This window comes from Salmo salar, unplaced genomic scaffold (genome assembly GCF_965601325.2).
Source record: "Salmo salar unplaced genomic scaffold, fSalSal1 ptg000468l, whole genome shotgun sequence".
Lineage (NCBI taxonomy): Eukaryota > Metazoa > Chordata > Actinopteri > Salmoniformes > Salmonidae > Salmo > Salmo salar.
This window is the reverse complement of record NW_027675396.1, coordinates 1,090,230-1,162,318: the sequence shown is the minus strand read 5'-3', so window position 1 is coordinate 1,162,318 and position 72,089 is coordinate 1,090,230. Positions and strand designations below refer to the sequence as shown.

General features: G+C 42.9%; 2 protein-coding genes and 1 long non-coding RNA gene across 3 annotated transcripts; 2 read left to right on the top strand and 1 right to left on the bottom strand.

The window, feature by feature from the left end:
* Positions 1–22,610: 22,610 nt before the first annotated feature.
* LOC145876181 (uncharacterized) lies at positions 22,611–24,538 on the top strand. The gene is made up of 2 exons (XR_014391451.1): positions 22,611–22,787; positions 23,184–24,538. It is a non-coding gene; the product is annotated as an uncharacterized LOC145876181 (long non-coding RNA).
* Positions 24,539–31,934: 7,396 nt separating this feature from the next.
* On the top strand, positions 31,935–33,527 carry LOC145876172 (uncharacterized). Its single transcript, XM_082971956.1, has one exon. The coding sequence runs from the start codon at positions 31,935–31,937 to the stop codon at positions 33,474–33,476; it is 1,542 nt and encodes a 513-aa protein (XP_082828082.1). The 3' UTR covers positions 33,477–33,527.
* A 12,225-nt stretch (positions 33,528–45,752) lies between these two features.
* Positions 45,753–64,545, bottom strand: LOC145876171 (uncharacterized). The gene is made up of 4 exons (XM_082971955.1): positions 64,221–64,545; positions 49,266–49,569; positions 48,720–48,932; positions 45,753–48,299 (listed from the first exon to the last, which is right to left on the bottom strand). Exons 1-4 carry the CDS (start codon positions 64,543–64,545, stop codon positions 47,657–47,659), a joined length of 1,485 nt encoding a protein of 494 aa, XP_082828081.1. The 3' UTR covers positions 45,753–47,656.
* Between the last annotated feature and the right edge of the window lie 7,544 nt (positions 64,546–72,089).

Genomic DNA, 72,089 nt, shown 5'->3' with positions numbered 1-72,089 from the left:
TCACTATAACCTGACTAGAGGGAGGGAGCCAGTCATCACTATAACCTGACTAGAGGGAGGGAGCCAGTCATCACTATAACCTGACTAGAGGGAGGGAGCCAGTCATCACTATAACCTGACTAGAGGGAGGGAGCCAGTCATCACTATAACCTGACTAGAGGGAGGGAGCCAGTCATCACTATAACCTGACTAGAGGGAGGGAGCCAGTCATCACTATAACCTGACTAGAGGGAGCCAGTCATCACTATAACCTGACTAGAGGGAGGGAGCCAGTCATCACTATAACCTGACTAGAGGGAGCCAGTCATCACTATAACCTGACTAGAGGGAGCCAGTCATCACTATAACCTGACTAGAGGGAGGGAGGAGGTCGTCACTATAACCTGACTAGAGGGAGGGAGCCAGTCATCACTATAACCTGACTAGAGGGAGCCAGTCATCACTATAACCTGACTAGAGGGAGCCAGTCATCACTATAACCTGACTAGAGGGAGGGAGCCAGTCATCACTATAACCTGACTAGAGGGAGGGAGCCAGTCATCACTATAACCTGACTAGAGGGAGGGAGCCAGTCATCACTATAACCTGACTAGAGGGAGGGAGCCAGTCATCACTATAACCTGACTAGAGGGAGCCAGTCATCACTATAACCTGACTAGAGGGAGCCAGTCATCACTATAACCTGACTAGAGGGAGGGAGCCAGTCATCACTATAACCTGACTAGAGGGAGCCAGTCATCACTATAACCTGACTAGAGGGAGGGAGCCAGTCATCACTATAACCTGACTAGAGGGAGGGAGCCAGTCATCACTATAACCTGACTAGAGGGAGCCAGTCATTACTATAACCTGACTAGAGGGAGCCAGTCATCACTATAACCTGACCAGAGGGAGGGAGCCAGTCATCACTATAACCTGACTAGAGGGAGGGAGCCAGTCATCACTACAACCTGACTAGAGGGACGGAGCCAGTCATCACTATAACCTGACTAGAGGGAGGGAGCCAGTCATCACTATAACCTGACTAGAGGGAGGGAGCCAGTCATCACTATAACCTGACTAGAGGGAGGGAGCCAGTCATCACTATAACCTGACTAGAGGGAGGGAGCCAGTCATCACTATAACCTGACTAGAGGGAGCCAGTCATCACTATAACCTGACTAGAGGGAGCCAGTCATCACTATAACCTGACTAGAGGGAGGGAGCCAGTCATCACTATAACCTGACTAGAGGGAGGGAGCCAGCCATCACTATAACCTGACTAGAGGGAGGGAGCCAGTCATCACTATAACCTGACTAGAGGGAGCCAGTCATCACTATAACCTGACTAGAGGGAGCCAGTCATCAATATAACCTGACTAGAGGGAGGGAGCCAGTCACCACTATAACCTGACTAGAGGGAGCCAGTCATCAATATAACCTGACTAGAGGGAGGGAGCCAGTCATCACTATAACCTGACTAGAGGGAACCAGTCATCAATATAACCTGACTAGAGGGAGGGAGCCAGTCATCACTATAATCTGACTAGAGGGAGGGAGCCAGTCATCACTATAACCTGACTAGAGGGAGGGAGCCAGTCATCACTATAACCTGACTAGAGGGAGGGAGCCAGTCATCAATATAACCTGACTAGAGGGAGCCAGTCATCACTATAACCTGACTAGAGGGAGCCAGTCATCACTATAACCTGACTAGAGGGAGCCAGTCATCACTATAACCTGACTAGAGGGAGGGAGCCAGTCATCACTATAACCTGACTAGAGGGAGGGAGCCAGTCATCACTATAACCTGACTAGAGGGAGGGAGCCAGTCATCACTATAACCTGACTGGAGGGAGCCAGTCATCACTATAACCTGACTAGAGGGAGCCAGTCATCAATATAACCTGACTAGAGGGAGCCAGTCATCAATATAACCTGACTAGAGGGAGCCAGTCATCACTATAACCTGACTAGAGGGACCCAGTCATCAATATAACCTGACTAGAGGGAGCCAGTCATCACTATAACCTGACTAGAGGGAGCCAGTCATCACTATAACCTGACTAGAGGGAGGCAGTCATCACTATAACCTGACTAGAGGGAGGGAGCCAGTCATCACTATAACCTGACTAGAGGGAGGGAGCCAGTCATCACTATAACCTGACTAGAGGGAGCCAGTCATCACTATAACCTGACTAGAGGGAGGGAGCCAGTCATCACTATAACCTGACTAGAGGGAGGGAGCCAGTCATCACTATAACCTGACTAGAGGGAGGGAGCCAGTCATCACTATAACCTGACTAGAGGGAGGGAGCCAGTCATCACTATAACCTGACTGGAGAGAGGGAGCCAGTCATCAGTATAACCTGACTAGAGGGAGGGAGCCAGTCATCACTATAACCTGACTAGAGGGAGGGAGCCAGTCATCACTATAACCTGACTGGAGGGAGCCAGTCATCACTATAACCTGACTAGAGGGAGGGAGCCAGTCATCACTATAACCTGACTAGAGGGAGGGAGCCAGTCATCACTATAACCTGACTAGAGGGAGGGAGCCAGTCATCACTATAACCTGACTAGAGGGAGGGAGCCAGTCATCACTATAACCTGACTAGAGGGAGGGAGCCAGTCATCACTATAACCTGACTAGAGGGAGGGAGCCAGTCATCACTATAACCTGACTAGAGGGAGCCAGTCATCACTATAACCTGTCTAGAGGGAGGGAGCCAGTCATCACTATAACCTGACTAGAGGGAGCCAGTCATCACTATAACCTGACTAGAGGGAGCCAGTCATCACTATAACCTGACTAGAGGGAGGGAGCCAGTCATCACTATAACCTGACTAGAGGGAGGGAGCCAGTCATCACTATAACCTGACTAGAGGGAGGGAGCCAGTCATCACTATAACCTGACTAGAGGGAGCCAGTCATCACTATAACCTGACTAGAGGGAGGGAGCCAGTCATCACTATAACCTGACTAGAGGGAGGGAGCCAGTCATCACTATAACCTGACTAGAGGGAGGGAGCCAGTCATCACTATAACCTGACTGGAGGGAGCCAGTCATCAATATAACCTGACTAGAGGGAGGGAGCCAGTCATCACTATAACCTGACTAGAGGGAGCCAGTCATCACTATAACCTGACTAGAGGGAGCCAGTCATCACTATAACCTGACTAGAGGGAGCCAGTCATCACTATAACCTGACTAGAGGGAGCCAGTCGTCACTATAACCTGACTGGAGGGAGCCAGTCATCACTATAACCTGACTAGAGGGAGCCAGTCATCACTATAACCTGACTAGAGGGAGCCAGTCATCACTATAACCTGACTAGAGGGAGGGAGCCAGTCATCACTATAACCTGACTAGAGGGAGGGAGCCAGTCATCACTATAACCTGACTAGAGGGAGGGAGCCAGTCATCACTATAACCTGACTAGAGGGAGGGAGCCAGTCATCACTATAACCTGACTAGAGGGAGGGAGCCAGTCATCACTATAACCTGACTAGAGGGAGGGAGCCAGTCATCACTATAACCTGACTAGAGGGAGGGAGCCAGTCATCACTATAACCTGACTAGAGGGAGGGAGCCAGTCATCACTATAACCTGACTAGAGGGAGGGAGCCAGTCATCACTATAACCTGACTAGAGGGAGGGAGCCAGTCATCACTATAACCTGACTAGAGGGAGGGAGCCAGTCATCAATATAACCTGACTAGAGGGAGCCAGTCATCACTATAACCTGACTGGAGGGAGCCAGTCATCACTATAACCTGACTAGAGGGAGCCAGTCATCACTATAACCTGACTAGAGGGAGCCAGTCATCACTATAACCTGACTAGAGGGAGGGAGCCAGTCATCACTATAACCTGACTAGAGGGAGGGAGCCAGTCATCACTATAACCTGACTAGAGGGAGGGAGCCAGTCATCACTATAACCTGACTAGAGGGAGGGAGCCAGTCATCACTATAACCTGACTAGAGGGAGGGAGCCAGTCATCACTATAACCTGACTAGAGGGAGGGAGCCAGTCATCACTATAACCTGACTAGAGGGAGCCAGTCATCACTATAACCTGACTAGAGGGAGGGAGCCAGTCATCACTATAACCTGACTAGAGGGAGGGAGCCAGTCATCACTATAACCTGACTAGAGGGAGGGAGCCAGTCATCACTATAACCTGACTAGAGGGAGCCAGTCATCACTATAACCTGACTAGAGGGAGCCAGTCATCACTATAACCTGACTAGAGGGAGCCAGTCATCACTATAACCTGACTAGAGGGAGGGAGCCAGTCATCACTATAACCTGACTAGAGGGAGCCAGTCATCACTATAACCTGACTAGAGGGAGGGAGCCAGTCATCACTATAACCTGACTAGAGGGAGGGAGCCAGTCATCACTATAACCTGACTAGAGGGAGGGAGCCAGTCATCACTATAACCTGACTAGAGGGAGCCAGTCATCAATATAACCTGACTGGAGGGAGGGAGCCAGTCATCACTATAACCTGACTAGAGGGAGGGAGCCAGTCATCACTATAACCTGACTAGAGGGAGCCAGTCATCACTATAACCTGACTAGAGGGAGCCAGTCATCACTATAACCTGACTAGAGGGAGGGAGCCAGTCATCACTATAACCTGACTAGAGGGAGCCAGTCATCACTATAACCTGACTAGAGGGAGCCAGTCATCACTATAACCTGACTAGAGGGAGGGAGCCAGTCATCACTATAACCTGACTAGAGGGAGCCAGTCATCACTATAACCTGACTAGAGGGAGCCAGTCATCACTATAACCTGACTAGAGGGAGCCAGTCATCACTATAACCTGACTAGAGGGAGCCAGTCATCACTATAACCTGACTAGAGGGAGGGAGCCAGTCATCACTATAACCTGACTAGATGGAGGGAGCCAGTCATCACTATAACCTGACTAGAGGGAGCCAGTCATCACTATAACCTGACTAGAGGGAGGGAGCCAGTCATCACTATAACCTGACTAGAGGGAGGGAGCCAGTCATCACTATAACCTGACTAGAGGGAGGGAGCCAGTCATCACTATAACCTGACTAGAGGGAGCCAGTCATCACTATAACCTGACTAGAGGGAGGGAGCCAGTCATCACTATAACCTGACTAGAGGGAGGGAGCCAGTCATCACTATAACCTGACTAGAGGGAGGGAGCCAGTCATCACTATAACCTGACTGGAGGGAGCCAGTCATCAATATAACCTGACTAGAGGGAGGGAGCCAGTCATCACTATAACCTGACTAGAGGGAGCCAGTCATCACTATAACCTGACTAGAGGGAGCCAGTCATCACTATAACCTGACTAGAGGGAGCCAGTCATCACTATAACCTGACTAGAGGGAGCCAGTCGTCACTATAACCTGACTGGAGGGAGCCAGTCATCACTATAACCTGACTAGAGGGAGCCAGTCATCACTATAACCTGACTAGAGGGAGCCAGTCATCACTATAACCTGACTAGAGGGAGGGAGCCAGTCATCACTATAACCTGACTAGAGGGAGGGAGCCAGTCATCACTATAACCTGACTAGAGGGAGGGAGCCAGTCATCACTATAACCTGACTAGAGGGAGGGAGCCAGTCATCACTATAACCTGACTAGAGGGAGGGAGCCAGTCATCACTATAACCTGACTAGAGGGAGGGAGCCAGTCATCACTATAACCTGACTAGAGGGAGGGAGCCAGTCATCACTATAACCTGACTAGAGGGAGGGAGCCAGTCATCACTATAACCTGACTAGAGGGAGGGAGCCAGTCATCACTATAACCTGACTAGAGGGAGGGAGCCAGTCATCACTATAACCTGACTAGAGGGAGGGAGCCAGTCATCAATATAACCTGACTAGAGGGAGCCAGTCATCACTATAACCTGACTGGAGGGAGCCAGTCATCACTATAACCTGACTAGAGGGAGCCAGTCATCACTATAACCTGACTAGAGGGAGCCAGTCATCACTATAACCTGACTAGAGGGAGGGAGCCAGTCATCACTATAACCTGACTAGAGGGAGGGAGCCAGTCATCACTATAACCTGACTAGAGGGAGGGAGCCAGTCATCACTATAACCTGACTAGAGGGAGGGAGCCAGTCATCACTATAACCTGACTAGAGGGAGGGAGCCAGTCATCACTATAACCTGACTAGAGGGAGGGAGCCAGTCATCACTATAACCTGACTAGAGGGAGCCAGTCATCACTATAACCTGACTAGAGGGAGGGAGCCAGTCATCACTATAACCTGACTAGAGGGAGGGAGCCAGTCATCACTATAACCTGACTAGAGGGAGGGAGCCAGTCATCACTATAACCTGACTAGAGGGAGCCAGTCATCACTATAACCTGACTAGAGGGAGCCAGTCATCACTATAACCTGACTAGAGGGAGCCAGTCATCACTATAACCTGACTAGAGGGAGGGAGCCAGTCATCACTATAACCTGACTAGAGGGAGCCAGTCATCACTATAACCTGACTAGAGGGAGGGAGCCAGTCATCACTATAACCTGACTAGAGGGAGGGAGCCAGTCATCACTATAACCTGACTAGAGGGAGGGAGCCAGTCATCACTATAACCTGACTAGAGGGAGCCAGTCATCAATATAACCTGACTGGAGGGAGGGAGCCAGTCATCACTATAACCTGACTAGAGGGAGGGAGCCAGTCATCACTATAACCTGACTAGAGGGAGCCAGTCATCACTATAACCTGACTAGAGGGAGCCAGTCATCACTATAACCTGACTAGAGGGAGGGAGCCAGTCATCACTATAACCTGACTAGAGGGAGCCAGTCATCACTATAACCTGACTAGAGGGAGCCAGTCATCACTATAACCTGACTAGAGGGAGGGAGCCAGTCATCACTATAACCTGACTAGAGGGAGCCAGTCATCACTATAACCTGACTAGAGGGAGCCAGTCATCACTATAACCTGACTAGAGGGAGCCAGTCATCACTATAACCTGACTAGAGGGAGCCAGTCATCACTATAACCTGACTAGAGGGAGGGAGCCAGTCATCACTATAACCTGACTAGATGGAGGGAGCCAGTCATCACTATAACCTGACTAGAGGGAGCCAGTCATCACTATAACCTGACTAGAGGGAGGGAGCCAGTCATCACTATAACCTGACTAGAGGGAGGGAGCCAGTCATCACTATAACCTGACTAGAGGGAGGGAGCCAGTCATCACTATAACCTGACTAGAGGGAGGGAGCCAGTCATCACTATAACCTGACTAGAGGGAGGGAGCCAGTCATCACTATAACCTGACTGGAGGGAGCTAGTCATCACTATAACCTGACTAGAGGGAGCCAGTCATCACTATAACCTGACTAGAGGGAGGGAGCCAGTCATCACTATAACCTGACTAGAGGGAGGGAGCCAGTCATCAATATAACCTGACTAGAGGGAGCCAGTCATCACTATAACCTGACTAGAGGGAGCCAGTCATCACTATAACCTGACTAGAGGGAGGGAGCCAGTCATCACTATAACCTGACTAGAGGGAGGGAGCCAGTCATCACTATAACCTGACTAGAGGGAGCTAGTCATCAGTATAACCTGACTAGAGGGAGGGAGCCAGTCATCACTATAACCTGACTAGAGGGAGGGAGCCAGTCATCACTATAACCTGACTAGAGGGAGCCAGTCATCACTATAACCTGACTAGAGGGAGGTAGCCAGTCATCACTATAACCTGACTAGAGGGAGGGAGCCAGTCATCACTATAACCTGACTAGAGGGAGCCAGTCATCACTATAACCTGACTAGAGGGAGGGAGCCAGTCATCACTATAACCTGACTAGAGGGAGGGAGCCAGTCATCACTATAACCTGACTAGAGGGGGGAGCCAGTCATCACTATAACCTGACTAGAGGGAGGGAGCCAGTCATAGCTATAACCTGACTAGAGGGAGCCAGTCATCACTATAACCTGACTAGAGGGAGGGAGCCAGTCATCACTATAACCTGACTAGAGGGAGGGAGCCAGTCATCACTATAACCTGACTAGAGGGAGGGAGCCAGTCATCACTATAACCTGACTAGAGGGAGGGAGCCAGTCATCACTATAACCTGACTAGAGGGAGGGAGCCAGTCGTCACTATAACCTGACTAGAGGGAGGGAGCCAGTCATCACTATAACCTGACTAGAGGGAGGGAGCCAGTCATCACTATAACCTGACTAGAGGGAGCCAGTCATCACTATAACCTGACTAGAGGGAGCCAGTCATCAATATAACCTGACTAGAGGGAGCCAGTCATCACTATAACCTGACTAGAGGGAGGGAGCCAGTCATCACTATAACCTGACTAGAGGGAGGGAGCCAGTCATCACTATAACCTGACTAGAGGGAGGGAGCCAGTCATCACTATAACCTGACTAGAGGGAGGGAGCCAGTCATCACTATAACCTGACTAGAGGGAGCCAGTCATCACTATAACCTGACTAGAGGGAGGGAGCCAGTCATCACTATAACCTGACTAGAGGGAGGGAGCCAGTCATCACTATAACCTGACTAGAGGGAGCCAGTCATCACTATAACCTGACTAGAGGGAGGGAGCCAGTCATCACTATAACCTGACTAGAGGGAGCCAGTCATCACTATAACCTGACTAGAGGGAGGGAGCCAGTCATCACTATAACCTGACTAGAGGGAGGGAGCCAGTCATCACTATAACCTGACTAGAGGGAGGGAGCCAGTCATCACTATAACCTGACTAGAGGGAGGGAGCCAGTCATCACTATAACCTGACTAGAGGGAGCCAGTCATCACTATAACCTGACTAGAGGGAGGGAGCCAGTCATCACTATAACCTGACTAGAGGGAGGGAGCCAGTCATCACTATAACCTGACTAGAGGGAGGGAGCCAGTCATCACTATAACCTGACTAGAGGGAGGGAGCCAGTCATCACTATAACCTGACTAGAGGGAGGGAGCCAGTCATCACTATAACCTGACTAGAGGGAGGGAGCCAGTCGTCACTATAACCTGACTAGAGGGAGGGAGCCAGTCGTCACTATAACCTGACTAGAGGGAGGGAGCCAGTCATCACTATAACCTGACTAGAGAGAGGGAGCCAGTCATCACTATAACCTGACTAGAGGGAGCCAGTCATCACTATAACCTGACTAGAGGGAGCCAGTCATCAATATAACCTGACTAGAGGGAGCCAGTCATCACTATAACCTGACTAGAGGGAGGGAGCCAGTCATCACTATAACCTGACTAGAGGGAGGGAGCCAGTCATCACTATAACCTGACTAGAGGGAGGGAGCCAGTCATCACTATAACCTGACTAGAGGGAGGGAGCCAGTCATCACTATAACCTGACTAGAGGGAGGGAGCCAGTCATCACTATAACCTGACTAGAGGGAGGGAGCCAGTCATCACTATAACCTGACTAGAGGGAGCCAGTCATCACTATAACCTGACTAGAGGGAGGGAGCCAGTCATCAATATAACCTGACTAGAGGGAGGGAGCCAGTCATCACTATAACCTGACTAGAGGGAGGGAGCCAGTCATCACTATAACCTGACTAGAGGGAGCCAGTCATCACTATAACCTGACTGGAGGGAGCCAGTCATCAGTATAACCTGACTGGAGGGAGCCAGTCATCACTATAACCTGACTAGAGGGAGCCAGTCATCACTATAACCTGACTAGAGGGAGGGAGCCAGTCATCACTATAACCTGACTAGAGGGAGGGAGCCAGTCATCACTATAACCTGACTAGAGGGAGGGAGCCAGTCGTCACTATAACCTGACTAGAGGGAGGGAGCCAGTCATCACTATAACCTGACTAGAGGGAGCCAGTCATCACTATAACCTGACTAGAGGGAGGGAGCCAGTCATCACTATAACCTGACTAGAGGGAGGGAGCCAGTCATCACTATAACCTAACTAGAGGGAGCCAGTCATCACTATAACCTGACTAGAGGGAGGGAGCCAGTCATCACTATAACCTGACTAGAGGGAGGGAGCCAGTCATCACTATAACCTGACTAGAGGGAGGGAGCCAGTCATCACTATAACCTGACTAGAGGGAGGGAGCCAGTCATCACTATAACCTGACTAGAGGGAGGGAGCCAGTCATCACTATAACCTGACTGGAGGGAGCCAGTCATCACTATAACCTGACTAGAGGGAGGGAGCCAGTCATCACTATAACCTGACTAGAGGGAGGGAGCCAGTCATCACTATAACCTGACTAGAGGGAGGGAGCCAGTCATCACTATAACCTGACTAGAGGGAGGGAGGCAGTCATCACTATAACCTGACTAGAGGGAGGGAGCCAGTCATCAATATAACCTGACTAGAGGGAGGGAGCCAGTCATCACTATAACCTGACTAGAGGGAGGGAGCCAGTCATCACTATAACCTGACTAGAGGGAGGGAGCCAGTCATCACTATAACCTGACTAGAGGGAGGGAGGCAGTCATCACTATAACCTGACTAGAGGGAGGGAGCCAGTCATCAATATAACCTGACTAGAGGGAGGGAGCCAGTCATCACTATAACCTGACTAGAGGGAGGGAGCCAGTCATCACTATAACCTGACTAGAGGGAGGGAGCCAGTCATCACTATAACCTGACTAGAGGGAGGGAGCCAGTCATCACTATAACCTGACTAGAGGGAGGGAGCCAGTCATCACTATAACCTGACTAGAGGGAGGGAGCCAGTCATCACTATAACCTGACTAGAGGGAGGGAGCCAGTCATCACTATAACCTGACTAGAGGGAGGGAGCCAGTCATCACTATAACCTGACTAGAGGGAGGGAGCCAGTCATCACTATAACCTGACTAGAGGGAGGGAGCCAGTCATCACTATAACCTGACTAGAGGGAGCCAGTCATCACTATAACCTGACTAGAGGGAGGGAGCCAGTCATCACTATAACCTGACTAGAGGGAGGGAGCCAGTCATCACTATAACCTGACTAGAGGGAGCCAGTCATCACTATAACCTGACTGGAGGGAGCCAGTCATCACTATAACCTGACTAGAGGGAGCCAGTCATCACTATAACCTGACTAGAGGGAGGGAGCCAGTCATCACTATAACCTGACTAGAGGGAGGGAGCCAGTCATCAATATAACCTGACTAGAGGGAGCTAGTCATCACTATAACCTGACTAGAGGGAGCCAGTCATCACTATAACCTGACTAGAGGGAGCCAGTCATCACTATAACCTGACTGGAGGGAGCCAGTCATCACTATAACCTGACTAGAGGGAGCCAGTCATCACTATAACCTGACTAGAGGGAGCGAGCCAGTCATCACTATAACCTGACTAGAGGGAGGGAGCCAGTCGTCACTATAACCTGACTAGAGGGAGCCGACCAGTTCTGAAAGCCTTTTGCCGTACCCTCATCCTACTCCTCTGGTGATGTAGACGTTATCCCAGGCCCTGTGTGTCCCCAGGCGCTCTCATTTGTTGACTTCTGTAACCGTAAAAGCCTTGGTTTCATGCATGTTAACATCAGAAGCCTCCTCCCTAAGTTTGTTTTACTCACTGCTTTAGCACACTCCGCCAACCTTGATGTCCTTGCCGTGTCTGAATCCTGGCTTTGGAAGGTCACCAAAAATTCTGAAATTTCCATCCCCAACTACAACATTTTCCATCAAAATGAGAGGAGTTGCAATCTACTGCAGAGATGGCCTGCAATGTTCTATCATACTTTCCAGGTCTAAGCCCAAACAGTTCGAGCTTCTAATTAAAAAAATGAATCTCCAGAAATAAGTCTCTCACTGTTGCCGCCTGTTACAGACCCCCCCCAGCTCCCAGCTGTGCCCTGGACACCACTATCTTCAGAGTTTGTTCTGTTAGGTGACCTAAACTGGGATATGCTTAACCTCTCTAGGGGGTGTGGGACGCTACCGTCCCACATGGCCAACATCCAGTGAAATTGCAGAGCACCAAATTCAAAAACAGAAATACTCATTATAAGAATTCATAAAACATTCAAGTGTTATACATCGGTTTAAAGATTAACTTCTTGTTAATCAAACCACGGTGTCAGATTTCATAAAGGCTTTACCGTGAAAGCATACCATGCGATTATCTGAGAACAGCGCCCAGCAGACAAATCATTACAAACAGTTACCAGCCAAGTAGAGGAGTTACACAAGTCAGAAATAGCGATAAAATGAATCACTTACTTTTGATGATCTTCATATCGTTGCAACTCACAAGACTCCCATTTACTCAATAAATGTTTGTTTTGTTCGATAAAGTCTCTCTTTATATCCAAAAACCTCCGTTTTGTTCATGCGTTTTGTTCAGTAATCCACAGGCTCAAAGGCAATCACAACAGCCAGACGAAAAATCCTAAAAGTATCAGTAAAGTTCGTAGAAACATGTCAAACGATGTTTATAATCAATCCTCAGGTTGTTTTTAGCCTAAATAATATATAACATTTCAACCGGACAATAACGTCGTCAATATAAAAGGTAAACAAGAAAGGTGCGCTCTCGGTCTCGCGCATGAAAAATCTCTGAGATACTGAATGGTCCACTCATTCAGAGTGGTCTTACACTCTCATTTTTCAGGATGCAAGCCTGAAACTATTTCTAAAGACTGTTGACATCTAGTGGAAGCCCTAGGAAGTGCAATTTGAGACCTAAGTCAATGGAATCTGTATAGGCAGTCAATGGAAAACTACAACAACAACAAATCCCACTTCCTGGATGTATTTTTCTCAGGTTTTCGCCTGTCATATCAGTTCTGTTATACTCACAGACATTGTTTTGGAAACTTTAGAGTGTTTTCTATCCAAATCTACCAAGTTTACTTTGGCACGCTTTTCATCCGGAGGTGAAAACAGTGCCCCCTACCCTAGTGAGGTTAACACCCCGGCCGTCCTACAATTCAAGCTAGATGCCCTCAATCTCACACAAATTATCAAGGAACCCACCAGGTACAACCCCTAAATCTGTAAACATGGGCACCCTCATAGATATTATCCTGACCAACTTGCCCTCCAAATACACCTCTGCTGTTTTCAATCAGGATCTCAGCGATCACTGCCTCATCGCCTGCATCCGTTATGGGTTTGCGGTCAAACGGCCACCCCTCATCACTGTCACATGCTCCCTAGAACACTTCTGCGAGCAGGCCTTTCTAATCGACCTGGTATACATATTCGTCGCCAAACCCACTGGCTCCAGGTCATCTATAAGTCTTTGCTAGGCCGACTTCACTCAGCTCACTGGTCACCATAGCAACACCCACCCATAGCACGCGCTCCAGGAGGTATATCTCACTGGTCATCCCCAAAGCCAACACCTCCTTTGGCCGCCTTTCCTTCCAGTTCTCTGCTGCCAATGACTGCAACGAATTGCAAAAATCGCTGAAGTTGGAGACATATATCTCCCTCACTAACTTTAAGCATCAGCTATCTGAGCAGCTTACCGATCGCTGCAGCTGTACACAGCCCATCTGTAAATAGCCCATCTGTAAATAGCCCATCCAACTGCCTACCTCATCCCCATGTTTTTATTTACGTTTTTTTGCTCTTTTGCACACCAGTATTTCTACTTGAACATCTATCACTCCAGTGTTAAATTGTAATTACTTCACTACTATGGCCTATTTATTGCCTTACCTCCGTACTCCATTTGCACACACTATATATAGATTTTTCTATTGTGTTATTGACTGTTCGTTTGTTTATCCAACGTGTAACTCTGTTGTTTTTGTCACACTGCTTTGCTTTATCTTGGCCAGGTTGCAGTTGTAAATGAGAACTTGTTCTCAACTAGCCTACCTGGTTAAATAAAGGTGAAATACATATTTTTTTTTTTTAATCTTAGCTTTATTGACAACACTCAAATGGATACTGTCATTAACGCAGTTCTTCAATAATTACACATAATACTTAATACTGTAGATGTTTAGTTACAGTCACATGATCAACTATCAGAAGATCCAGGAAATACTTTTCTGAATGACAGTCAAATTACAAACATCACGACATGCAACAACAACCAAAGTGCTTCTTCATTCATTACTCTGGTAAAGACAGTTATGCCGTGCTCCACGTTGGATCCAACATCCCTAACAAATTGATGTTTATAATGTGTTATTGTCTGCTTGATTTAGTGTAGGGTCTCGTTAGTCCGTTTGGAAACGGAGATACTTAGCTCATAATGTGTAGAGAACTGTTCCTTGATGGATAGGCTATTGTTCAACACACAGAGCTATTTTCCTATATTTGTTGTTAGGTGTAGTTATGGGTCCTACAGTAGGTCTATGTTATTGTTAGGTGAAGTTATGGGTCCTACAGTAGGTCTATGTTATTGTTAGGTGAAGTTATGGGTCCTACAGTAGGTCTATGTTGTTGTTAGGTGAAGTTATGGATCCTACAGTAGGTCTATGTTATTGTTAGGTGAAGTTATGGGTCCTACAGTAGGTCTATGTTATTGTTAGGTGAAGTTATGGGTCCTACAGTAGGTCTATGTTGTTGTTAGGTGAAGTTATGGGCCAATTTGGCAAACAGTGTACAAACCCTCATTGTCAGGCTGATGAAAAAGCCAAAGAGCATTTTACTGGTTGAAGTGTTTTTTAAGTACAAAGCGGTTGATTTGCGATGACGACACAAACATTATATTAAGCAGGAGATTCAAGCGAGCCTGACAATTATAATCCAAAGTAGTGTGAAATGAACTCATAAGCAACCTGGTAATGGAGGTTACTCCCCTGAGCAAACATCTTTTCTCACCAGCAAACATAGAAAAGGGCCTCCAATCTTAGATGTTACTACTAATGTGAAAACAAGACAAAATATGAGTATTGTTGCTCATTTTAAGACAAATGTCAAGTAATCATTACATTCATTACAGATGTCAATTGTTGTTCAACATCATGGCTACGCTGTTGGCATCACCTTTTACAGTGGATTACTGCTGTTGTGGGCCTTTAACCATCTGTATGACTTTGTCATTCACACAGGAGAGAGACGTGACTATCGTGGATCCTCTGGGGAGCCTCAACAACCTCATGATGCTGATGAGGCAGAGAAGAGTCTCTCCAGATCAGAACTCCTCAAGAAACACCAGCAGAGACCCACAGGGAAGATAATTAACCTCTCTGACTGTGGGAAGAGATTCACCTCATCAGCAGGCATTAAAATTCATCAGAGAAGCCACACAGTAGAGAAAGCTTATTGCTGTACTCAATGTGGGAAGAGTTTTGATACATCTAGCCATCTTATTGTACACCAAAGAACACGCACAGGAGAGAAATCTTATAGCTGTGATGAATGTGGGAAGAGTTTTACTCGTTCAACCAGCCTGAAATTACACCAGAGAACACACACAGGAGAGAAATCTTTTAGCTGTGATGAATGTGGGAAGAGTTTTACTACATCTAGGCAACCTGATAACACACCAGAGAACACACACAGGAGAGAAACCATATAGCTGTGATCAATGTGGGAAGAGTTTTAGTCATTCACACAGCCTGAAATTCCACAAGAGAACACGCACAGGAGAGAAACCTTTTAGCTGTGATCAATGTGGGAAGAGTTTTACTCATCGAAGCAGCCTGATATCACACCAGAGAATACACACAGGAGAGAAACCCTATAGCTGTACTCAATGTGGGAAGAGTTTTGTTCAATCTGGAGAACTGAAGATGCACCAGAGAAGACACACGGGAGAAAAACCTTATAGCTGTGATCAATGTAACAAGAGATACTCCGATAAAAGACATCTGATCAAACATCAGAAAATACATGAAGGAGTTGTTTCATGATATCAATGATATAATGTCACAATGTAGAATGTTTTAACATTGTAGAAGGAGTATTTTAATGATGTCACAATGTAGAACCCTAAACGTTTGTCCCCTGTTCTATTGATTTCAACATGATATGGATATTAGCCTCAGGGGGAAAATCCAGGCTCTGAAATGGAAGAGTTACTATTTTTGTGATTTAACAAAAAGTGACAAACACAAAAATAGTTTTACATTTACCATGTTGGTGACCCACTGGAATCAAAATGCAACACTTCAAAATGTAGCTAGCTGTTTTCTACAAATTGTCCTCTAACCAGGGATGTACACATTACTCCCAGATTCCATGTGGATTTTGAGCTGTTAGTTTAACAGGACGTGCAACCTCATCTCCCTCCTCTCACAAAATTGATTTCAACATGATATCGATGAGTGATGACATAAATGTTGTGTTCCTTTGTTTAGCGACCCCTAAATTTAAATGTATCACTCCAAAATGTAGCTGACTGTCTTCTGCAGGTTGTCCTCTAATCTGTGAGGTAAAATATATCTCCCATTTCCATGTGTTTTGTTTAGTTGTTAGTTTCAACATCACGTACAACCTGATTTCCCCCCTAATCGATATCAGTGATTTATTGCTACTTGTCAAAACAACAGCATTTTTGGTGCTTGTACAGTTTTATAAGGAGCTTGTTTAAAAAATACAAGTAATATGATTATTGTGGCAGATGTTTGTGTATATAGCACATTTTATGTTTAGGTTTTCAATTTATCACAAACTGTTTCTGCATATTGGTTATTGATTTGGACACGATAAAACTGTGTTTTGACATTGGGGATATCCCATCTAGCAACATGTCATTGAAAAGACATTGAAAATATGACTATGCAACCAAATATTTCATATTTACATTTCATGATCAGATTTAGTAATCGATTTATTGATGATATTTATTCATGCAACCAACTGACAATTTTTGGTACAATTATATTCACATTGTTGCCCTGCTTTTAAAATATCAGGGTTCATTCTCAGATGTGCCAACCCAAATGTACTAGAGCATGACATTGGGGACTGGGCCCCGATCCAACAACATGCCTATCTAGTGAACCCTGAAAAGAGAGAGAAGCTCTGCAGTGAGGTGGAAAGTTACTATGGATATTGCAGGAGTTTCCTCTTGAAATCAGACATGTCAGTGGTGAGGACAACTTGGTTGCTGATTGTCTCAAGGGTGGGCAGTTAAAAAGTTTTGTGTTTAGACAGTGCGTTGCCATGGATCACAATGTATTTTGACTGCACGTTTTTCTGTATTGGAGATGAGTTTTGTTTGGGCTCATTCCAAGGGGACGAGTGTTCTAGAAGCTAGTGAGTTTTAGGAAGAAGTGAGTTCTAGAAGCCAGTGAGTTTTAGGAAGACGAGAGTTCTAGAAGCTAGTGGGATTTAGGAAGAGGAGAGTTCTAGAAGCTAGTGAGTTTTAGGAAGACGAGAGTTCTAGAAGCTAGTGAGTTTTAGGAAGACGAGAGTTCTAGAAGCTAGTGAGTTTTAGGAAGACGAGTGTTCTAGAAGCTAGTGGGATTTAGGAAGACGAGTGTTCTAGAAGCTAGTGAGTTTTAGGATTCTATAGAAAGAAAAAGGAGAAACAAATAATCCTATTGTATATTATTATTTAGAAATACGTGTTTTTTTCTTGTTTTTAATTGTTGACAGCCAGTAGACATCATGTTTATATTGGTGAAGGTGAAGCATTGTAGTTGATTATAATGTGAAATGGAAGTTGTTTTCTGTTGGTGGTGAGCAAACTATAGGATATATTTGTTGTCTTAAAGGGGAAGTTGTTACAGGCTTTGGTTTTGAGGTTTTTCCATTTATGTTTTGAGGTTGGACGTTAGCACGTCTAGCTCGTTAGCACGTCAAGCTCGTTAGCACGTCTAGCTCGTTAGCACGTCAAGCTCGTTAGCACGTCAAGCTCGTTAGCCCGTCTAGCTCGTTAGCACGTAGGACGCACTGATTGGTGTCACCTCGTTAGTCAGTATGTGTTACACCTGTGCTGGCTTGTCCATCTCGTTAGTGGGAAGGTGTTTCACCTGAGCTGGTCCAGGTTCTATTTAAGAGTGTCTGGCCCAGTGCTCCAGTTGTCTTGATACATGTGGAGAGTCAACACCTTTAGTTGCTCCACCTTTTTGGTTTACTTCCTGTCTTTAAGTTTGGTGTGGGTTTTTCTTTTGTTTGTCTCTTCTTGGGCAGATTTAGTGGGTCTCATGGTGGGTGTCTTTTAGGTCCCAGTTGTTGTTACTAGTCAACTTCCAGTGGACACCCCCATAGTGTCTTTCAGAGCCCCTCCTAAAAAACAAGTTGTATTTTGGGTTGGATATTGCATCATATTGTTGATATTTTAATCAATGGCATTTCCTTACAATGCTCATTAGTCTTTCAGTTGTTATTATTGTTTTTTATCCTCATATTTGTGTACTAAATATTTCTGATTATTTTCATAGTTTTTTCCTGTGAAGCCATTGTGTTGCATCCATGTCTGACATGTGCTGTATAAATAAAGCTTGATTTGATTTGAACATATTGTAAAACAAATTAACCCAATGACCGACCAATCAACAGACTCTTGCAAAACCAATGAACAAATATGTGCAAAAGCAACACATATTGGTCCATCTTAGTATAAATTCATATCTTCCACTGTCAAAATAGTGCAAATGGTATGCATGTTTAGTATCACTTTTCAACCAACCCAGTTCATTTGTTGAAAATGAAAAATGTTGAACTCAACAATACATCAGAGGATTCAACTACTGAGAACTGAAACAAACAAATGGATCATTCCCACCTTTCCAGCCTGCTGAAGGCGTGGTGGAGTGGTAAACACCACCCCCGGCTCTACTAGGGGCTTGAGGTGGTCTCCCACAGCTCTGCTTATGTCATGTTCTGTGGCCTTGCTGTTCCATTTCTGACTGCCCCTGCAACACAGAAACACATTTAGTCATATTATATAAAACACTCAAAGTAATGGATATGGAGCATCTATGGCCTCAGTTACACCTGGCACCTACATGTGACTTCTGTCATCTGATCACTCCAAGCTGCATTAGGTTCAGATCTACCAGGATGGGCCTTTGACAAAGTCAGGCCACTGAATATGCATCAGCAATGTAAAGAGATGGGGTGAATGAGTGGGGAAAGGTACATTCTACACAAATGACCTTCATAATATCAAAGAACAAATGTGTGTCTGAGGGGAAATTAACTTCATACAGCCAAAAGGGGTGAGAAATTACACCAATATCAGTGAACAATTTGCACTAATGTAAATAAACATGGATGATGGAACATATTCCCTTTTGCTGACGTGATGAACCGCTAAGGGGACATAAATATTTACCATCTAAACCATGTCTGACCTCTCACCTCTCTGGCTGTAGAAGTGGTCTTCCTAACCAGTCCCTCAACAGCTCTCTGACTGAGCTCCACCCTCACTGGGTCTTCAGAGGAGAGGAAGGCTGAGGAGGGATGGAAGGATGAATGGATCAGTCAGTCAATAAAGTGTAGAGCTGCTGTCTAACAAAATCACTATTTTAGTAGTTCATTAAAGTAAATAAGGCTTTATGACTGCTGAATACCAACTATCAATCACTTAGATCATGTATTTTCAGGTAGAGATACATCCTTGGGACGTCCATAGCCCATTGAAGTTGACATTTAAAATGGTTAAGGTAGGGGTTAAGGTTAGGGTTTAGGGTAGGGATGTCCCAAGGATCCCAGATAGCATTGACCATCGTGCATTCTTCTGTCTCTTTTACATAGCAGGTGTAAAATAAACACAGACAAGACAAGTAGGCACGCAGTGCATTATGGTCATTGTAGTTTAAAAATAGCATCTAATTATGTAGGGTGACCATACGTCCTCTTTTTCCCGGACATGTCCTCTTTTTGGACCTAAAAAAATGCGTCCGGCCGGGATTTCTAAATCGCCTAAAATGTCCGGGATTCGGCTTTTGCTTCCTACAGTCGCCATTCATTGTGTGCGTTTTGGGGGATTTGCATTGCTTTGACCGCTTTCAAGCGCTCGTACTACGACCGAAACAATTGTTAACGCTGTGATAGCACCACATTCTGTCGACATAGCTCAGAAAGCACTAGAAGACATACCTTACTGTGGCGTTTCTACTGATGGGAGCAATCACGGTGCTGTGGAAATATTCCCTCTGCTTATTCAGTATTTTGATTGGAAGAATGGTGGCGTGCAAAGTAAATTAGTCGAAGTTAAAAACACTCCAAATGAGACAGCTGATACGATCGCGCAATACATCAAAGAAACACTGGAAAATAATGGGATTTTTTCCAAATATATTGCATTTACAGTAGGGTGACCATACGTCCTCTTTTTCCCGGACATGTCCTCTTTTTGGAAAACTAAAATTTGGTCACCCTAAATTATGCCAATCTGTATGTGGGGTTGTTAGAGAAGAATGTGATTGTCAGCCCTAACAATCCATTCTAGCACCTCACCAGGCTCTGAAAAAGACTTCATTGATGACGTGTTCCATCTATTCCAGGGGACAGCAGAGGAACTTCATCGATTCCACTCCTTCATCAATACAAGCAGTAAACATCTGAAATTCACCCTCACCTTTCATGTGCATGAAACAAGTTATCTGGACATTTTGATTAAGAGGGAGAAGGGTGGATTAAGCACAGACCTATACAGGAAGCCGACGGACAGGAATTCCCTGTTACGCGGAGACAACTTCCACCCTACACCCCTAATAAAACAATTGTAATACTTGAGTAAAGAAAACATTTAAAATGTAAATTTGTAATTTTAATTTTGTAAATTTAAAACAAAAACAACTGTTTGTACTTATAGGGAACCAGATCATGACTACAGCTCAGTTACTAAGTCTTTAACCACACTGTGTTGTTACACTGGTGAGTAAAAACTCATGCTTCCTACATTTTAACTTTTTGTCTGAAGATAAAATGTACATTTTACTGAACTGCGTCCAGTCAGCAGATGGACTAGATGCCTCTTAGGCCGCCCATTGTGAGTCCATCAAGAATTCAGCAGAACAAGTTTGTATGAAGGTCTGGCTATTAAATGGGTACATAGTTCAATAGTAATATCCTCTAAAACGCTCTGGTGACAAACTTTGCTGCCCTGTTTCCAGTTGTCCACATGGCTGGGAGAACCTATTCAAGTAAGTAAATAGATTTTGAAAATGTAAAAAAACAACGATGTATTATTAGCTAACTAGCTGCAGTGCAGGCTAACTCAAATGAGCTGCTAAATGAGCTAGCTATCTAGCCAACTACACATTCTGTATAGATAGATAGCTAGATAGAATTAAATATCACATTCTGTATAGATATAATTAAATATCACCAGCTACCTAACTTCATATTAGCTAGCTATCTATTTATCACTGTAAAAAGCAAACTCCAAATGCATTTGTAGGTAGCTAGCTAACAGCCATGGAGGAGAGTGAAAGGATAGCAACCCCAACTGTCAGTGAGAGAGGAGGCTATTCTGGATAGGGCAGGTACTTTTGTGTAGTTCCTGTCCCTAGAAGTGAGGACGGAGATAATAGTAACATAATATTCAGTGTGGTGTAATTTGACTATAATGAAGTCTGTTTCTTGTGAGGTTTTCTGTCCTCAGATAAAGAGCTCTATGAAAGCCAGTCTACATATGAAGAGGTCCCAATGAAGAGCAGTGGTTCTCAGTCCTGGGGACTCAAAGAGGGGCACATTGTTGTTTTTGCCTTCACACTGCACAGCTGATTCAAATGATTCAAACTCATCATCAAGCTTCAAGTGGTATTTATGTATTCATTTGTGATGCCATCCTTGATATGATTCTGTTATTGTCACATGCTACACATGTACATATGTGTGCCCATGCATCTATCAATCCAATGTTATAATGATTTGTTATCAGGGATATTATACTTTAGTAATCCACAATGACCTGGTGATGTAACAGTCTAGTAATTACATTGTCTTCCATATTCCTACAGATACCTTGTAACTGGAGATCCCTTCAGAACGATTGCCTACAGTTAGCGTGTAGGGCACTGCAAGGTTGGGTGACCAGGGTCATCTGGGACTGCCTCCTGGAGGAATTCAGGTGTGTGAAGGCTACCTGTGTCCTGCGTAACTTCATGAGGATGGACACGAGGACCAGGAGGGGATCTGCAGCTCGCCGCCGTGTGCCAGAGGAGGAGTCTGCTGCTCTGCAGGATGTTTCAAGGATGGGGTCCAACAACGCAGCAAGAGAGGCAATCCGTGTGCAGGAGATCTTCACCTCCTACTTCTTCAAAGAGGGTGCTGTTCCCTGGCAACACCATAGACTACACTATGCACAACCAAAAGCTCTTTTAAGAGCCATTCACATTGCAATAAGAGTATTCTTCCATTTACTGAGCTATGTCAACTGCAGTTATTCAAGTCCCAATTTCTCTCCCTTTGATTTCTACTTCTCAGGTGAGGGTGCTGTTTAGATAAGGGTGTGATGTCTGTGCAAAAACAAAACAGACTATTTTAAATCACCCATATTGAAAAAATGTAGAACAATTAGACACCCTATAACCCACACCTACACACTCATGTATCAATCTGATTGATGGATTGTGTTGTGCAGTAAGCAGGTTCAGGTGTATAACTGTGGCTCCTTCCACCTTCAAAGAATAGGCAAGAGGGCCAACCATGGAGAATAGTAAGACACTTCATTATTTCTATAACTACGCTGTATTGTTTGTCCTCATGTGTCCATTCATGTTTTTCAGCATAAAGTACTCTGCAGCCACTTAGTGTGGTGTGGACACCAGGTGAGGCCACACACAGATTCCTGTTGAACACTGTCGCTTTAACTACCTTATTTTCTCAATAACAGTCTCTCTCCTTCACTTCATCCCTCTCTCCTCTTCTCCCTAAATCCTCTAGGTTATATCAGCTGTGTCGACGAACCCCTCCTGCATCTGAACTGGCTACATAGAGGGCACAGCATGATCAGAGGTGAGAGGTCACTTGGTCAGGCCAACAGGAAGTATTATTAAAGAGATGCTTTACATTGAAATACAGACAGAGATGCAGTAGTCCCAGAGTGAATGATCCCAGGTCAGTTTATATTATACAGGAAGTATTATTAAAGAGATGCTTTACATTGAAATACAGATAGAGATGCAGTAGTCCCAGAGTTAATGATCCCAGGTCAGTTTATATTATACAGGAAGTATTATTAAAGAGATGCTTTACATTGAAATACAGACAGAGATGCAGTAGTCCCAGAGTTAATGATCCAAGGTCAGTTTTACATTTCACCTCCTGATTGATGACTAACAATGTTAGAATAAAAAATAATAACACAAGGTTTAAACATGCTCTCTCTCTCCATCTGTCTCTCGTCTGCAGATATGTTTTGATGTGAGAGGATGCCAACCCCCAGTCCCATCATCACCACCTCACCTGCTTTTAAGAACCTTTGGGCCGACTAGAGACACTATTATGTAATTGTGATGAACTGAGAGAATATTTATGTAGCACTGTGATTCATTAATCATGTGCTGCCTTCCCTGCTCCTATGTGCTTACCTCTTTCCCTTTCTGTCTTTTACACCTCTCTCACCACCTCCTCTTTCTTCCTCTGTTTTTATAATGCACAACAGATGTGCATTGAAGTACAGATTGAACTTGTATTTATAACATAACTGCTTTCTTCTGCTTTAACTTCTTTCTTCTGGAAAATGTGAAGTCCAAGATGGACAAAGGGGGCGTTGTTGGGGCTGTGTTTCTGGACCTAAGGAAGGCTTTCGATACTGTTAACCATGAGATTCTCATCACAAAATTGTCCAAGTTCAACTTTTCCCCCGATGCCTTGAGATGGATGAAATCATACCTGTTACATCCTCAGAAAGCATGAGCTCCTGAGTTGGGAAGATCTTGTGCAATACACCGACGCATGTCTTGTATTCAAGATCCTAAATGGCCTGGCTCCCCCTCCACTCAGTATTTTTGTTAAACAGAAAACCCAAACATATGGCAGCAGATCCACAAGGTCTGTCATGAGAGGTGACTGTATAGTTCCCTTAAGGAAAAGCACCTTTAGTAAATCTGCTTTCTCTGTGAGAGCTTCCCATGTCTGGAATACACTGCCATCAGACACACATAACTGCACCACATATCACACTTTCACAAATTGCATGAAGACATGGCTAAAGGTCAATCAGACTTGTGAACATAATCCCTAGCTGTGTATTACCACTTTCCATGTTGTCTGGAGCTTGTGAGGTGTGGAAACACTTTGTTGCTTTTATAGATTTTGTCTTGTTGCTTTTTGTTCTATGTTGGTCTGTCTGTATGCTATGTCTTGCTTGTCCTATGTTACTCTGTCTGTATGCTACGTCTTGCTTGTTCTATGTTGCTCTGTCTGTATGCTACATCTTGCTTGTCCTATGTTACTCTGTCTGTATGCTATGTCTTGCTTGTTCTATGTTGCTCTGTCTGTATGCTACATCTTGCTTGTCCTATGTTACTCTGTCTGTATGCTATGTCTTGCTTGTCCTATGTTACTCTGTCTGTATGCTACATCTTGCTTGTCCTATGTTGCTCTGTCTTTATGCTATGTCTTGCTTGTCCTATGTTGCTCTGTGTGTGCTCACTGTTCAATGATTGTCTATATTGTAATTGTTTTTAATAACCTGCCCAGGGACTAGAAGTTTAAGATGCGATGGAACGGTTGACGAAAAAAAAAAAGTCACAGAAAAAATATATTGACTGATATTGATTTATTTAGGGGGGGGGGGGGGGCTAATGAATATTTTAGGACCAGCGATGTTCCTTATTCCTACCCTTTAACTTTTGTCTGACAAATAAACATTTTACTCAACTGCGTTACCCACTCCAGTCAGCAGATGGCGGTCTGGGAATTTAACGCGATGCTGTTGGTGTGACGTATAATGTAGTGGACGGAACTCTTCTTTCAACAGCAGCAACAGTTAGTCAGACACCACTGTAGTTTGCTAGACAAAATAGCCGAACCGATAAAGCTCTTTAGACGCGTTAGTGTATATTAGCCACTGTGTTTAAAACCCACTTCTGTCGTCTAGTTAGTTATCCGATTTAATTTCATATTTACGGTGTTGTTGTTATTATTCAGCTAGCGGGCTGGTTAAGTTAGCATTAGCCTAGCTAGCTAACATCTCCGACCATGCGGTCACTGAGCTACTCTCCTGCTAAAGAAGAGAACATCACAGTAAAACAAGAAGTAGAGGGTGAGGCCGTTACTGTGAAAGAAGAAAAATAAGCGTTCAGAGTGAAAGAGGAGGAGGATGTTACAGTAAAAGAAGAGGAGGATGCAGTTTATGGAGTGAAAGAGGAAGAGGGGGAGATGACTGTTACATCGATAGAGGAGGAAACTGGACATCTGGGCCCGGTTTCCCAAACGCATCTTAAGGCGTCCAATGGTTCTAACGGTGAACTTAGCCATAAGATGGTTTTGAGAAACCGTTCCCTGATTAACACTAGTAAGTACTGTCTTAAATACAGAGGCACAAACTCTGCAGTTGTTGAACTGATGTGTGGTGTTAAAGCGGAAATATTCAACAGCTACATCCATATTTAGACTTTTAAAATTATTTATTTATAACCATTGATTGTTGAAGAATATACCACATGCCTCATGAGCTTAGTTCAACTGTTGTACCCCATCAGAACCCCAAATAAGCTTTTTTTTTACTCCAATGTTTAGAAATGTAAACCAACACTGTATAGCCTCAACATAGTTAAAACTATAATGTTGATATCATGGATGGTCAGTCCTTGCATCCATAGGTCTGTCTATGAATTTGAAAGTAGTTACATTTCTCCAACCCCATAATCATCTTATAACCAAAACAGTGGTGGAATGACAGCTTTGTTGTTGTATGAACTGCAGATTGCTGGGTTGTGTGGGTTTTTCCAACAGTAACAAAATGGCTGCCCAGAGGCTTGGTTTGGTAAACAGCTGAGGGATGGGGGAAGGAGGAGTGTAACCACTCAAATTTATTCATCCAGGATGTCATAATGATAGTTTAACCAGGTTTCTAGGATATATAGTATATTCTAGAATTCATCCATCATGTCATAATGATAGTTTAACCAGGTTTCTAGGCTATATAGTATATTCTAGAATTCATCCATGATATCATAATGATAGTTTAACCAGGTTTCTAGGCTATATAGTATATTCTAGAATTCATCCATGATGTCATAATGATAGTTTAACCAGGTTTCTAGGCTATATAGTATATTCTAGAATTCATCCAGGATGTCATAATGATAGTTTAACCAGGTTTCTAGGCTATATAGTATATTCTATAACTGCCAGTGTAGATTTCCTGTGGAGGCAAATTATTAGAGCTGTTGATAAGTCATTGTATAATATTCAGCCAATTGTTTTTCATGCCATCACATTAAAGGCAAGACATACCTAGATTCAATTACATTCATGAATTGGTTTGAAACCTTTGTTTTAAACCCTTCTCAAAATTGGTGCCTTGCCGGATTTGTAAAAAATGGTTTGTCATGAAACTCTATTTTTTAAATGTATTTAAATGTAACCTATATTTAACTAGGCAAGTCAGTTAAGAACAAATTCTTATTTACAATGACTGCCTACCCCGGACAACGCTGGGCCAATTGTGCGCCACCCTATGGAACTCCCAATCAAGGCCGGTTGTGATACAGCCTGGATTTGAACCAGGGTGTCTGTAGTGAAGCCTCAAGCACTGAGATGCAGTGTCCGCTGTGCCACTCGGGAGCCCCAAAATCATGTTCTAGTGCTGTCCCCAACTAAAATACATCTTGGTCAACCAAGAGTCATCTGTTCTTTCTACAAATCACCCCATGTGTTTTTATAAAATCTGTATGTACTGAACTTGTCTGATGCTTTAAGCAGCTATTTGATTAAATAAATAAGACACACAAATGACGAGGGAGCCAGTCGTCAACATGACCTGACTGGAGGGAGCCAGTCGTCAACATGACCTGACTGGAGGGAGCCAGTCGTCAACATGACCTGACTGGAGGGAGCCAGTCGTCAACATGACCTGACTGGAGGGAGCCAGTCTTCAACATGACCTGACTGGAGGGAGCCAGTCTTCAACATGACCTGACTGGAGGGAGCCGACCAGTTCTGAAAGCCTTTAGCCGTGCCCTCATCCTACTCCTCTGGTGATGTAGACGTTATCCCAGGCGCTCTCATTTGTTGACTTCTGTAACCGTAAAAGCCTTGGTTTCATGCATGTTAACATCAGAAGCCTCCTCCCTAAGTTTGTTTTACTCACTGCTTTAGCACACTCCGCCAACCTTGATGTCCTTGCCGTGTCTGAATCCTGGCTTTGGAAGGTCACCAAAAATTCTGAAATTTCCATCCCCAACTACAACATTTTCCATCAAAATGAGAGGAGTTGCAATCTACTGCAGAGATGGCCTGCAATGTTCTATCATACTTTCCAGGTCTAAGCCCAAACAGTTCGAGCTTCTAATTAAAAAAATGAATCTCTCCAGAAATAAGTCTCTCACTGTTGCCGCCTGTTACAGACCCCCCTCAGCTCCCAGCTGTGCCCTGGACACCATATGTGAATTGATTGGCCCCCATCTATCTTCAGAGTTTGTTCTGTTAGGTGACCTAAACTGGGATATGCTTAACCTCTCTAGGGGGTTTTCAAAACGTTTGAAATGCTATTACTTCAATTTCTCAAACATATGACTATTTTACAGCTATTTAAAGACAAGACTCTCGTTAATCTAACCACACTGTCCGATTTCAAAAAGGCTTTACAGCGAAAGCAAAACATTAGATTATGTCAGCAGACTACCCAGCCAGAAATAATCAGACTACCCATTTTTCAAGCTAGCATATAATGTCACAAAAACCCAAAAGACAGCTAAATGCAGCACTAACCTTTGATGATCTTCATCAGATGACACACCTAGGACATTATGTTATACAATACATGCATGTTTTGTTCAATCAAGTTCATATTTATATCAAAAAACAGCTTTTTACATTAGCATGTGACGTTCAGAACTAGCATACCCCCCGCAAACTTCCGGGGAATTTACTAACAATTTACTAAATTACTCACGATAAACGTTCACAAAAAGCATAACAATTATTTTAAGAATTATAGATACAGAACTCCTCTATGCACTCGATATGTCCGATTTTAAAATAGCTTTTCGGATGAAGCACATTTTGCAATATTCTAAGTACATAGCCCAGCCATCACGGGCTAGCTATTTAGACACCCGGCAAGTTTAGCCTTCACCAAAATCAGATTTACTATAAGAAAAATGGTCTTACCTTTCCTGTTCTTCATCAGAATGCACTCCCAGGACTTCTACTTCAATAACAAATGTAGGTTTGGTCCCAAATAATCCATCGTTATATCCAAATATCCTCTGTTTTGTTCGTGCGTTCTAGACACTATCCCAATGGTAAATCACGGTCGCACGCATGGCGCATAACGTGACATTTTTTTGAAATATTCCATTACCGTACTTCGAAGCATGTCAACCGCTGTTTAAAATCAATTTTTATGCAATTTATCTCGTAAAAAAGCGATAATATTCCGACCGGGAATCTGCGTCTCTGTAAACGGAGGGAAAAACAGAAAGGCGGGGGCGGCCAGTGCTCGAGCCTAAGCCCTTTGTCCTCTGATAGACCACTTAGCAAAAGCGCTCGTGTGTTTCAGCCAGGGCTTTGAATTACGTCATTCAGGTTTTTCCCGGGCTCTGAGAGCCCATTGGAGCCGTAGGAAGTGTCACGTAACAGCAGAGATCCTTTGTAATGAATAGAGATGACAAAGAAGGGCAAGAAATGGTCAGACAGGTTACTTCCTGTACAGAATCTTCTCAGGTTTTGGCCTGCCAAATGAGTTCTGTTATACTCACAGACAGCATTCAAACAGTTTTAGAAACTTTGGAGTGTTTTCTATCCAAAGCTAATAATTATATGCATATTCTAGTTTCTGGGCAGGACTAATAATCAGATTAAATCGGGTACGTTTTTTATCCAGCCGTGAAAATACTGCCCCCTAGCCATAAGAGGTTAACCTCTCTAGGGGGTGTGGGACGCTACCGTCCCACATGGCCAACATCCAGTGAAATTGCAGAGCACCAAATTCAAAAACAGAAATACTCATAAGAATTCATAAAACATACAAGTGTTATACATCGGTTTAAAGATTAACTTCTTGTTAATCAAACCACGGTGTCAGATTTCATAAAGGCTTTACCGTGAAAGCATACCATGAGATTATCTGAGAACAGCGCCCAGCAGACAAATCATTACAAACAGTTACCAGCCAAGTAGAGGAGTTACACAAGTCAGAAATAGCGATAAAATGAATCACTTACTTTTGATGATCTTCATATCGTTGCAACTCACAAGACTCCCATTTACTCAATAAATGTTTGTTTTGTTCGATAAAGTCTCTCTTTATATCCAAAAACCTCCGTTTTGTTCATGCGTTTTGTTCAGTAATCCACAGGCTCAAAGGCAATCACAACAGCCAGACGAAAAATCCGAAAAGTATCAGTAAAGTTCGTAGAAACATGTCAAACGATGTTTATAATCAATCCTCAGGTTGTTTTTAGCCTAAATAATATATAACATTTCAACCGGACAATAACGTCATCAATATAAAAGGTAAACAAGAAAGGTGCGCTCTCGGTCTCGCGCATGAAAAATCTCTGAGATACTGAATGGTCCACTCATTCAGAGTGGTCTTACACTCTCATTTTTCAGGATGCAAGCCTGAAACTATTTCTAAAGACTGTTGACATCTAGTGGAAGCCATAGGAAGTGCAATTTGAGACCTAAGTCAATGGAATCTGTATAGGCAGTCAATGGAAAACTACAACAACAACAAATCCCACTTCCTGGATGTATTTTTCTCAGGTTTTCGCCTGTCATATCAGTTCTGTTATACTCACAGACATTGTTTTGGGAACTTTAGAGTGTTTTCTATCCAAATCTACCAAGTTTACTTTGGCACGCTTTTCATCCGGAGGTGAAAACAGTGCCCCCTACCCTAGTGAGGTTAACACCCCGGCCGTCCTACAATTCAAGCTAGATGCCCTCAATCTCACACAAATTATCAAGGAACCCACCAGGTACAACCCCTAAATCTGTAAACATGGGCACCCTCATAGATATTATCCTGACCAACTTGCCCTCCAAATACACCTCTGCTGTTTTCAATCAGGATCTCAGCGATCACTGCCTCATCGCCTGCATCCGTTATGGGTTTGCGGTCAAACGGCCACCCCTCATCACTGTCACATGCTCCCTAGAACACTTCTGCGAGCAGGCCTTTCTAATCGACCTGGTATACATATTCGTCGCCAAACCCACTGGCTCCAGGTCATCTATAAGTCTTTGCTAGGCCGACTTCACTCAGCTCACTGGTCACCATAGCAACACCCACCCATAGCACGCGCTCCAGGAGGTATATCTCACTGGTCATCCCCAAAGCCAACACCTCCTTTGGCCGCCTTTCCTTCCAGTTCTCTGCTGCCAATGACTGCAACGAATTGCAAAAATCGCTGAAGTTGGAGACATATATCTCCCTCACTAACTTCAAGCATCAGCTATCTGAGCAGCTTACCGATCGCTGCAGCTGTACACAGCCCATCTGTAAATAGCCCATCTGTAAATAGCCCATCCAACTGCCTACCTCATCCCCATGTTTTTATTTACGTTTTTTTGCTCTTTTGCACACCAGTATTTCTACTTGAACATCTATCACTCCAGTGTTAAATTGTAATTACTTCACTACTATGGCCTATTTATTGCCTTACCTCCGTACTCCATTTGCACACACTATATATAGATTTTTCTATTGTGTTATTGACTGTTCGTTTGTTTATCCAACGTGTAACTCTGTTGTTTTTGTCGCACTGCTTTGCTTTATCTTGGCCAGGTTGCAGTTGTAAATGAGAACTTGTTCTCAACTAGCCTACCTGGTTAAATAAAGGTGAAATACATTTTTTTTTTTTTTTAATCTTAGCTTTATTGACAACACTCAAATGGATACTGTCATTAACGCAGTTCTTCAATAATTACACATAATACTTAATACTGTAGATGTTTAGTTACAGTCACATGATCAACTATCAGAAGATCCAGGAAATACTTTTCTGAATGACAGTCAAATTACAAACATCACGACATGCAACAACAACCAAAGTGCTTCTTCATTCATTACTCTGGTAAAGACAGTTATGCCGTGCTCCACGTTGGATCCAACATCCCTAACAAATTGATGTTTATAATGTGTTATTGTCTGCTTGATTTACTGTAGGGTCTCGTTAGTCCGTTTGGAAACAGAGATACTTAGCTCATAATGTGTAGAGAACTGTTCCTTGATGGATAGGCTATTGTTCAACACACAGAGCTATTTTCCTATATTTGTTGTTAGGTGTAGTTATGGGTCCTACAGTAGGTCTATGTTGTTGTTAGGTGAAGTTATGGGTCCTACAGTAGGTCGATGTTATTGTTAGGTGAAGTTATGGGTCCTACAGTAGGTCTATGTTGTTGTTAGGTGAAGTTATGGATCCTACAGTAGGTCTATGTTGTTGTTAGGTGAAGTTATGGATCCTACAGTAGGTCTATGTTATTGTTAGGTGAAGTTATGGGTCCTACAGTAGGTCTATGTTATTGTTAGGTGAAGTTATGGGTCCTACAGTAGGTCTATGTTGTTGTTAGGTGAAGTTATGGGCCAATTTGGCAAACAGTGTACAAACCCTCATTGTCAGGCTGATGGAAAAGCCAAAGAGCATTTTACTGGTTGAAGTGTTTTTTAAGTACAAAGCGGTTGATTTGCGATGACGACACAAACATTATATTAAATAGAACATTAAAACGAGCCTTACAATTATAATCCAAAGTAATGTGAAATGAACTCATAAGCAACCTGGTAATGGAGGTTACTCCCCTGAGCAAAAATCTTTTCTCACCAGCAAACATAGAAAAGGGCCTCCAATCTTAGATGTTACTACTAATGTGAAAACAAGACAAAATATGACTATTGTTGCTCATTTTAAGACAAATGTCAAGTAATCATTACATTCATTACAGATGTCAATTGTTGTTCAACATCATGGCTACGCTGTTGGCATGACCTTTTACAGTGGATTTCTGCTGTTGTGGGCCTTTAACCATCTGTATGACTTTGTCATTCACACAGGAGAGAGACGGGACTATCGTGGATCCTCTGGGGAGCCTCAACAACCTCATGATACTGATGAGGCAGAGAAGAGTCTCTCCAGATCAGAACTCCTCAAGAAACACCAGCAGAGACCCACAGGGAAGATAATTAACCTCTCTGACTGTGGGAAGAGATTCACCTCATCAGGCATTAAAATTCATCGGAGAAGCCACACAGTAGAGAAAGCTTATTGCTGTACTCAATGTGGGAAGAGTTTTGATACATCTAGCCATCTTATTGTACACCAAAGAACACGCACAGGAGAGAAATCTTATAGCTGTGATGAATGTGGGAAGAGTTTTAGTCATCGAAGCAGCCTGATATCACACCAGAGAATACACACAGGAGAGAAACTTTCTAGCTGTGATGAATGTGGGAAGAGTTTTACTTGTTCAACCAGCCTGAAATTACACCAGAGAACACACACAGGAGAGAAATCTTTTAGCTGTGATCAATGTGGGAAGAGTTTTACTCAACTAGGCAACCTGATAACACACCAGAGAACACACACAGGAGAGAAACCATATATCTGTGATCAATGTGGGAAGAGTTTTACTCAACTAGGCAACCTGATAACACACCAGAGAACACACACAGGAGAGAAACCATATAGCTGTGATGAATGTGGGAAGAGTTTTACTCAATCAACCAGCCTGAAATTCCACCAGAGAAAACACACAGGAGAGAAACCTTTTAGCTGTGATCAATGTGGGAAGAGTTTTACTCATCGAAGCAGCCTGATATCACACCAGAGAATACACACAGGAGAGAAACTTTCTAGCTGTGATGAATGTGGGAAGAGTTTTACTCGTTCAACCAGCCTGAAATTACACCAGAGAACACACACAGGAGAGAAACCTTTTAGCTGTGATCAATGTGGGAAGAGTTTTACTCAGCTAATCAACCTGATAACACACCAGAGAACACACACAGGAGAGAAACCATACAGCTGTGATGAATGTGGGAAGAGTTTTACTCATTCAACCAGCCTGAAATTACACCAGAGAACACGCACAGGAGAGAAACCTTTTAGCTGTGATCAATGTGGGAAGTGTTTTACTCATCGAAGCAGCCTGATATCACACCAGAGAATACACACAGGAGAGAAATCGTATATCTGTGATGAGTGTGGGAAGAGTTTTACTTGCTTGCGCAATCTGACTCTTCACCAGAGAACACACACAGGAGAGAAACCCTATAGCTGTACTCAATGTGGGAAGAGTTTTGTTCAATCTGGAGAACTGAAGATGCACCAGAGAAGACACACAGGAGAGAAACCCTATAGCTGTACTCGATGTGGCAAGAGTTTTGTTCAATCTGGCAAACTGAAGATACACCAAAGAACACACACAGGAGAGAAACCTTATAGCTGTGATCAATGTAACAAGAGATACTCTGATAAAAGACATCTGATCAAACATCAGAAAATACATGAAGGAGTTGTTTCATGATATCAATGATATAATGTCACAATGTAGAATGTTTTAACATTGTAGAAGGAGTATTTTAATGATGTCACAATGTAGAACCCTAAACGTTTGTCCCCTGTTCTATTGATTTCAACATGATATGGATATTAGCCTCAGGGGGAAAATCCAGGCTCTGAAATGGAAGAGTTACTATTTATGTGATTTAACAAAAAGTGACTAACAAAAAAAGAGTTGTGTTATACTTACCATGTTGGTGACCCACTGGAATCAAAATGCAACACTTCAAAATGTAGCTAGCTGTTTTCTACAAATTGTCCTCTAACCAGGGATGTACACATTACTCCCATATTCCATGTGGATTTTGAGCTGTTAGTTTAACAGGACGTGCAACCTCATCTCCCTCCTCTCACACAATTGATTTCAACATGATATCGATGAGTGATGACATAAATGTTGTGTTCCTTTGTTTAGCGACCCCTACATTTAAATGCATCACTCCAAAATGTAGCTGACTGTCTTCTGCAGGTTGTCCTCTAACCAGTGAGGTAAAATATATCTCCCATTTCCATGTGTTTTTTTAGTTGTGCTAGTTTCAACATCACGTACAACCTGATTTCACCCTTAATCGATATCAGTGATTTATTGCTACTTGTCAAAACAACAGTGTTTCTGGTGCTTGTGCAGTTTATAAGGAGCTTGTTTTTAAAAAGTAATATGATTATTGTGGCAGATGTTTGTGTATGTAGCACATGTTATGTTTAGGTTTTCAATTTATCACAAACTGTTTCTGCATATTGGTTATTGATTTGTACATGTTAAAACTGTGTTTTGACATTGGGGATATCCCACCTAGAAAAATGTCATTGAAAATACTTTGAAAAAAGGACTATGCAACCAAATATTTATTTATGCAACCAACTGACAATTTTTGGTACAATTATATTGACATTGTTGCCCTGCTTTTAAAATATCAGGGTTCATTCTCAGATGTGCCAACCCAAATGTACTAGAGCATGACATTGGGGACTGGGCCCCGATCCAACAACATGCCTATCTAGTGAACCCTGAGAAGAGAGAGAAGCTCTGCAGTGAGGTGGAAAGTTACTACGGATATTGCAGGAGTTTCCTCTTGAAATCAGACATGTCCGTGGTAAGGACAACTTGGTTGCTGATTGTGGGCAGTTAATAAGTTTTGCGTTAGCCAGTGCCATTGATTACAATTTATTTTGACTGGTTTTTTGGCGATGAGTTTTATCTCTTATTCTTTTCCGTATTTTTCGTTCCAAGGGGACCAGAGTTCTAGAAGCTAGTGGGGGAAAAAAATATAAAAAATGTGTTCCATGCGTTTTAGGGTTTTTTTCTTGTTGTTTTTAATTGTTGACAGCCAGTAGACACCATGTTTATATTGGTGAAGGTGAAGCATTGTAGTTGATTATAATGTGAAATGGAAGTTGTTTTCTGTTGGTGGTAAGCATTCTATTAAGGTGTTACAGTCTTTGGTTTTTCCATTTTGTTTTGAGGTTGGACTTTAGCACGTCTAGCTCGTTAGCACGTCTAGCTCGTTAGCACGTCTAGCTCGTTAGCCCGTCTAGCTCGTTAGCCCGTCTAGCTCGTTAGCATGTATAGCTCGTTAGCACGTCTAGCTCGTTAGCACGTCTAGCTCGTTAGCACGTAGGACGCACTGATTGGTGTCACCTCGTTAGTCAGTATGTGTTACACCTGTGCTGGCTTGTCCATCTCGTTAGTGGGAAGGTGTTTCACCTGAGCTTGTCCAGGTTCTATTTAAGAGTGTCTGGCCCAGTGCTCCAGTTGTCTTGATACATGTGGAGAGTCAACATCTTTAGTTGCTCCACCTTTTTGGTTTGCTTCCTGTCTTTAAGTTTGGTGTGGGTTTTTCTTTTGTTTTCCTCTTCTTGGGCAGATTTAGTGGGTCTCATGGTGGGTGTCTTTTATGTCCCAGTTGTTGTTACTAGTCAACTTTCAGTGGACACTGAGAGCAAAACTGCAAGATTATGTTATAATACTTTTATTGCATCAAATGGTTGTTTTATGCAACAGAATAGAGGGTTCTTAGAACTATTGTGTCTGTGTGTTCTACTGAGGATGGGCCTCTGGGAGAAAACACTGACAGGAGATTTGCAATGTCTTTTGGGTGATAAAACCTAAAGAGACCGCATTCCAGAACATGAGTTAATGTTTCTGTTCTATATGGTACCAGGGAGAGGTGACCTCAGGGCCAGACCCTGGTCTCTACACAAAGAGTACTGTTTTTACAGCAGATACTGTCTGCTGAGAATTATAAGTATCTTTCATACAGATCTTAACCTTGTGACCCGTTCTATACATCTGTTGTTGGTCATGTAGGTTGAAAGGGGTGTATCTTGGCTGTAAAAGACCTTTGTACTTTTGTCTCATGGCTCTCAACGAATCATCTGGGGGTGATTCATCTCTCAACGAATCATCTGGGGGTGATTCGTCGACCAGCCATCATTATCGTAGAGCACTCAATTGATTCACCCTATATTTGCGTGTTGTATTGACCTGCTCCCTTATTAATAAGTGAATAAAGATTTAGTTTAAGATTAACTCTGACTTGTGTGATAAGTTTGTCTCTCCTCATTTGATATTAAAGAAATTAACCACATTTGGCGATGGGGATGTGAATCTTCTCTTGGTGACCGCTCCTGGGTAAATGGTGGTCCAGGGATCCCTCTAACTTGGGATCACAGGGAGACCACACTTCAGGAACGGAGCAGATGGTCCCACCTTTGATCTGAGAGACAGCGAGCCGAGTATAGCTAACCATGAGATAGAAATGTGAAAATATTCCTGCAGGTTAAAATATTGTTGGAAAAACAACTACTTGATTAGGTACGTTTGGGAATAGCATTGTGTGACTGAGTCTTAATCTGATGTTTGGATAGTAACAGATCTGTAGTTCCTCATATAGAAATATGCTTAATCAGATGACTGACATGTGGATACATTTTAGTCATTTAGCAGATGTTATTATCCAGAGTGACTTACAGTAGTGAATGCATACATTTCATACATTTTTTTTTTTGTACCACCCCTCCGTGGGAATCGAACCCACAACCCTGGCGTTGCACACACCATGCTGGCGTTGCAAACACCATGCTCTACCAACTAACGTTATCTTGGGGTTCCGTTCCTTCACTGCCAACATAGAATATCACGGGGTGGTATTGAGAGGGGAATGATATTTTAGAAAGCAGCGGAAGGTCTATAGTTCCTGGGAGGCTTGATTTTGCCGTGATCTCTGGGAGGTTAGAGAACCGTTGAGGATCCCATGGTCATTGTCTGGGAAACTAAAGTTTATTTTTGGTTCTGCTGGGAGGATGTTTGGAGAGATGCTTCGTAGCTATGGAGAATCCCTGAAAAAGCAAATGGAATGGTTGTCGTGACTACCTGAGAATTTCTTACGTTTTATATGGATTCTGTGAATATATGAAAATATGATGAATTGTATGTGTGTATAATCGATTACTAGAGATTTGATGAAGTAATACTGGGAATATAATTAGATACAATTTAAACAACCCATATGTAGACGAACGTAGGTTTTGAGTTGGTATCTTTAATGGATCATTTGATAAAGATGAGGGTTAAGCGTTATTAAACTGTCTACAAAGTCTGGCCAGTTGTCTCAGAAACTGATGGGAGTGTGTCCACTTTAGGGTAAGTTACCTTAACGATGTAACTATAAAACGCTTATTGGATTTTCTCCATCCGGCTACTACATTTGAAATAAAAACTGCCCTTAAGGCCTGTGGGGGGTTCTTCCCAGTATGAGAGGAGTTGCTAGATTTATTGAATAAACCTTTTTCCATAAAGTTAGAGTGAACCAAGGTGGCTGACTAGCTGTTGATGTCGAAGAAGCGTCCCGTCCACTAGATTATACGTCACAGTGGCAGAATCACCTGAAAGACGCACATCGCCATCTGGAGTTGGTATCGCAGTTGAGAAAATACTTTCAAACGCTCAAAAGCGACTGCCCCTAAAAACCAACGACTCCCTTTGAAAACGGGCGATGTGGCATCAGAAACATTTATTATAGTGTAAAAATGTACTACAAAGTGTAGCTAAATAGAATAACTTTGGTCATACCCCCTCAGCACGTGACGTCCAAGGACGTCGAATTATGGTCGATATCAGGTCTGTCTGTTGTGGCCGCTATTTCGCCCTAAAATAATCATCCCAAATTGGGCTGTGTATAACTATGTAAATGTCTCTCGGACCAGGTGACTTTTATCAATATACACTCTAAAAAGTAAAGGTTCCTGGAGTATCCTGTAGGGGTTCTTCAAATTGGAACTGTGGGGGAACCCCTAAAAGTTATTTGAAGAACATTTTGTGGGAACTCCTATAAGTTCTTCGAAGAACCCCTTATCATGGTTCCTCAAAGAACCTTTTGGGGTTAATTTTTTTAACTCCCTGTCCACCCTCTCCCCATTATAAAACAATATTTTAATAATAATAACAATATTGACAATATTGATTTAAATCATTCATTGTTTATTTAGTGGCACCACAAATGTGAATTAATATTTACAAAACAATTTAACAAACAAAACACATTACAAAATTGCAACATTTCTGCAGACATGTCAGACCATAAAAAATAATACATTTACTTTGTATAGTGATTTTCATGACATTTAAAAAAAAATAAAAAAAAATATGTACAATAAAAACAACATTAAAAATGAATCACAGGTAAACTAACAATATTGTAGACTTGATGCTAAATACAGATTTTTCAGCTTTAGTGTGTATATCATATCCACTTAGTTATGTTAGGAAGTTTTCCTTCTTTATGACCGGCCCTGGTAACTTCACCCCAACTTCTCTGATCCCCAGAACAACATAACTGTTTTTGGTGTATAGGCATACCTTGTCATGGACATAATGGCCACCCGGGTCCTCATTGAAGAGGTAGGGCAAGAGCAGAATCGCTGCTGTGGTCTCCAGTCCTAGTAAAGTAAAGCAATGATATTACTACACTTGCTCATTTTACTAGAAAATACATTAGAGAAAGGGAAGGAATAAGAGCAAATCCCTCTTCTGTATTGTCCTTCAGGGACTGTCAAAATAGCAGGATGATGTCCTCACCCCTGCCTCGCCTCTCTACCTCTGATAGTCCTTGAATTCTCTTTTTGTCTATATCCATTCCATGGACTTGATTCATTTCTGAGAAGATCTGAAAAGATCATTTGTACACATTTGTACGCTAATAGATGTCAGTTTGTATTGACTGCTATGTAGGTTAAATGTACACTTCAAATGCAGCTGTCCTACAACATATCTGTACCTTCTTCTTGATCCCAATTGCATTGTGTCCATGTTCTGTCCTATAAGAGTTTCAAAGGAAGAGAAAATGTGTCAAAGAATAGTCTTTCAAAAAAACAAATATATATATTAAATAAATATTGAAAGATAAATGTCATCGACATACAATGTAATGTAAAATAGAAGAACATATTGGAGAAAGCACTAGCCAATACAGTACTGCCATACAGTAACAGTACTGCCATACAGGCCTAATATCACATTTCAAGATATCTTTGTACACAAATTGTTCAATATTTTATCAGGCTGACTTGAAAGATTATACGCAACATTTTGCTGCGTGGCAATACTGTGTTTGGATTCTGAAGGGCATTTATACAAAAGAGGTAGTCTAGACACTGTATTAATACCATTATGCATTTGAATCCCATCTACAGCTACCATCAAGATATTAATTTCCCTCCACAAGGGGGCGGACATGTAACGTTTCCAAAATGGCATAGAATTGTACATGTAACGTTTCCTAAATGGGATAGTATTGTCCATGTAACGTTTCCAAATGGGATAGTATTGTACATGTAACGTTTCCAAAATGGGATAGTATTGTACATGTAACGTTTCCAAAATGGGATAGTATTGTCCATGTAACGTTTCCAAATGGGATAGTATTGTACATGTAACGTTTCCAAAATGGGATAGTATTGTACATGTAACGTTTCCAAAATGGGATAGTATTGTACATGTAACGTTTCCAAAATGGGATAGTATTGTACATGTAACGTTTCCAAAATGGGATAGTATTGTACATGTAACGTTTCCTAAATGGGATAGTATTGTCCATGTAACGTTTCCAAATGGGATAGTATTGTACATGTAACGTTTCCAAAATGGGATAGTATTGTACATGTAATGTATCCAAAATGGGATAGTATTGTACATGTAACGTTTCCAAAATGGGATAGTATTGTCCATGTAACGTTATACCCCCTTGTGAGTTAATAGTATTGCATGCTGTAGCAGGCTATATAAAGAGGAAGACCTCCATTGACGATTCAGTTCGTTGTAACATCTCGTCTGGACAGGTCACCGTCCTTATTATAGGACATAACGTTAGCTAGCTAGCTAACGGTACTATACTGTAGCTCAGGTGGCTGTTTTTCATTGACCAAGAACCCTACGGTTCTTAGGGGATCTGAGAACAACTCCAGTTGAACCCTTCATTTTTAGAGTGTAGTCGGCTCTATTTACTCTCAGATTCAAACATGATGATTAGTATCAACGATCAAGTCAGCTGCTGCTGCTCCAATACAGTATGAGGTGAGACGGTGAACTGATGTTGAACTGGGCAGTCAGCTGCTGCTGCTCCAATACAGTATGAGGTGAGACGGTGAACTGATGTTGAACTGGGCAGTCAGCTGCTGCTGCTCCAATACAGTATGAGGTGAGACGGTGAACTGATGTTGAACTGGGCAGTCAGCTGCTGCTGCTCCAATACAGTATGAGGTGAGACGGTGAACTGATGTTGAATCATAATGTTTAACCAACACAAAAATATCCTGTGGCGTTCTGCATTAGCATCGAACTGCCCCCGCGATATGCAACTTTTCAGAGAAGTTAGAAACCAATACACACAGGCAGTTAGAAACGCCAAGGCTAGCTTTTTCAAACAGAAATTCGCTTCGTGCAACTCCAACTCTAAAAAGTTCTGGGACATTGTAAAGTCCATGGAGAATAAGAACACCTCCTCCCAGCTGCCCACTGCACTGAGGATAGGAAACTCTGTCACCACCGATAAGCCCACTATAATTGAGAATTTCAATAAGCATTTTTCTACGGCTGGCCATGCTTTCCACCTAACTACCCCTACTGCATTCAACAGCACTGCACCCCCCACAGCTACTCGCCCAAGCCTCCCCCATTTCTCCTTCTCCCAAATCCATTCAGCTGATGTTCTGAAAGAGCTGCAAAATCTGGACCCCTACAAATCAGCTGGGCTTGACAATCTGGACCCTTTCTTTCTAAAATTATCTGCCGAAATTATTGCAACCCCTATTACTAGCCTGTTCAACCTCTCTTTCGTGTCGTCTGAGATTCCCATAGATTGGAAAGCAGCTGCTGTCATCCCCCTCTTCAAAGGAGGTGACACTCTTGACCGTAATTGCTACAGACCTATATCCATCCTACCCTGCCTTTCTAAGGTCTTCAAAAGCCAAGTCAACAAACAGATTACCGACCATTTCGAATCCCACCGCACCCTCTCCGCTATGCAATCTGGTTTCAGAGCTGGTCATGGGTGCACCTCAGCCACGCTCAAGGTCCTAAACGACATCGTAACCGCCATCGATAAGAAACAATACTGTGCTGCCGTATTCATTGACCTGGCCAAAGCTTTTGACTCTGTTAATCACCACATCCTCATCGGCAGACTCAGTAGCCTTGGTTTCTCAAACGATTGCGTCGCCTGGTTCACCAACTACTTCTCTGACAGAGTTCAGTGTGTCAAATCGGAGGGCCTACTGTCTGGACCTCTGGCAGTCTCTATGGGGGGTACCACAGGGTTCAATTCTTGGGCCAACTCTTTTCTCTGTATACATAAATGATGTCGCTCTTGCTGCTGGTGAATCTCTGATCCACCTCTACGCAGACGACACCATTCTGTACACTTCTGGCCCTTCTTTGGACACTGTGTTAACAACCCTCCAGACGAGCTTCAATGCCATTCAACTCTCCTTCCGTGGTCTCCAACTGCTCCTAAACACAAGTAAAACTAAATGCATGCTCTTCAACCGATCGCTGCCTGCACCTGCCCGCCTGTCCAGCATCACTTCTCTGGACGGTTCTAACTTAGAATATGTGGACAACTACAAATACCTAGGTGTCTGGTTAGACTGTAAACTCTCCTTCCAGACTCACATCAATCATCTCCAATCCAAAGTGAAATCTCGAATTGGCTTCCTATTTCGCAACAAAGCATCCTTCACTCATGCTGCCAAACATACCCTCGTAAAACTGACCATCCTACCAATCCTCGACTTCGGCGATGTCATTTACAAAATAGCTTCCAACACTCTACTCATCAAACTGGATGCAGTCTATCACAGTGCCATCCGTTTTGTCACCAAAGCCCCATATACTACCCACCACTGCGACCTGTACGCTCTCGTTGGCTGGCCTTCGCTTCATAATCGTCGCCAAACACATTGGCTCCAGGTCATCTACAAGACTCTGCTAGGTAAAGTCCCCCCTTATCTCCGCTCACTGGTCACCATAGCAGCACCCACCTGTAGCACGCGCTCCAGCAGGTATATCTCTCTGGTCACCCCTAAAGCCAACTCCTCCTTTGGTCGTCTCTCCTTCCAGTTCTCTGCTGCCAATGACTGGAACGAACTACAAAAATCTCTGAAACTGGAAACACTTATCTCCCTCACTAGCTTTAAGCACCAGCTGTCAGAGCAGCTCACAGATCACTGCACCTGTACATAGCCCATCTATAATTTAGCCCAAACTACTACCTCTTCCCCTACTGTATTTATTTATTTTATTTATTTTGCTCCTTTGCACCATATTATTTATATTTTAGCTTTGAACTTTCTTCAAACTACAAATCTACCATTCCAGTGTTTTTCTTGCTATACTTTATTTACTTTGCCACCATGGCATTTTTTTGCCTTTACCTCCCTTATCTCACATCATTTGCTCACATTGTATATAGTCTTATTTTTTTTCTTCTACTGCATCATTGATTGTATGTTGTTTTACTCCATGTGTAACTCTGTGTTTTTGTATGTTGTCGAACTGCTTTGCTTTATCTTGGCCAGGTCGCAATTGTAGAGAGGTTAAGTTAATTAAAATGAATTTGTGAAACTGTTAAAAAAATTGTATATTCAATATTTTACGCTATTGTTATCATATAGAAACATGATGGAATATTGTACATCATATTAGCATCAACATACATTATTGTTTCATTCAATTTCACATAATAAGGATATTTAATATTTTCAAGTTCAGAAGTCAGAACTCATCACCTGCTATGTAAAAGAGACAGAATAATGCATGATGGTCAATGCTATCTGGGATCCTTGGGACATCCCTACCCTAAACCCTAACCTTAACCCCTACCTTAACCATTTTAAATGTCAACTTCAATGGGCTAGGGACGTCCCAAGGATGTATCTCTACCTGAAAATACATGATCTAAGTGATTGATAGTTGGTATTCAGCAGTCATAAAGCGTTATTTACTTTAATGAACTACTAAATTAGTGATTTTGTCAGACAGCAGCTCTACACTTTATTGACTGACTGATCCATTCATCCTTCCATCCCTCCTCAGCCTTCCTCTCCTCTGAAGACCCAGTGAGGGTGGAGCTCAGTCAGAGAGCTGTTGAGGGACTGGTTAGGAAGAACACTTCTACAGCCAGAGAGGTGAGAGGTCACACATGGTTTAGATGGTAAATATTTATGTCCCCTTAGCGGTTCATCACGTCAGCTAAAAGGAATATGTTCCATCATCTATGTTTATTTACATTAGTACAAATTGTCCACTGATATTGGTGTAATTTCTCACCCCTTTTGGCTGTATGAAAGTTAATTTCCCCTCAGACACACATTTGTTCTTTGATATAATGAAGGTCATTTGTGTCAAATGTACTTTTCCCCACTCATTCACCCCATCTCTTTACATTGCTGATGCATATTCAGTGGCCTGACTGCATCCAGACTATGTCAAAGGCCCATCCTGGTAGATCTGAACCTAATGCAGCTTGGAGTGATCAGATGACAGAAGTCACATTTAGGTGCCAGGAGTAACTGAGGCCATAGATGCTCCATATCCATTACTTTGAGTGTTTTATATAATATAACTAAATGTGTTTCTGTGTTGCAGGGACAGTCAAGAAATGGAACAGCAAGGCCACAGAACATGACATAAGCAGAGCTGTGGGAGACCACCTCAAGCCCCTGGTAGAGCCGGGGGTGGTGTTTACCACTCCACCACGCCTTCAGCAGGCTGGAAAAGTGGGATTGATCTGGTTGATCCATTTGTTTGTTTCAATGTTTAATAGTTGAATCCTTTGTTGATTTCAACACTATTTTTGATATACATCATTTATACTGTTTTTCATACTAAGATATATATTTTTTGTTTAAAAAAATTACATGTATGTAACTAGGCAAGAACAAATTCTTATTTACAATGACGGCCTACCGGGGAACAGTGAGTTAACTGCCTTGTTCAGGGGCATAACAACAGATTTTTACCTTGTCAGCTTGGGGATTCAATCAAGCAAATTTTCAGTTACTGGCCCTACGCTCTAACCACTAGGCTACCTGCTGCCCAAAATATGTGTTGCTTTTGCAAGAGTCTGTTGATTGGTCGGTCATTGGGTTGATTCGTTTCGCAATATATTCAAATCAAGCTTTATTTATATAGCAAATTTCAGACATGGCTTCACGGAAAGAAAAAAATGAATAAAAACTCACATTTACTACATAACAAACTTAAGGATAAAAAACAAGATTAAATGGAAGACTAATGAACATTCTAAGGAAATGCCATTTGATTAAAATATTAACAATATGATGCAACATCCAACCCAAAATAGAAGTTTGTTTGTTGTTACGTTCCCCAGCAGGAAACCAGAAATGTCCCTTAAATAGAAGAGGAACTAACAAAGAGTCACTGACAACAACCACAACTAAACAGGTGGGGTTTTAGGAGGGGCTCTGAAAGACACTATGGGGGTGTCCACTGGAAGTTGACTAGTAACAACAACTGGGACCTAAAAGACACCCACCATGAGACCCACTAAATCTGCCCAAGAAGAGGAAAACAAAAGAAAAACCCACACCAAACTTTTAAGAAAGGAAGCAAACCAAAAAGGTGGAGCAACTAAAGGTGTTGACTCTCCACATGTATCAAGACAACTGGAGCACTGGGCCAGACACTCTTAAATAGAACCTGGACCAGCTCAGGTGAAACACCTTCCCACTAACGAGATGGACAAGCCAGCACAGGTGTAACACATACTGACTAACCAGGCGACACCAATATGTACCCAAGACACATTTCAGTTGAATGCATTCAGTTGTACAATCAATCAATCAATCAATCAAATCAAATGTATTTATAAAGCCCTTCTTACATCAGCTGATATCTCAAAGTGCTGTACAGAAACCCAGCCTAAAACCCCAAACAGCAAGCAATGCAGGTGTAGAAGCACGGTGTCTAGGAAAAACTCCCTAGAAAGACCAGAAACTAGGAAGAAACCTAGAGAGGAACCAGGCTATGAGGGGTGGAGTCCTCTTCTGGCTGTGCCGGGTGGAGATTAGAACACAACATGGCCAAGATGTTCAAATGTTCATAGATGACCAGCAGGGTCAAATTATAATAATCACAGTGGTTGTCGAGGGTGCAACAGGTCAGCACCTCAGGAGTAAATGTCAGTTGGCTTTTCATAGCCGATCATTCAGAGTATCTCTACAACTTCCATTTCACTTAATCATCTACAAAGCTTCACCTTCTACAATATAAACATGGTGTCTACTGGCTGTCAACAAGAAAAAACACGTATTTCTAAATAATAATATACAATCAACAAATAAAAACAAGAAAACAAAATAATAATTATTTATTACACGTATAATTTTTTTAATCCTTTTTCTTTCTATAGAATCCTAAAATTCTAGCTTCTAGAACTCTCGTCTTCCTAAAACTCACTAGCTTCTAGAACTCTCGTCTTCCTAAATCCCACTAGCTTCTAGAACTCTCGTCTTCCTAAAACTCACTAGCTTCTAGAACTCTCGTCTTCCTAAAACTCACTAGCTTCTAGAACTCTCGTCTTCCTAAAACTCACTAGCTTCTAGAACTCTCGTCTTCCTAAAACCCACTAGCTTCTAGAACTCTCGTCTTCCTAAAACCCACTAGCTTCTAGAACTCTCGTCTTCCTAAAACCCACTAGCTTCTAGAACTCTCGTCTTCCTAAAACTCACTAGCTTCTAGAACTCTCGTCTTCCTTGGAACGAGCCCAAACAAAACTCATCTCCAATACGGAAAAACGTGCAGTCAAAATAAATTGGGATCCATGGCAACGCAATGGCTAAACACAAAACATTTTTGACTGCCCACCCTTGAGACAATCAGCAACCAAGTTGTCCTCACCACAGACATGTCTGATTTCAAGAGGAAACTCCTGCAATATCCATAGTAACTTTCCACACCTCACTGCGGAGCTTCTCTCTCTTTTCAGGGTTCACTAGATAGGCATGTTGTTGGATCGGGGCCCAGTCCCCAATGTCATGCTCTAGTACATTTGGGTTGGCACATCTGAGAATGATCCCTGATATTATAAAATTACATTATAAAATTATCCCTGATATTACGTCAATATAATTGTACCCAAAAATTGTCAGTTGGTTGCATAAATCATTGATTACTAAATGTTACATTAATTGTAAATATGAAATATCAAACCAAATGTACACCCCTTTGTTAATATGTATTGGCAATAATTAACTTAATGGTGAGGCATGGAATAATAAAACACTTATCTTTTGTCAGGCTGAATGTTTGAAATATGAGGTGATTTGAGTCATGCTTCTTCAGTAGTGGAATAAAGACAATTAGAATTTGAATGTTGTCAATAAATGCTGGAGTGATGTAGGATTGTTAATACAATTGATTATAGACCAATTTATTATACTGAGTCAATGTGTATAGGCTGCAAGGACGTTGAATTTAAGTTGTTTTCAAGTCAATGAAAAAAACTACATCTTCTCAACTTTCACTTTCAACTAAAACTGAATGTGTATTGGATGTTGGGCATAGTCTTATTTTCAACATCTTTTCAATTACATTTTGCTGGGTGGGATATTTTCCATGCATGGAAAGGGGTTGGAGGCAAAGGACAAATAAATAAGTGCTACCAAACATAACAAGCATTTCACAAACACTACAGTGTATAAATAAGACGCATTAAATAAAACCACAATGAGGACAAGTTTTCATTGGGTATATCGTACGAAAAGCATCAGAATTATCTTAAATAGGAAAACAATTCAAGTTCAGAATCACAACATAAAATACATAGGCATTTCATCATTAAGTCCTTTAGGAAATAATGTCTGGTGGGCTGTCTAAATCAATAACCAATATGCAGAAACAGTTTGTGATAAATTGAAAACCTAAACATAACATGTGCTATATACACAAACATCTGCCACAATAATCATATTACTTGTATTTTTTAAACAAGCACCTTATAAACTGTACAAGCACCAGAAACACTGTTGTTTTGACAAGTAGCAATAAATCACTGATATCGATTAGGTTGTACGTGCTGTTGAAACTAACACAACTAAAAAAACACATGGAAATGGGAGATATATTTTACCTCACTGATTAGAGGACAACCTGCAGAAGACAGTCAGCTACATTTTGGAGTGACGCATTTAAATGTAGGGGTCGCTAAACAAAGGAACACAACACTTATTCATCGATATCATGCTAAAATCATTTGTGTGACAGGAGGGAGATGAAGTTGCACCTCCTGTTAAACTAACAGCTCAAAAATCACACGGAATCTGGGAATAATGTGTACATCCCTGGTTAGAGGACAATTTGTAGAAAACAGCTATCTACATTTTGAAGTGTTGCATTTTGATTCAAGTGGGTCACCAACGTGGTAAGTGTAACAACCCTTTCAGAGCCTGGATTTTCCCCAAGGCTAATATCCATATCATGTTGAAATCAATTGTTGAAGGGGCAAACGTTTAGGTGTCTACATTGTCCTACTACAATGTGTTAACATTCTACATTGTGAAGTTTATTTATTGATATCATGAAACAACTCCATGTATTTTCTGATATTTGATCAGAGATCTTTTATTAGATTATCTCTGGGCAGAGCTAAGAGGTTTCTCTCCTCTATGTGTTCTCTTGTGTACAGTCAGATTCCCAGAATGAACAAAACTCTTCCCACATTGATCACAGCTATAAGAATTCTCTCCTGTGTGTATTCTCTGGTGTACAGTCAGATTCCCAGAATGAACAAAACTCTTCCCACATTGATCACAGCTATAAGGTTTCTCTCCTGTGTGTATTCTCTGGTGTAGAGTCAGATTGCTAGATGCAGCAAAACTCTTCCCACACTGATCACATGTATAAGGCTTCTCCCCTGTGTGTATTCTCTGGTGTAATGTCAGTTTGCTAGATCTTATAAAACTCTTCCCACATTGATCACAGCAATAGGGTTTCTCTCCTGTGTGTATTCTCTGGTGTTGAGTCAGATTGCTAGATGCAGCAAAACTCTTCCCACATTGATCACAGCTATAAGGCTTCTCTCCTGTGTGTATTCTCTGGTGTACAGTCAGCTGCCCAAATTGACCAAAACTCTTCCCACATTGATCACAGCTATAGGGTTTCTCTCCTGTGTGTATTCTCTGGTGTTGAGTCAGATTGCCAGATTCTGTAAAACTCTTCCCACATTGATCACAGCTATAAGGTTTCTCTCCTGTGTGTATTCCCTGGTGTAGAGTCAGCTGCCCAAATTGACCAAAACTCTTCCCACATTGATCACAGCTATAGGGTTTCTCTCCTGTGTGTATTCTCTGGTGTAGAGTCAGATTGTTAGATGCAGCAAAACTCTTCCCACATTGATCACAGATAAAAGGTTTCTCTCCTGTGTGTGTTCTCTTGTGTAATGTCAGCTGGCGAGATTGAACAAATGTCTTCCCACATTGATCACAGCTATAAGGTTTCTCTCCTGTGTGTGTTCGCTGGTGTACAGTCAGCTGCCCAAATCGACCAAAACTCTTCCCACATTGATCACAGCTATAAGATTTCTCTCCTGTGTGTATTCTCTGGTGAAGAGTCAGATTGCTAGATGCAGCAAAACTCTTCCCACATTGATCACAGCTAAAAGGTTTCTCTCCTGTGTGTATTCTCTGGTGTAATGTCAGTTTGCTAGATCTTGTAAAACTCTTCCCACATTGATCACAGCAATAGGGTTTCTCTCCTGTGTGTATTCTCTGGTGTAGAGTCAGATTGCTAGATGAAGCAAAACGTTTCCCACATTGATCACAGCTAAAAGGTTTCTCTCCTGTGTGTGTTCTCTGGTGTAATGTCAGCTGGTGAGATTGAACAAATGTCTTCCCACATTGACCACAGCTATAAGGTTTCTCTCCTGTGTGTGTTCTCTGGTGTACAGTCAGATTGCTAGATGCAGCAAAACTCTTCCCACATTGATCACAGCTATACGATTTCTCTCCTGTGTGTATTCTCTGGTGTAATGTCAGTTCGCAAGATCTTGTAAAACTCTTCCCACATTGATCACAGCAATAGGGTTTCTCTCCTGTGTGTATTCTCTGGTGTAATGTCAGCTGGTGAGATTGAACAAATGTCTTCCCACACTGATCACAGGTATAAGGCTTCTCTGTGTGTATTCTCCTGTGTACAGTCAGCTTCCCAGAATGAACAAAACTCTTCCCACAATGATCACACCTATAAGGTTTCTCTCCTGTATGTATTCTCTCATGTTTTTTAAGGTCTGTTGACTGGGTGCATCTCTTCCCACATTGAGCACAGTTATAAGGTTTCTCCCCCGTGTGTATTCTCTCGTGTGATTTTAAATGTCCTGGAGAAACAAACCTCTTCCCACAGTCAGAGCAGCAGTGAGTTCTCTTCCCTGTGGATCTCTGTGGGTGTTTCTTGAGGTGTTCTAATGTGGAGAGACTCTTCTCTGCCTTGTCAGCATCATGATGTTGTTGAGGCTCCCCAGAGGACCCACGGTAGGTCCGTCTCACTCCTGTGTGAACAACAAAGTCATACAGATGGTTAAAGGCCCACAACAGCGGTAATCCACTGTAAAAGGTGATGCCAACAGCGTAGCCATGATGTTGTACAACAACTGACATCTGTAATGAATGTAAAAATTTGACATTTGCCTTAAAATGAGCAAGAACAGTCATATTTTGTCTTGTTTTCACATTAGTAGTAACATCGATGATTGTAGGCTAGAAATAAGATATTAATGTTGTTGAAACTCTAAGCAGTGTGCCAGACAACTTTTGGTCTCCAATATAGGCCCCTTTCTGTATTTGCTAAAATTGCAGCACGAGGGCAATTTGATTGCAGAAACTCCTCCCTGCTAATGAGGAAAGCGATAGTTATGGATGTACTATATCTGCCTGGAGCAAAAATGGTGAGCAAAGATTTTAGTTTTTCACAATGTATTCTGAATGTGAATGGGGGAAACTCAGGGGAGTAACCTCCATTTCCAGGTTGATGATGAGTTCATTTCACACTACCTTGGATTAAAATTGTAAGGATATTTGAATGTCCTGTTTAATATGTTTGCTAAAGCATTAAGAATTATGTGTAATTATTGAAGAACCGCGTTAATGACAGTATCCATTTGGGTGTTGTCAATAAAGTTAAGATTTTAGTTATTTACTTAACCAGGTAGGCCAGTTGAGAACAAGTTCTCATTTACAACTGTGACCTGGCCAAGATAAAGCAAAGCAGTTCGACACAAACACAGAGTTACACGTGGGATAAACAAATGTACAGTCAATAACACAACAGAAAAATCTATATACAGTGTGTGCAAATGGAGTAAGGAGGTAAGGCAATAAATAGGCCATAGTAGCAGAGTAATTACAATGTAGCAAATTAACACTGGAGTGATGGATGTGCAGATGATGATGTGCAAGTAGAGATACTGGGGTGGAAAAGAGCAAAAGAAGTATATAAAAACATGGGGATGAGGTAGGCAGTTGGATGGGCTATTTACAGATGGGCTGTGTACAGCTGCAGCGATCGGTAAGCTGCTCAGATAGCTGATGCTTAAAGTTAGTGAGGGAGATATGTCTCCAAAGTCAGCAATTTTTGCAATTCGTTCCAGTGATTGGCAGCAGAGAACTGGAAGGAAAGTCAGCCAAAATAGGTGTTGGCTTTGGGGATGACCAGTGAGATATACCTCCTGGAGTGCGTGCTATGGATGGGTGTTGCTATGGTGACCAGTGAGCTGAGTTAAGGCGACCTTAGCAAAGACTTGTAGATGACCTGGAGCCAGTGGGTTTGGCGACGAATATGTAGCGAGGGCCAGCCGACGAGAGCATACAGGTCGCAGTGGTGGGTGCTATATGGGGCTTTGGTGACAAAACGGTTGGCACTGTGATAGACTGCATCCAGTTTGCTGATTGGAGTGTTGGAGGCTATTTTGAAACTGACATCACCGAAGTCAAGGATGGGTAGGATAGTCAGTTTTACGAGGGTATGTTTGGCAGTGTGAGTGAAGGAGGGTTTGTTGTGAAATAGGAAGCCGATTCTAGATTTAATTTTGGATTGGAGATGCTTAATATGAGTCTGGAAGGAGAGTTTACAGTCTAACCAGACACCTAGGTATTTGTAGTTGTCCACATATTCTAGGTCAGAACCGTCCAGAGTAGTGATGCTAGTCGGGCGGGTTGGTACGGGCAGCGATCAGTTGAAGAGCATGCATTTTGTTTTACTAGCATTTAATAGCAGTTGGAGGCCACCGAAAGAGTGCTGTATTGCATTGAAGCTCGTTTGGAGGTTTGTTAAAACCTCTTAGGGATAGGGGGCAGTATTTTCACGTTCGGATGAAAAACGTACCCAAATTAAACTGCCTCCTACTCAGACTCAGAAGGTAGGATATGCATACTATTAGTAGATTTGGATAGAAAACACTCTGAAGTTTCTAAAACTGTTTGAATGATGTCTGTGAGTATAACAGAACTCGTACTGTATCTACATACTGTATCTACTAAATCCTGAGAAAAATTCAAACAGGAGGTGGGAAATCTGAGAATTGTAGTTTTTCTTTTGAATTCCTATCAAAACTACAGTGTCTAAGGGGTCATGTTGCACTTCCTAAGGCTTCCATTGGCTGTCAACAGTCTTTAGAAACTGGTTTAAATTTACATTTACATTTTAGTCATTTAGCAGACGCTCTTATCCAGAGCGACTTACAGTAGTGAATACATACATTTGTTTTGTACTGGCCCCCCGTGGGAATCGAACCCACAACCCTGGCGTTGCACACACCATGCTGGCATTGCAAACACCATGCTCTACCAACTGAGCCACGGGGAAGGCCAGTATGTATAACACACCATGCTGGCATTGCAAACACCATGCTCTACCAACTGAGCCACAGGGGGGCCTGCAGAGGGGTTTCATCCTTCTCCTGTTACTAGGCAGAAAACAGGAGCTCAGTCAATGAGTGGCCTGTCTGAGGACATGGGACTTGGTGATGCGCGCCTTTCCTTCTTTTCCTTCTGGAATGAATACGCTATTGTCCGGTTGGAAAATTATCGCATTTTTACCTTAAAAATACCCCAAAGATTGATTGTAAACATCGTTTGACATGTTTCTACAAACTGTAATGGAACTTTTGAGCTTTTCGTCTATTTATTTGCGCCCCCGTCTCGTGCCTTTGGAATAGTGTTCTGGACGCGCCAACAAAACGGAGGTATTTGGACATAAATTATGGACTTTATCGAACAAATGAACATTTCTTGTGGAAGTGGGAATCCTTCGAGTGCATTCTGCCGAAGATCAGCAAAGGTAAGGAAAGATTTATAACACTATTTTGAAGTTTTGCAGACGCCATGACTTGGCGGGTAACTGTATAGCTGGCTTTGATGGCTGAGCTCTGTACTCAGAATATTGAACAATGTGCTTTCCCCGTAAAGTTGTTTTGAAATCTGACACAGCGGTTGCATTAAAAGTAGTATATCTATAATTCTTTAAATAATTGTTATGTAATTTGTCAACGTTTATGACGAGTATTTCTGTAATATGTGTGCACATTGTGTGTGAACATTTTCTGAACATCACGGGCCAATGTAAAATGCTGTTTTTGGATATAAATCTGAACTTGATCGAACAAAACATACATGTATTTTGTAACATGATGTCCTATGAGTGTCATCTGATGAAGATCGTCAAAGGTTAGTGCTTAATTTTAGCTGTATTTCGGGTTTTTGTGACGCATCTCCTTGCTAGGAAAATGGCTGTGTGGCTTTTCTTGTTTTGGTGGTGTCCTATCATAATGTAATGTATTGCTTTCGCTGTAAAGCCTTTTTGAAATCGAACAATGTGGTTGCATTAACGAGAAGTGTATCTTTAAAATGGTGTAAAATAGTTGTATGTTTTAAAAAATTGAAATTATTAGAATTTTGTTGTTTTAAAATTTCATGCCATGCTATTTTGTCAAACAATCCCGTTAACGGGATCCTATCTCGAAGCAAGAGGTTAACACAGTCTCCAAAGAAGGGCCAGATGTATACAGAATGGTGTCGTCTGCGGAGAGGTGAATCAAGGAATCACCCGCAGCAAGAGCGACATCGCTGATATATGCAGAGAAAAGAGTCGGCCCGAGATTTGAATCCTGTGGTACCCCCATAGAGACTGCCAGAGGTTCGGACAACAGGCCAGGTCAATGAAGACGGCTGCACAGTACTGTCTTTTAACGATTGCGGTTATGATATCGTTTAGTACCTTGAGCGTGGATGAGGTGCAACAATGATCAGTTCGGAAACCGGATTGCACAGCGGAGAAGGTACGGTGGGATTCGAAATAATCAGTGATCTGTTTATTAACTTGGCTTTCGAAGACTTTAGAAAGGCAGGACAGGATGGATATAGGTCTGTAACAGTTTGGGTCTAGAGTGTCACCCCCTTTGAAGAGGGGGTTGACCACGGAAGCTTTCTGATTTTTAGGAATCTCGAACTATACGAAAGAAAGGTTGAACAGTCTAGTAATAGGGGTTGCAACAATGGCGGCAGATAATTTTAGAAAGAGGGTCCAGCTTGTCTAGCCCAGCTGATTTGTACGGGTCCAGGTTTTACAGCTCTTTCAGAACATCACCTATCTGGATTTTGATGAAGGAGAAGCTGGGGAGGCTTGGGCAAGTAGCTTCGGGGGGTGCGGAGCTGTTGACCGGGGTTGGGGTAGCCAGGAGGAAAGCATCTCCAGCCGTAGAGAAAAGCTTATTGAAATTCTCCATTATTGTGGATTTATCGGTGGTGACAGTGTTTCCTAGCCTCAGTGCAGATTGGCAGCTGGGAGGAGGTGCTCTTAGTCTCCATGGACTTTACAGTGTCCCAAAATTTTTTGGAGTTAGAGCTACGGGATGCACATTTCTGTTTGAAAAAGCCTTTGCTTTCCTAACTGACTGTGTGTATTGGTTCCGGACTTCTCTGAAAAGTTGCATATCGCGGAGACTATTCGATGCTAGTGCATTACGCCAGAGGATGTTTTTGTAATGGTCGAGGGCAGTCAGGTCTGGAGTGAACCAAGGGCTATATCTGTTCTTAGTTATACATTTTTTAAAGGGGCATGCTAATTTAAGAAAATCCTTATTTAGGAAATTTCTTTTAAAGAACAACCAGGCATCCTATACTGATGGGATGAGGTCAATGTCCTTCCAGGATACCCGGGCAAGGTCGATTAGAAAGGCCTGCTCGCAGGAGTGTTTAACAGTGATGAGGGGTGGTCGTTTGACCACGAACACATAACAGATGCAGGCAATGAGGCAGTGATCGCTGAGATCCTGATTGAAAACAGCAGAGGTGTATTTGGAGGGCAAGTTGGTCAGGATAATATCTATGAGGGTGCCCATCTAGCTTGGATTGTAGGACGGCCGGGGTGTTAAGCATATCCCAGTTTAGGTCACCTAACAGAACAAACTCTGAAGATAGATGGGGGGCAATCGATTCACATATGGTGTCCAGGGCACAGCTGGGAGCTGAGGTGGGTCTATAACAGCTGGCAACAGTGAGAGACTTGTTTCTGGAGAGATTCATTTTTAAAATTAGAAGCTCGAACTGTTTGGGCATAGACCTGGAAAGTATGACAGAACTTTGCAAGCCATCTCTGCAGTAGATTGCAACTCCTCCCCCTTTGGCAGTTCTATCTTGACGGAAAATGTTGTAGTTGGGGATGGAAATTTCAGAATTTTGGTGGCCTTCCAAAGGCAGGATTCAGACACGGCAAGGACATCAAGGTTGGCGGAGTGTGCTAAAGCAGTGAGTCAAACAAACTTAGGGAGGAGGCTTCTGATGTTAACATGCATGAAACCAAGGCTTTTACGGTTACAGAAGTCAACAAATGAGAGCGCCTGGGGACACACAGGGCCTGGGTTAACCTCTACATCACCCGAGGAACAGAGGAGTAGGATGAGGGTACGGCTAAAGGCTATCAGAACTGCTCATCTAGTGCGTTGTGAACAGAAAATAAAAGGAGCAGAATGCTGGGTAGTATAGATTCAAGGCCTAATGTACAGACAGGGGTATGGTAGGGTGCGGGTACAGTGGAGGTAAACCTAGGCGTTGAGTGACGATAAGAGAGGTTGCATCTCTGGAGGCACCAGTTATGCTAGGTGAGGTCACCGCATGTGTGGGAGGTGGGACAAAAGAGTTCTCTGAGGCATGTTCAGTGGGACGAGGGGCTCCGCAGTAAAATAAAACAATGATAACTACCCTAAACAACAGTATACAAGGCATATTGACATTAGAGAGACATAAAGCGAGGCAAAAAGCAATCACAGGTGTTGATTGGGAGAGCTAGCTAAGACAACAACGGGTAAGACAACAACAACAGGTAAAGTGGTGATGAATGGGCAGAGGGTCAGTTAACTACACACAGGGCCTGAGTTCGAGGCTGGGGCCAACAGATAAACAAAACAGAGTACCGTGATTAATGAACAGTCCAGCAGGCATCAGCTATGTAGCCAAGTGATCATAGGGTCCAGTGAACAGGAATATATGAACCAGGGAAGCCGTTAGGTAGTCATTACTACGCTAGCCGGGAGATGCGCCTGGCTCGAGGCTAACTGGTGCTAGCTTCGGGACAAGGGCGTTAGCCACTATAGCCACTCCGGTGCAAAGGTCCAGAGCTTACAGCAGGAATCCGGTGATGTAGTGGCTTCTAGTCGTCTTAGTGAAGAGTCCGGGAGGCGTCAGCTGTGTAGCTGAGTGATCCTAGGGTCCACTGAGCAGGCCGGGAGATGGGCCTGGCTCAAGGCTAGCTTGAGGCTAGGTCACTCGGTAGCAGCTAGCTAGCTGCGATTATCCGGTGTAATGGTCCAGAGCTTACGGCAGGAATACGGTGATGTAGTGGAGAAAAACAGTTCGATATGCTCAGGGTTGATATCGCGCTGTGCAGACTGGTAGGTATTATCCAGGCTAAAAGCGGCTGGTATCTGAGCTAAAAAGGTAAAGACATCTAGCAGTGGTTAACAATGACTAAATAGCTGCCAGCTAATTAGCTGGTTAGATGCTGATGGAGGTTCTAGCTATAAGGCCTAAAAAATAGCAGATCCGTATTATAATGGGTGAGGCGGGTTGCCGGAAGGTGTATTTAATTTAAAAATGGAAAAAAAAGATTGAAATATATTGCAATATATTTTAAAAAAGACGAAAAAAACATAACATTTACAACACGCCATTGGATTACAAGATGAATCTCAGTTAAAAACCATTGGATTTAGCAAACTCTGAAATTATTCAGTATTTCTGTGCCCACGAAAACTGTTTTCCCAGCATAACATAAGGAGCCACTAAATGATACGTAATTCGAGTGCATTTCAGAATTAAAAAAAAACTGTCCGACAGCAAGATCCAGTATTTAAGTTGAAGTTCATCATATGACAAGCGTAACGTTATGACTATAACTACTGTTCCCTTTCATTCGGTCAACTTCGGTACAACATACTATAGACAATCAATTCCCATGCCGACCCAAACGGACACTAAATGAAACGGCCCCTGGCAGACCACCCAGATCCGACCTCGCAATTTATTAATTGTCTTTGCTTGAAACACCCCTGTCAATGTTGAGTAAGGACGCACACCTAATTACGCATATAGAAGTAGGACTAGTCTACCTGGCCTGTACGCAAATGTAGGCCTATAAATGTGCCCATTTGGGGATGTCTGATAGTATTTCTGATTGTCTTAATGCACCACCACTAATGAGTTGTGGAGCTTCTCAAAGTAATTTTTCCTTCACCTCAAACAGCAAGTAAACAAAGTCTAATCAAAATCAATTGCGTACGACAATAGTTCCTCTAAGTATTTTCGTAAAATATTTCCACTCGGCATGAAAGGGAAAAATGTTATGCTCTGATCCAGTGGAAATGTCATAAAATACCTGATTACTTCTTTTCCTTTGCACAAATAGCCGACAGCTGTGTCTGTCCTGAACTCACTGGCGCCGGGAAACTGAGGGCCGAGAATATTTTATACAATGTTGCAAGCTTGCTATCACAAGTTTCGGGGGACCCAATTGATAGTTGATACAATGTTTCAAGTTTATTTTTACATAGTTGGCAATGGCAATAAAAGTTACTTTTAGATTTGTATAATTTTCATTTAGATTTAGATAGAATGTAGATTAATCACAGACAATGATTTTGAGATACTATTATGAATTAAATTAAACTGTTCCAGTAAAATATGCATATGAAAATCATAACTGGCACGCAGATCGGTAGAAATGGTAAGATACATTGTCACTCTAAATGGAAAAGTTTTACGACCTCTGGTGTAGTCAATTACTGAAAAAAACTTCAGGAGCAAAACGGCAGAATTTACGAAGTCCAGCAGCAGCGGGGGGAGGAGGAGGGAAGAGTTTTTCTTGGTTAAATTGGTGACTGGCTCCCTCGAGTAACTTGTGTATCTGTAATTATTTAATCAAACAGCATGCTTACAGCATCAGACAAGTTACGTACATATAGTTGATTTTATAAAAACACATGGGGCGATTTGTAGAAAGAACAGATGACTCTTGGTTGACCAAGATGTATTTTAGTTGGGGACAGCACTAGAACATGATTTTGGGGCTCCCGAGTGGCACAGCGGTCTAAGACACTGCATCTCAGTGCTTGAGGCGTCACTACAGGCTGTATCACAACCGGCCGTGATTGGGAGTCCCATAGGGTGGTGCACAATTGGCCCAGCGTTGTCCGGGGTAGGCCATCATTGGAAATAAGAATTTGTTCTTAACTGACTTGCCCAGTTAACTTGTTGGGGATAGGGGGCAGTATTTTCACGGCCGGATAAAAAACGTACCCGATTTAAACTGGTTACTACTCTTACCCACAAACAAGAATATGCAGATAATTAGTAGATTTGGATAGAAAACACTGAAGTTTCTAAAACTTTTTGAATGGTGTCTGTGAGTATAACAGAACTCATATGGCAGTCAAAACCCTGAGACAAACCCTAACAGGAAGTGGAAATCTGATTTGTGGAATCACTTTCAACCCTTTGCCTATGAAACACACCGTGAGTTAGGATTCATTTAGCACTTCCTAAGGCTTCCACTAGATGTCAACAGTCTTTACAAAGTGGTTTGAGTCTTCTCCCGTAAAAACTGACCGAACGAGAGGCCTGGAAAGTTTGTCATAGAGGGAGGGCCATTACTACTATGATGCGCGTGCCCGTGGGTACTCTCTCGCTCCGAAACGTTTAGTAAGACAATGCAATCGTCCGCCTTGAATATTTTTGAAGTTCTGATTGAAAAAGGCCCTAAAGATTTATGTTATACAACGTTTGACATGTTTGAACGAACGTAAATACATTTTTTTTTGCACATTCGTGAGGACAAGTCCCGCGCGCTTCGTAAATTATGAGTAGCCTTCGGAACGCGCTAACAAGAAGGAGCTATTGGGACATAAATTAACAACTTTTTCGAACAAAACTACATTTGTTGTGGACCTGGGATTCCTGGAAGTGCCTTCTGATGAAGATAATCAAAGGTAAGTGAATATTTACAATAGTATATTTGATTTTAGATGAGTCCAAGATGGCGCTAACCTGTATCGCCTAGCCTATTTTTCTGAGCATAGCACCTCGTTTATTGCAAAGTGTGATTTCCCAGTAAAGTTATTTTTAAATCTGGCAATGCGGTTGCATTCACGAGATGTTAATCTATAATTCTTTGAATGACAATATTATATTTGATTCACCGGAAGCATTTGAGGGAAAATATTTTCTGAACGTCACGCGCCGATGTAAAATGCTGTTTTTATATATAAATATGAACTTTATCGAACAAAAAATGCATATATTGTGTAACATGATGTCCTAGGAGTGTCATCTGATGAAGATTGTCAAAGGTTAGCGCTGCATTTAGCTGTGTTTTGGGGTATTTGTGATGCATGCTAGTTGCTTTGAAAATGGCAGTGTGATTATTTTTGGCAGGGTACTCTCCTAACATAATCTGTTTTGCTTTTGCTGTAAAGCCTTTTTGAAATCGGACAACGTGGTTCGATTCAGGAGAGGTGTATCTATAAAATGGTGTAAAATAGTCATATATTTGAGAAATTGAAGTGATAGCATTTATGAGGTATTTGTATTTTGCGCGACATGATTCCACTGGCTGTTGACTAGGGTGGGACGCAAATGTCCCACGTTGCCCAGACAGGTTAAATAAAGGTAACATTTAAATAAGTGTTTTTTGACAAACCGTCTTTCACAAATCCGTCAAGGCACCAACTTTGAGAAGGGTTTAAAACAAAGGTTTCAAACCAATGCATGAATGTTATTGAATCTAGGAATGTTTCGCCTTTTATGTAATGGCATGAAAAAATTGTCTGAATATTATACAATGACTTATCAACAGCTGTAATAATTTGACCCCCACAGGAAATCTACACTGGTAATTCTAGAATATACTATATAGTCTAGAAACCTGGTTAAACTATCATTATGACATCATGGATGAATTCTAGAATATACTATAAAGCCTAGAAACCTGGTTAAACTATCATTATGACATCATGGATGAATTCTAGAATATACTATTTAGCCTAGAAACCTGGTTAAACTATCATTATGACATCATGAACAGCCAGTCTTTGTATTCATAGTGTAGTGAATTCAGGGGATAGCCTGAAGGTTGCTACAATAGCTTTCTCTTTCAATTTGAGAGTGATTACATTTCTCCTTCCCCCATCCCTCAGCTGTTTACCAAACCAAGTCTCTAGGCAGCCATTTTGTTGCTGTTTAAAAAAACTCACACAGCAATCACTCAACCAATCTGCGGTTCAAACACTGTTTTGGTAATAAGATGATGGGTTTGGAGAAATGTAACTACTTTCAAATGCATAGACAGACCTATGGATGCAATGACTGACCATCCATGATATCAACATTACAGTTTTAACCATGTTGAGGCTGTACAGTGTTGATTTACATTGTTTCTAGATGTTGGAGTAAAAAAAAGCTTATTTGGGGATCTGATGGGGTAAACTAAGCTCATGAGGCATGTGTTATATTCTTCAAGAATCAATGGCTATATATAAATAATTTAAAAGTCCAAATATGGATGTAGAAATTTTATATTTCCCCTTTAACACCAAACATCAGTTCAACAACTGCAGAGTTTGTGCCTCTGTTAAGACAGTACTTACTAGTGTTAATCGGGGAACGGTTTCTCAAAACCATCTTATGGCTAAGTTCACCGTTAGAACCATTGGATGCCTTAAGTTGCGTTTGGGAAACCGGGCCCAGATGTCCAGTTTCCTCCTCTATCGATGTAACAGTCATCTCCCCCTCTTCCTCTTCCACTCCATAAACTGCATCCTCCTCTTCTTTTACTGTAACATCCTCCTCCTCTTTCACTCTGAACGCGTCTTTTTCTTCTTTCACAGTAACGGCCTCACCCTCTACTTCTTGTTTTACTGTGATGTCCTCTTCTTTAGCAGGAGAGTAGCTCAGTGAACGCATGGTCGGAGAAGTTAGCTAGGCTAATGCTAACTTAACCAGCCTGCTAGTGTGGTGGAAAATTGTCTTAAGAATAACACTTCTTACAAGAACTTGTAAATTTAATATAGACTTTAATACAGAGTAGTAAAGCCGAGCCGGTCCGCGGAACAACGACTCCCTTCCTTAGGCCCCGGCTCTGCTTTTATGCACATACAATACATAGGTCCACCCTTTATGTAAATGAAGTAAAACCATGCGTTCTGCCACCATTTTCTTTCAACCCAATGGATAACGCCCTCATCTGCTTTTAGCTCTAACATAGTAGTGGCTGGATAACGCCCTCATCTGCTTTTAGCTCTAACATTTTGGTGGCTAGATTCTCCTCATATGGATATGAAAATAAGGCATGCTTTGCATGCTTACGCTTGGCATATATTTAGTCATGGCCATACATTCAGCTTGCCTGGCCGTTGCGTGGTTCCTACTTGGGGATGTATGGCCACCTGTTATCTCCACTCAGGGTCAGCTGCCAGTCTCCTCTTTCGCTAGCTAATGTATTTATATTTCTTTCCCTCAGCAGTCTCCCACATAAATCCCTCCTCTGGGACTAATTAGTCCCACATCAAACCTGATTAAACTAGAGACAATAAGGATGGAAGCAAAATAATAGATACATAGAATAGTAAGTGTGTTGAACGAAATGTGAACAGATAAAACATAATCATATACTGGACCAAACATCTCCAATCCAATAACATGGGTAGGAGTAAAAGATCCAGTCAGGCTTAAAATAGTAAATGAGGATACACATAACAAATTAGTATACTATGAAGAAGCATGAGCACGTAGTACATAGCCTTGTCTGAGGTTATCTCAGTTATGTAGAGTATAGAATATAACAAGAATTTAAAAGAATAATAAACATAATAGACCTAATTAAAGTTAATATTCTTACTATGAATCTGAACAAGGCCTGAGTGAGCAAAAATAAAAGTTACAGACAACATTCCAAATTGAGACACTCTAACACGATTCTCCCTCGCGGACCCCTTTCTAACAGAAATTAAGCATACATCACTCATTACTGCTAGAAGATTAAGGGCATGGTCCGTAGACACTTGTAACCGGAATACCTTCTGTTACCTAGCGTGTAATAAATGATCCTCATTTTAGGAAGGCAAAACTGGCTTAAATTTAAAAGAAAATGCATACATTTATATATGTATGAAAACCATAAAACAAACATAAAATACGACATACACTTAAGGTTTGTTCAAAGTCATACCAGAATTTACATCATAGGGGCACATTCCTTATTTCCACATATAGGGCAATCCTCTCTTTGACACATTGCACAGAATAAGGGTTCAGGATGATGGTAATGTCCATCATTGTCCTCTTGGGAGCACCACTTGCAACGCCTGGGTTGCAGACATTTTTTGTGTACATGGACAAGCACTATCTCATCCGAATCAGGGTCTTTGGCATACACAGGAAACCCACCAGGACGCCAATCATGGCACTCATAACCTCCCCCAAGAATTACCCCATGACGACAGTTAGGATTACCAAAAGGGCAATCAAGGGGTCCTCCAACAGCATTGCAAGGTTTTCCATACTTGTCCGTATAATGTCCAGGGTTACCAGGGACAGGATTGATTATGAGAGGTGGATCCAGTATATGTTCCTTAAACTTCTTTCTTGACCCCCTCTTATGTCTAGGGTCTGCTCCATGTACTGCCATCTGTTTTTAACAGTGGTTTTGACCACAAGTGATTTAACCAAAGGCACCACACAGCAAAATACAATGCCCAATGCTACTAGACCTCCACCCATCATAATGGCCAGCCTAGTAAACATAGCACCCCATTTTCCCAAAGCCAGGTCCAACCAATCCCAGACATGAGAATCAAACCCCGCATTCACCTTTACTTCTGCTCTTAACCCTTTAAGTTTATTCATAGCTAGGGAAAATGTTCCATTAGGTGCAGTGTTGTTGGGAATAAAAGTACAACAAGCATCTCCATACATTACACAAACTCCCCCCTTTCTCTGCCAAAAGCCAGTTGAGAGCTTCCCTATTCTGCCATGTCATCTGGCTTGTGGCCTTTACCTGTTCTCCTAAGGCTGTCAAGGCAGAGTCAGTATAATTAATACATCTTTGTTGGTTATAGTATATATAATTAATCCACTCTAAATTCTTATTGGGTGTTACCCACAAAAATATAGATTCAAATCCAGATTTAATCTCATCTCTGGCCTTAAACTCGTTGGGCACACCTCTGGGTTGTCCAATTGAATCAAGGTACACTCTAGGATCTGATTCATACTCCCTCCTAGTTCTAGTGTTAACATGCTCCTCCTGTGGTGTTTTGATGACGGTAACCTGTTGGACTGCTCTGACTAAAGCACATAATCCAGTCCATTCTTCAGGAAGAACATTCAGAAGTTTGTTTTTCCCACACATCCAAAAGCTATCAGCAATACCTCTATCTTGGGTTTTTAACATAGTAAGAGACGGTGCAACCTGAGTGATGTGGCCACACGAACCCCTCCTATTGGTAGTTAATCCTTTCTCATCAAATTTGCGAATCCCCGCAATCTCTAACACCCAGATAGTGTCACATTTAACAGTTGTGTTTCCTACGTTAATCCCACCAATACCATAGTTATAGAAACATTCATATTTTCCCTTAACCACAGTACTTTTTTCTATCTGAGGTCTAGTTAAATCAGTTTTAATGTTGTATGCAGCACATTCCTTATTAGCCAGTACAGTCTCATTTAACATAGTTTTACCCCTAGTACTACCCAAGGCCATTCTGCATTCAATGTCACAAAGGAATATGGTACTTTCCCGGTTTACAATTAGCATTTTTCCAATTAGCACAACTGTCAAATGATGCAGGTTCAGGTACTATTAACACTTCAGACAAGGGTGATTTGCTGCACAAGATACAATCGTCCATTCAATGTCTGTCCTCCGTATACCTAGCCCATTTATACCAATCATTCTTTACCGCTTCTTCCAATGTTTTGTCCTTGAGCGGTTCTGGTTCTAACATATTTGCTGTTTCATCCGCGTCGTTCTCTTGAGGTGGACTGTTGGGTTTTGTCAACAAGTTCCAAATGTCAGTAAAGAACCCTGCTGTTTCTGATGCTTTTGGTTTTGTTGTAGGTATAGTGGATTTTTCACCCAGAGTAGTAGTTGGTACTCTGGTGGTGACCACTGTGGTGTGTACAGCAGCTGTCACAGTCGTCGTGGTTCTAGTCGTTGTAAGCACCTCTAGATTGGGTGCCGGTGTGAATTCGATTTTCATGGTGGTTGAACTGCTCCCTTCAGTCAGTCCTGTACGTGCCAGTTCAACTATAAATTCTTCTCCTTCAACGGGTTCAATGTTATTTATGCTGAGCACCCATTCATTTTCTCCTTTGGTTATTGTTAAGTCACATCCTTTCGGATCCCAAATCACTTCTCCCTTCGTCTGATGATGAGTCCATCCACAGTACGCGACATCAGGTAGGGGTTTTACCCTGTATATCGTGACCGATCTTTGTTCTCCTGTTTCCGTTATGATCTGAGGTGGGACTGGAATGCTAACCTTGTTTGTCCTACCCGGTTGTTCGGCAGGTTCCTCTCTTTTTTTCCTATTCAATTGTTCATCAAGGGGACCGGGTGAGTGTCGAGAAGTCAATTGTGGGAAAAGTCCCTTGCCCTTCGGCCCTTGGAACGTCTCCCTCTTTTCTCCATTGGGAAGTTTCTCCTCCTGCTGTTTGAGTAGTTTCTCCTTCGGCAGCTCCTGTTGGGCTCGTCTCTCCTTCAGTAGCTTCTGTTGGGATATTTCCTTCTTCAGTGGCTCCTGTAGGGGTATTTCCTTCTTTAGCTTGTGGATCTCCCTCCTCCCCTCCCCATCTGGGTAGTCATTAATTCCAGGGAATAATTGTTCCCATTCTCTGGGGTGTACTTCTGGGTCCCATTGTATTGGGCTTTCGCCATAGATATCTGCCACAGCAGGCATATCACCAGGAGTATCAGGCATATCGTTTCCCCCCCCTTGGAGTCTCTGGTCCCACAGGTTTGAATATTGTTGGTTGGCAGGTTTCTTCTCCCGCCCTGTTTCTTCGTTTACTTCTTCTGAGAGCAGTTGGTGGTGTATCAGTTGTTTCTTGGCTTCCACTTGGCCTGTTAGCTTCCTGGCTTCCTTTTAGAGCCACAATTTCTTCCGCTGCTTCTTCTCCTGTCGCGCCCCCGTTTGGTGTATCAGCATCCTCTTTTCTATCCGGTTGTTTCTTCCTTTCTGTTGGGACTCTGGTGCAGTGGTTGAGATGATACCACGTCTTGCTTCCTTTCACCTGGACGGCTGTTGATGTTGCTTCGGCCACCTCCTTCTCTCCTTGGTTGATCCCACTTTCTCCGGAACACCCGAATGTAGACCAGATCCCCTGGTATCACCTGGCGTGGCCCCTCTGGTCTCTACTCCGGTTCCTTCTTTTTCTCCTGTGAATATATAACTTCATGTATCTTGGTTAGGTGCTTTACATATGATTTTAGTTCTGTTTCTAGTATGTCTAAAGAGGGACCTTTGTACAGTCCCCCTAGTGATGGCACAGGCATGGGTCGACCCGTAAGCATTTCATGCGGTGACAAGTGCGTGTTTCTGTTAGTTTCCATGCGACTGCTCATTAGTGCAAGCGGCAAAGCATCTACCCAGTTAACCTCTTACATCTAGACGTTCCGCTAGCGGAACACCTGCTCCAATATCCAATGATAAGCATGGCGCGAATTACAAATTCCTCAAAAATACAAAAACTTCAATTTTTCAAACATATGACTATTTCACAGCATTTTAAAGACAAGACTCTCCTTTATCTAACCACACTGTCCGATTTCAAAAAGGCTTTACAGCGAAAGCAAAACATTAGATTATGTCAGCAGAGTACCAAGCCAGAAATAATCAGACACCCATTTTTCAAGCTAGCATATAATGTCACAAAAAACAAAACCACAGCTAAATGCAGCACTAACCTTTGATGATCTTCATCAGATGACACACCTAGGACATTATGTTATACAATACATGCATGTTTTGTTCAATCAAGTTCATATTTATATCAAAAAACAGCTTTTTACATTAGCATGTGATGTTCAGAACTAGCATACCCCCCGCAAACTTCCGGGGAATTTGCTAACAACTTACTAAATTACTCACGATAAACGTTCACAAAAAGCATAACAATTATTTTAAGAATTATAGATACAGAACTCTATGCACTCGATATGTCCGATTTTAAAATAGCTTTTTGGTGAAAGCACATTTTGCAATATTCTAAGTACATAGCCCAGCCATCACGGGCTAGCTATTTAGACACCCGGCAAGTTTAGCCTTCACCAAAATCAGATTTACTATTATAAAAGTTTGATTACCTTTTGTTGTCTTCGTCAGAATGCACTCCCAGGACTGCTACTTCAATAACAAATGTTGGTTTGGTCCAAAATAATCCATCGTTATATCCGAATAGCGGCGTTTTGTTCGTGCGTCCCAGACACTATCCGAAATGGTAAATCAGGGTCGTGCGCATGGCGCAATTCGTGACAAAAAATGTCTAAATATTCCATTACCGTACTTCGAAGCATGTCAACCGCTGTTTAAAATGAATTTTTATGCAATTTATCTCGTAAAAAAAGCGATAATATTCCGACCGGGAATCTCCTTTTCGGCAAACAGAGGAAAAATCACAAAGACGGGGGCGGCCAGGGCACGCGCCTAAGCCCACAGTCCCTTGATCGGCCACTTGAGAAAGGCGATAATGTGTTTCAGCCTGGGGCTGGGATGACGACATTCTGTTTTTCCCGGGCTCTGAGCGCCCATGGAAGACGTAGGAAGTGTCACGTTAGAGCAGAGATCCTTTGTAAAAGATAGAGATGGCAAAGAAGTTCAAGAAATGGTCAGACAGGCCACTTCCTGTAAAGGAATCTCTCAGGTTTTGACCTGCCATTTGAGTTCTGTTATACTCATAGACATCATTCAAACAGTTTTAGAAACTTTGGAGTGTTTTCTATCCAAAGCCAATAATTATATGCATATTCTAGTTACTGGGCAGGAGTAGTAACCAGATTAAATCGGGTACGTTTTTTATCCAGCCGTGAAAATACTGCCCCCTAGCCATAACAGGTGAAGCCCTGTGAATAGGCAAATCTTTAATGCAAGGCTGCCAATCCCTGATAACAGGGTGGGTAGCCTTGGGCTACTGGATCTAATTTAGTACTGTAGCACGCAATAGGCTGTTTCTTCCTACCACTACATGTTTCCTGCATGAGAATAGCAGCCGCATAGTTGTCACACCTATTTGCTACGTATAACAAAAATGGTTTAGTGTAGTCGGGGGGCCGCTAGGGCCGGTGCTGTCTGCATCTCTTTTTTAAGTGTTTCAAACGCAACTACAGCATCCGCGTTCCACTCCAGCGGTGCTCTTAGATTAAGCTGTCCTGCTTCCTTCATTATTTCTCTCAGAGGAGCTGTCTTGACTACATACTCCTTTGTCCAGTCAGGTTAAGTCCTGTCATTCCTAAAAAGGTCATCATTTGCGCTACCGTTTGTGGTAATGGTGCTTTGCTAATTCCCTCTAGCTGTCCTGGAGCTATGGCTTTGGTTCCATGGGCTATTGTTCTGCCTAAGTACTCAACCTGGGGTTGACAGTACTGTAATTTTGTTTTAGAGACCTTGTGTCCTCCGTCTGCTAACGGCTGCAGTACTTTTAGTGAGTCTGAGTGGCACTGTTCTACTGTGGAGGCACAGATTAACAGGTCATCTACATATTGGATCAGAGTGCCGTCAAGCATTAATTCTTCTAGATCTGCTCTCAATATTTGATTGAACAAGTGCGGGCTATTTTTAAATCCTTGGGGGAGACGAGAGTAAGACAGAGTTTTTCCTCTGTACCTAAATGCAAACAAGTACCTACATTCCTCCGCCAGGGGGACACTAAAAAATGCTCCACATAGATCAATCACGGTGAAGTATTTGGCATCTGGGGGAACGTTAGTCAACAGCGTGTGAGGATTGGGAACTTCCGCTGGACAATCTTGTGCTATATCATTAATAGCCCTTAAGTCATGTACCAATCTCCATTTTTTACCATCGGCTTTAAGCACAGGTAGCAAAGGTGTATTGCAAACACTTGGCATCTCAATCAATACTCCTGTCTTGATCAATCCTTCAATTGTTGAATTTATTCCTTCTTCAGCTTCAGGCTTCATAGGATACTGGGCTTTCCAGGGGAGTTTGGCGTCTGGTTTTACTTTTATGTTGATCGGACTTGCTGATTTGACAAGCCCCACGTCGGTGTCATGTTGTGACCATACTTCTGATGGTATGTTTTTTTTCCATTTCTTCTCTAAGCTCACTAAGTAGCCCTATCCCTTCACCTAACACTACTTGTTGGCCTGCACTGACCTCTATCTCCCTAGAATCGCCAATCATCATTGTAGTGGTTACTATCTTGATAAATGCTTTATCTTCGGAATGGAAGATCAATGGATTGTCTGTTTTGTCCCATATTGTCTTTTTAGCTTTCCTCATCATGGGTCCTAGATCTTTTGATGTGAAACCTTGATTCACCAGCAATGTGATGTGAGGGATAGAGTCAGAAACATTGAACCATTTTTGTACAAATTCAGATCCATCTTCATCCATCACATCCATGGCTGCTCCCTGTTCTCCAATGATTATATATTGGGACATAATTGGTGCTTTCCTACCATTTGCCCCCATAACCCAGAGCTGTTCTAATAATGGGTCCTGATGAGGGTCAAATTGCATTGTGCAGTGATATTCAGCTTTTGCTCTAACGGCTTTAGGTATTTGGGCCTGAATAAATTTACCCCATCTCCTCGCTGTTCTGTCTACATCTGTCTCAATTCCTCCTAACCAATATACGTTGGCCATGACTCCTGTGCTTACCACTGGTAATTGTAGTCCTATTTTTTCTATTATCACCCCGTCGGGGGAACATTTAATTTCTATACCCATTTTGCATAGGGCATCTCTTCCTAAAAGATTAACTGGTGTTTGATCTGATACCAGTATTGGGATTGTGGCTGATTTACCATTGGCAGTAAGATGAACTGGAGCGGTCATTGGAATTAGCTGCGTATTTCCCGAGAATCCTATTGTTTTGGCATATTTACCAGACATGGGGAGATGAGAGGCATAATTTGAACTCACACATGTGTAAGTGGCTCCAGTATATATCATCATGGGTATGTCTTTATTCTCTATTTGAACCTGCAACACAGGTTCTTGGTCAGCTCTTGTGGTTAGAATTGGGAACTGACCCTCCCCTTTAGGATTCTCTGGGCACCCCTAGTACGTCTGATTGGGTCCTGACCATGGGTTCACAGGGCCCGGGGGTGGGTTTTGGCTGCCCTGCCATCCCCCAGTAGGGCCCCAGCCATTATGGTTTCCACCAGCAGGTGGCCGCCAGCCACCGGAGCTGTTGTTTGTTGGTGGACGCCTATTGTAGGTGTTATCCCCAGTCCGATCCTGCCACGGGTTTGTGGGACATTCACGTCTGGTGTGTCCTGGTTGGTAGCAACCCCAACACACACCAGGCGACCCCCGCGGGTTCCTGGGCCCTCTCCCTTGATCCACCTGTATGTTTTTCTGTTGTCTATTCCCACCATTCCAATTCGGGGGCTGTGCATACACATTTGCTACTGGCAATGGGGCAGGCACTTGGGCCCGCCCGGGGGTTGACGGTTGCGTCCCTCCTGGGGAAACAGCAGCCATTGTTCCAATCTCGGGCACAGGAGTGGTTACCGAGGCCTGGACTTTCTTCTTTCCCTTGGTCAGTTCTTCCAGCTGCAACTGGGCCAACCTTCTCTGGATTTCCTTTCCTTGTTCAGCTTGTTTCTGCTCTTCCTTTCTATGTTTCTCCACAGCGTGAATTACATAGTCACAGAAATTCTTTGTAAGGTTTTGAAGTAAGTCCCACTACGTCCTCCAGTTGGTTCCTTACTGGCTGGGGCATGGCTTCCACCACTGAGGTCCGGAATATTGTTGTCATCAGTTCATTTTCCTCCGGGTCCTGCTCTGTTTCCATTCTCCATCTTTTCAATTGTCCATGCAGGTATGCAGCCGGGTTTTCTGTAGCTCCAATGGCCTCTCCCCTTAGTGCCTTGGGGTCCAATTTTGTTGGGTATGCTGCCCTTAGGGCCCTCCAGACGGCAGGCCTATACCTGTCAAACATCAGTCCATCCCTTGACACTTCCCACTCTGTGCCGTTGATTCCTCCCTCCTGCATGATTTCTCCCATTCTCTGCACGCTCGTTACCCATGCCAACAATGCCCTTATGTCGCCCACCGCCAGCAATTTCCCCATTGTAAATTATTCAAAGGTCCTGATCCACTTTCCAGCTCCCTCATGGAGGTCCGGCAACCGGGCAACCAACCCTTCCAGGTCCTGCGTAGCCCATGGTATGTAGTGTTCTTGATTTCCTTTAATCAGGATTGGACATTGTTTATTCGGAACTAGACTAGTGTCCTGCTTTCTTCTTTGCCCCTTCTCTGAGTACTCTGCGATCTGTTTCTGTGGGCTCATATCTCAGGCTCTCCTGTAGGTTGCGAGCTATCGCCTCATCTTGTCTTTCTTGCTCTTGTACATATTCTTCCTGTGCTCGTTCATACTCCTCTTGTATCTGTTGTGTTAATAGTTTACTTCTTCTTTCTAGTTGATTTATACCAAGTCTACCACTTTCTTCCTCTTCTTCAGATTCTTCACCAAGACTGTCCCCTATTTGGGATTCCTCTGGTGTTTAAAAGGGCTTCCTTGGTTGCTCTTTCTTCTGGTCCTTTTCTTTTCTTCCTTCTTTTGTGTTTCAATGTTTCCTTTTTCCCTATTTCTGTTTCCATTGCTTTCAGGGTTTTCATCAATCCACCATAGCAATTGAAACCTTCTTCTTCAATTCTTGTGTGTCTCTTTGTTTTTGTTGGGCCTCTTCCTGTTGAGTGAGAGGGTGCGCATTCTGCTCCAGGTGTGCAGGCCCCCTCTTCCTCCGTTACTTCTACCGTTCCTCTTATTTCCATGTGTCCAGTTACCATGGGGGTTCGTTCTCCCTTTTCCTCATGGGAATCTGTCCATGGGAGTAAGGTGGGGGTTTGTTCTCCCTCTTCCTCATGGGAATCTGTCCATGGGAGTAAGGTGGGGGTTCGTTCTCCCTCTTCCTCATGGGAATCTGTCCATGGGAGTAAGGTGGGGGTTCGTTCTCCCTTTTCCTCATGGGAATCTGTCCATGGGAGTAAGGTGGGGGTTCGTTCTCCCTTTTCCTCATGGGAATCTGTCCATGGGAGTAAGGTGGGGGTTCGTTCTCCCTCTTCCTCATGGGAATCTGTCCATGGGAGTAAGGTGGGGGAATCTGTCCATGGGAGTAAGGTGGGGGTTCGTTTTCCCTCTTCCTCATGGGAATCTGTCCATGGGAGTAAGGTGGGGGTTCGTTCTCCCTCTTCCTCATGGGAATCTGTCCATGGGCGTAAGGTGGGGGTTCGTTCTCCCTCTTCCTCATGGGAATCTGTCCATGGGAGTAAGGTGGGGGTTCGTTCTCCCTCTTCCTCATGGGAATCTGTCCATGGGAGTAAGGTGGGGGAATCTGTCCATGGGAGTAAGGTGGGGGTTCGTTCTCCCTCTTCCTCATGGGAATCTGTCCATGGGAGTAAGGTGGGGGTTCGTTCTCCCTCTTACTCATGGGAATCTGTCCATGGGAGTAAGGTGGGGGAATCTGTCCATGGGAGTAAGGTGGGGGAATCTGTCCATGGGAGTAAGGTGGGGGAATCTGTCCATGGGAGTAAGGTGGGGGAATCTGTCCATGGGAGTAAGGTGGGGGTTCGTTCTCCCTTTTCCTCATGGGAATCTGTCCATGGGAGTAAGGTGGGGGTTCGTTCTCCCTCTTCCTCATGGGAATCTGTCCATGGGAGTAAGGTGGGGGTTCGTTCTCCCTTTTCCTCATGGGAAACTGTCCATGGGAGTAAGGTGGGGGTTCGTTCTCCCTCTTCCTCACGGGAATCTGTCCATGGGAGTAAGGTGGGGGTTCGTTCTCCCTTTTCCTCATGGGAATCTGTCCATGGGAGTAAGGTGGGGGTTCGTTCTCCCTTTTCCTCATGGGAATCTGTCCATGGGAGTAAGGTGGGGGTTCGTTCTCCCTCTTCCTCATGGGAATCTGTCCATGGGAGTAAGGTGGGGGTTCGTTCTCCCTTTTCCTCATGGGAATCTGTCCATGGGAGTAAGGTGGGGGTTCGTTCTCCCTTTTCCTCATGGGAATCTGTCCATGGGAGTAAGGTGGGGGTTCGTTCTCCCTTTTCCTCATGGGAATCTGTCCATGGGAGTAAGGTGGGGCTTCGTTCTCCCTCTTCCTCATGGGACTCTGTCCATGGGAGTAAGGTGGGGGTTCGTTCTCCCTTTTCCTCATGGGAATCTGTCCATGGGAGTAAGGTGGGGGTTCGTTCTCCCTTTTCCTCATGGGAATCTGTCCATGGGAGTAAGGTGGGGGTTCGTTCTCCCTTTTCCTCATGGGAATCTGTCCATGGGAGTA

What these genes read in the sequence shown, in the direction of transcription:
- LOC145876172 (XM_082971956.1), top strand. Translation starts at nt 31,935, where the DNA reads ATGACCTTTTACAGTGGATTTCTGCTGTTGTGGGCCTTTAACCATCTG.
- LOC145876171 (XM_082971955.1), bottom strand. Translation starts at nt 64,545, where the DNA reads ATGCCTGATACTCCTGGTGATATGCCTGCTGTGGCAGATATCTATGGC. An exon ending in ACAGGAGAGAAACCTTATAG is followed by an intron (nt 48,933 to 49,265) that starts GTGTGATCATTG and finishes GAAACCTTATAG; the next exon opens with CTGTGGTCAATGTGGGAAGA. An exon ending in ACAAGATCTAGCAAACTGAC is followed by an intron (nt 48,300 to 48,719) that starts ATTACACCAGAG and finishes TGGGCAGCTGAC; the next exon opens with TCTACACCAGGGAATACACA.